The 72,089-nt window shown below is 42.6% G+C and overlaps 2 protein-coding genes across 2 annotated transcripts in view; one reads left to right on the top strand and one right to left on the bottom strand.

Annotated features, from left to right (window-relative positions):
- The window catches only part of ift27 (intraflagellar transport 27 homolog (Chlamydomonas)), a 9,276-nt gene extending 2,051 nt beyond the window's left edge, over positions 1-7,225 (top strand). The window contains exons 3-7 of the mRNA XM_041934066.1: positions 4,567-4,626; positions 4,935-4,994; positions 5,233-5,350; positions 6,758-6,867; positions 7,008-7,225. Coding sequence (XP_041790000.1) covers positions 4,567-4,626; positions 4,935-4,994; positions 5,233-5,350; positions 6,758-6,867; positions 7,008-7,112 — 453 coding nt within the window. The 3' untranslated portion in view covers positions 7,113-7,225. The remainder of the gene's footprint in view (positions 1-4,566; positions 4,627-4,934; positions 4,995-5,232; positions 5,351-6,757; positions 6,868-7,007) is intronic.
- A 7,963-nt stretch (positions 7,226-15,188) lies between these two features.
- Positions 15,189-71,093, bottom strand: LOC121604267 (voltage-dependent calcium channel gamma-2 subunit-like). The gene is made up of 4 exons (XM_041933744.1): positions 70,874-71,093; positions 30,730-30,813; positions 17,856-17,996; positions 15,189-15,721 (listed from the first exon to the last, which is right to left on the bottom strand). The coding sequence occupies exons 1-4, from the start codon at positions 71,082-71,084 to the stop codon at positions 15,189-15,191; spliced, it is 969 nt and encodes a 322-aa protein (XP_041789678.1). The 5' UTR covers positions 71,085-71,093.
- Between the last annotated feature and the right edge of the window lie 996 nt (positions 71,094-72,089).

The raw sequence follows: 72,089 nt of genomic DNA, 5'->3' as shown, positions 1-72,089 counted from the left end.
CACACACACACACACACACACAGACACACACTGTACAACAACAGTGTTGAGTTTCTCCATACTGCATAGACCTATACCCACTTGTTTGTCATGCTGTACATGTCTGATCATGTTGAACTAGTAGACTATTAACAAAATAGAGAGGCACTGCAATAGTGCTGCATTTTAGTATATCTAGTATACTGTATGTGCTCGCTTAACTCCAGGCAAGCCTCAACACATGCACTACTAATACTGCACTACTGCATGATATGAAAAAACAAGAAGAAATCAGAACATACAGATGAAACTGTTAATAAAAATCAATGAAGGGAACGGGATGTCACATTGAAAGTAAGAGGAAAAGCATGCAGGTTAGCATGTGTAGCTGTAGTTTAAGACCCTGTAACCACCAGACCCCACTTTATTAGCTGGATGCAGTGAAACAAATGCTCATGGGAAAGTGCTGGTCACAGTCTCTGTTGTTGCTATGCAACTGTTAAAACACCTATTTGAAGCCAGCCACTTGTATGGTATTAGTTGAAATATTTTTAACATCTTGCTCATTTGGCGCAAAGTGCTTCATGAAAGCCAAACTCCACCTTTCAAAACTCTGAAGCTGTTCACTCAAATTTTTTAATCCAGGAGTTACTACGTATATTAAATGTTGCTGTTTAGATCAGTTCCTATAACGGTAATGATAGCAGAAATTGAAAAAACGATAATTTTCAATTTTCAGTGTAGTTTGCAACCTGAACACTGACAAATATCTCGACAACTACCAGACAGATTCACATTGAAAATTATTATGGATATTCATAATCTAACCTGACCTATTGGCTCACACTACTGCCAGGGTAAAACTTTCCCCTGACCCTATACTTTTGTCAATGATGTTGTCTGTAACATGCGCTGTGGATATTGATGGCTCCCGTAGGATGAATCTTAGAATCGATACTTCTGATGACCCCTGACCTTCCCTCGTGTACCACAGTTTGCCCAGAATTTCCACATAAGTAATATCAAAATTAATTGGACAAATAGACATGAAATGTACTGAGCACACCTTCCAAGGGGATAAACCCTATAATTCTGACTTTACTGTTACCCTAGGACAACAAGGCTCTGATACAGCTCTAAAAACCGCAGAATTGTCCTAATGTTTTGCACACCACATAAACACACCTAACGTTCAGGACTGCATTACCATTATCAGTTTTAAGCAATGCTGAATGTATCAGGTTGGACCTTCTCTGTATGATTTCTCTGCAGTTGGAAACAGGGAACAGCGTGTCCTTTACATTGTGACTAATGTGAAAAAGACTGTGAAGAGTTATACCTTGTGCAGACACCTAAGTCATCCCTCATGTTCTTCAACTTTTGATTTTGAAGGGTAAGGTAGTGGAGGCTGTCGGCCATTCTGCTCACGTCCTCCTTTGAAAATGTCAGACGGCCCGTTAGCAATATTCCGAGCTTATTTGTTACTAATAGGCCCTCATTGACATTCCAGCGAGAGGCTTCCTCTGCATCACACCAGCTCATTAGACCGCTCCGAAGTGGGGACGCTGCATTGTGTGTGCGTGTGTGTGTGTACCATTGGATCCTTGTTATGAACCGTTTCTGTGTATCAATCAGGTAAATGTTAACTGAGGTGTGTGTATGTGTGTTTCATCAGGGCAGTGAGTGTGAAAAGTATGTGTGTCTTTCAGCGGTTTAGTCTCTGGCGTTTGACATGCTCAGTTAAGTGTGAGTTCAGGAGATCAGATCAATTTAGAGTTTGGTGCTGATGTGTAGAAACCTTGACTTGCTTCCTCAAGGTCACCACTGATCTCATACCAGCAGATACATAGTGGCGAAAGACAGCCTGCAACCATCCAGTCCACTTAGGACTTCATTAGATCTTGCAGCTTGTGAAGATTGTGCATCTGGGATAAGACCATATTTATCATATCCTTCTTACCCTCTACTGCCTGCAGTTTATCCCTTTTATATCTACCTCCTCTATTTGCCCTGTATTAATTTAAAAAAATCCCACCTGCTTCTGACTCTCTATCAAAGCTCAAACATCTACTCCTTCTTTAAACAGCAGAGAAAACTCCATTTCTGGTCATTTTAGTTTAGACTTTCATACCAGCCACAACTGTCAAGTTCCATAAATTGTGTTTAATGTTTGATCAGAATCAAAATTGTTTTACTTAGTATTTGATCACATAGTTCCTACAAATGTAAATTCAAATGTAGCCAATTTAGTTTTTTGTTTTATTTAGAGAAAATGGCTTTGTTGTATGGCTGATTGTGTGTGGACAACGTTCAACATTTGAGAGCTATGGCTTTTTTCGTTAAAGGCTATCTTGTATGTGGATGTCCAATCAGTGTTGATGGTAAATGTCCTTAATTGAAGCAATAAAATCGTCAGTGCATGCTTAATTGGCCAAGAAAGCTGAGTTCTCTTGCTGCAAAATCTATTGTTCTTCCAGTACCAGTTCTGTCATGTCAACTGTAAGTGGTGTCACGAAAGAACTACAGGCTATTTCAGCTTCTAGTCTCCACCTCTGGGTAGCTACGGGCGTGCTGCCACTCAAAAACAAAACTTCCTTGTTCTCTTTTCTTGTGTTGGAAACTAACTACATTTCCAACAGCGAAAAATGACATCCCAAAATATGAATACATAGGATGTTAAGGAAGAGGAGAGATTTTACAGTTGTTTGGCTGACTCAGATATTCAGCCGTATTTATTTGAGCCAAGTATACAGTTGAAGAAATGCAGCGCAGAAAGGCAGAGGCAACGGCCGCATTAGCAGTGCGAGAGGATATGGCCTGCGGGGACCATTCAGAACCTGAGCTGCAGAGAGCAAACAGTGACTGGTGGTGCCTTTGCTCAGATTGCTCTCCGATGCCAGCAGAAACTGAATCATTCTGCTGTAATGAATTTCAGCGTGGGCAGTTTTTGTTGGGTGCTGTTGTGGACGCCAACCCAGAAAGAGTCCCGAAAGAACCTGTGTGTGCGTTACTATGCTTGAAAGTTTTATTTCTTATTTCTCACACAAAAGTGTGCTGGAGACCTTGTTCAGGATCCTGAAGATAAATTGGAAAAGACAACCAAATCCAGCAGGGATGAGAGAGAAGATGACTATTGAGAATGTTTGTCATCTAACGCTATGTTTTGGCCAACAAAGAAAGTGATACACAGCGGCGTGGGTGTGGGCATTAGATGCTTGTGTGCAATTCATCCCGGTACATATAGGAACTGCCGACACTGCTCTGCAAGCAGGAGAAGTCAGCTTTCTCAGTCAGTATAGCACTGAGTATTTTTTTTTTTTTTTTGCTTTAATTGACTACATTTACCATCAACACTGAATGAACATCCACACAAAATATGACAAACTTCCCTTTTTAGTGGCTATAATCAGTGTTTTTTAATATTTTTTTTTATAATATTTCAATTGATCACAAGACTACTTGTATGTGACATCCACATGTTTATATTGTCTTTCAACTCACTGTTTTGATTTTCTGGCCCACAACGTTACTATTTTAGTTCACTCTCATGGCTCTCATGAGCGTTGTTTTCAGCTGCAGCAAACTGTTTTTTTTTTTATATAAAATTGAAAAACTTGTTATACGCTACTGTCTAGATCCGAACAGCAGACAAAGTTAGCAACTCGCTGGAGAACAAAGTGGAGCATTCAGCAGCTTAAGAGCCCTCAGGAGTTGGTGGAGAGCAAAATTGCTAGAATAGCTAAAATGAGAGTGAAAATTTATATTTACTTTCATCAAGTGGACTCAAACACGGCCCCAAATGAATGCTAATGTTGGTCCATGTTTTAAATAGGCAAAGTTGCCATATGAACGAAAAGATAGTGATCTGTCAAAATGACTGGAGACAAACTAGCAGCGTGGAAACTGTCAACCCTGTATAAATGTAAACCTCTACTCTTAGATGTTCACTAACCATAAAGACTCATTATGTCTCTTATTACCACTGCTGGGCCCTGATGGGGCTTGTATCATTCTTTGACTTAAACAGAGCTGGTAGTCCCCCCCCCCCCCCCCCCCCCCCCCAAAGGCATTTTCTTTATTGAGACATTAAGAATAATATGATTCAGAGTAATGCAGACAAAGGAGAGAAGCTTTGGTCAAAATTTAAACATCAGGTGAAGCTGCTTTCAAGCCAAGCTGCTAATTAGTGATGCTTATGTTTAGACATTAGCAATTAATCAAACCAGACAGTTTGCTGTGCTGCTGTGTAGGGTGTCAACTGTATGACAGCCAAATGTCTCTTCTCTTCTCTTCTCTTCTCTTCTCTTCTCTTCTCTTCTCTTCTCTTCTCTTCATAAAAGCCCCAGTCAGAAGTATGTTGGAGCTGTAAAATATATGTTGACAGGAATGGCTACAATCTCATTTGACTAACTGCAGCTTTTGAAGAAAGAACTACAGTAAGGTGCTTTCTATAAAAACACATTACAGCACCTGTTTTTACAGTCACAAAAAAGGGGAAGCATGGCCTGCAGGCTTCACGAAGGTCTTTTAGCTTTATATTACTTAAACAACATTATAACTAACATCTTGGTTGTGTTTGACCACCAGACAGCTGGAGTAGAGCTGCTAATGAAATGTGTGAACATCCCAGAGACCAGTGACAGTGTGGTGAGTCCAGCCATTTCTCTTATTCTATGTCCACCATGCTGCTTCTATTTTTTTGCTTCTTTTTTATAATAAAGCTCACTAAATCGCTGAAGGTGGGTATTGAGAATCAGAATCCATCACTGAGTGTGGAAGAAGTTTTTCCAGACATTCAATACTGTTAGTTCCTCATCTGTATTCAGTAAGCAACAGGGCAGCATTGTAGGAAGAACATTAATGCCCTTGCCAAAGAAAATAGGAACTTTAAAACCATGTAATTTGACTAAAAATCCATGTATAACACCTCTTCCCTTCTCGCCTTTCCCCTCCAGGAGCTCTACATCATAGACTCTGCAGGGAAGCAGACATTAGTGGAAGCCTGCGAAAAAATGGTGAGACTGCTCCTCTAGACTTTTACATTTGCATGAAACTACTGAAAGTCACCATCCAGGGCTTCAGATCATCACACAAAGTACAAACACAGGGGACCTACTGACGTACTATGTGTTTTGTCTCGGAAGCAGAAAGAAGTAAGCTGATGTTATACTAACTCATCCCTCTCATTCCCTACACATGAAACCTACACAACCTTTCCCACCATATCACCACCCGTCACCCTTCCTTCCATAGTGGGGTGAGCTGTCGTTGCTGTGCCTGGTTTTTGACCTGACCAGCGAGCAGTCTTTTTCCAACTGCAGCCACTGGATGGAGAGAGTTCGTGCTCACTGCCAGGGCCTCCACATTCCAGGTAACAGCCTCTACAGGTCAACAAGTTGTGGAACATGAATTTGAAGAGTAACCCACAGATTCCAGCGGTGCGACTGTGTGGCGTTTCAGCTTCGACGTGGCCGCCGGAGCTGATTGTGGTCATTCCAGGCAATGCTTGTGATTCCACCGGACATGGACGTAGAGTTCAGAAGCGTCCCACACGAGGATCTCCGCTCTTCTCCGCAGAGAATATACGCCTAGTCTATTTTTAAAGGAAGCTGCGTCAAGCTGCACAGAGCAGATCCAGCCAGGAAGGGAATCAGACACAGGAACAGCATATAAAATTCAGTCAGCTTTTCAAAATAAAACACGCTGTGCAGACTCACAATTGTATATTAACAATATACACAATTAAAACAAGCAAAAAAAAGACCAAAACCATTTAAGTATGTTGCCTACTTGGCCATGGTGCAAGGATAAAGAGCAAGTCAGCCAAATCAGACAAATCCTGTATTACAGATGTTTATCCTGTATAGCCAGATGTTAAGACGTTTATCCTGGATAGCCTAGTTCTTTATTTGTACTTCACTATTTTTTCTTATATTGTTATTTTGTATTTTGTATTGTATTTTTACCTCCTACTTGAAAAGGCTCATTACTTGAAAGTAGTTCTTGTTCTTATTTTGCATGCCCTTGTGTGTCCACCTTTTGAGCTGCTGGAACTGCAAATTTCTCTTTGGAGATGAACAAAGTATCTATCTATCTGTCAAAACGCTTCTGAAACATGCCATGATGGAATAAAACCACAGCTGGAACGCGATGCTATCGTGCCCAGTAGAATTCCTGTGTAATATCTTGTAGAGTTGTGGAACAATGGTGGATCTTTGCTCTGAGCGGTACTGGACTTTTAAGACCGATGCTGACCTGGACATTTTACAGTTAAAAATATGGTGAACATCATGACTGTGGAGACATTGTTTCTAAATGATCCCAAAACATATTTTTCAATTGTCATTACTTTTTGGCCGACATACGCCACAGTATAAACCGATACCTATAAATCTGTGATCTGCAGCAGATGATGATGAAATTGGTTGAACGGAAACATGTAAATACATGTGGAACATTGTGCATTTTTAACCAGGTAATGATTGGAAGTCTGAAGCAATACATTCTTGTATTCTCCATTCTGATCGCTTCCCTGCATCATGGAAGATATCTCCAGTCTAAATGAAAATGTATTTATTCTTTTAGTTTGTCTCTCACACCTAATGCATGAATGGACATTAACAGAATCAAATGACCATCAGCTATATAGAGCCTAAGCAATGTTGTGCCTTGTACTGAATATAGACAGCAATTAATATTATAATCAGTACAGTATTCTATGCTTTTCATGTCAGCTTTCTTTGTGTATTGTGTGTGTGTGTGTGTGTGTGTGTCTCAGGTGTCCTGGTGGGCAACAAATCAGACCTGTCTGCTAGAAGGGAGGTCCAAGCATCCGTTGCCCAGGAATGGGCTCAAAGCCAGGGGCTGGAGTACCACGAGACCTCAGCTGTAAGTGTATTTCCATATGGTCATTGTATAGTATGACGATCTTGTCTGGCTTTGTGCATAATCAGATGTGTTGTATTGTATTCACGTATGACTCGACAACAGCACAGCCACCGCTGCTTGTTCATGTTCGTCTCTTGCAGAAGGAGATGGAGAACTGTGATGGGCCACTTCTCAGTTTAGCCCGGGCCTTCCACTCTCTCTACCAAGAACGTCTTGAGACCATCCAGAACCTCACTCCAGGCTAGACGCCCTCACACACACAGACCCCACAGAATTTAATAAGCTTTATGGATAATACGTGTGAGGATGTGAGGTGATTCAAAGAAACCCTGTGTTCTGAGAATGGCTTATGAATGAATCTGACTTTGAATAAAAGTTTTTATATGATAATCAGTGGTTAGCTGTGTTGTCTCCTCTATGCACAGAAAGTGGGGTTTACATTCATGGTGATGGTTGGGTCAAAACCACAATAAGACTCCAGCTCATTGTAGAGGAAAGAGCAGAGTCTGTACCTCCTCTCCTCTCCAGAGATGTCTGTTCCTGATTTTAAATGGGACGGAGGTTCAAGATGACCCTTATTTATTGCCTCGTACCCTCCCCTTTTTAATGTTTTCTCATAATCTCAGTGTCACTTTGTTCTTGGCCTCGTCTTTCTCTTCTCTGCCTTCGTTCCTCATATCTCTCCATATCTCTCACTCACTCGCTCTGTCCTTTTCTCTGTCTAACCTTCTCTTTCCCTCTGCCTTTATCAGCTTTTCTCTGTTTTGTGCTTGCTTTCTCTTCTCGTTCCAGTCCTGTCCTCTCTTCCTGTCTCTCTCTCTCTCTGTTAGCTCCCCAGCTGCAGCCCTCTCACATTTCAGGCATGTCCCCTGTGCGGCGCTAACAACCAGTAATCACCGTTCTAATTAGCGGCCTTCCATTCAAACCAGGTCAAAGCCGCGTCCTTGTTCTCTCCCTGCCTCTTAGACCAGCTGCCACCATTCAAATGAGGGCGCGCTGGTTCAAGCCAGACACAATGGTTTTTATCCCATTAACCGCTACATTGAAAGTGACTGCAGCGTGTAATAATCATGAGACAGTCTCTGTCCTCTTTTGGAAACGATGTCACTGAATTAGATTTTTGAGTAGCTTTTCTTCCAGCTGTCTTTTTACATTTGTGCTGGACATTTTTAAAACCACCTCAATCTTTATTCACAAACATACGTAAATTAACTTATTGGGCAACTTTTTCCTGAAAAATGAATTCACAGGATTTGTATTGAATACCTTGTAATTGTTATTGCAGCATAGTGTTTTTCTACTCCTTGAGTGGGCGATCATAATTATAGCAATTAGATTCTTTCTCCATCCCTTTCTTTCTGTCCTCATTGTTTTTTGTGTCCGTACTGTATATTTGTGTGTGTGTGTGTGTGTGTGTGTGTGTGTGTGTGTGTGTGTGTGTGTGTGTGTGTGTGTGTGTGTGTGTGTGTGTGTGTGTGTGTGTGTGTGTGTGTGTGTGTGTGAGGGTCTCTGCATGTGTTTGCTGGTGTGTCTGGTTGCTTTTTTTCCCCCAAGGCATACTATACAAAATCCAAACAATTGCAATACAGTCCATCACATTATAGTGCTTTGTGCATCAGCATGTAGATTATACGCCTGTTCCTCTAATTGTGCCCACCAATGTGCATATAAATGTGTGAAATGTGTGTGCAACTGCAGTAGTTTCTTACTTTCTAAGCACTTCAGCAGTGTCCTAAAGTCTGTCTTCTATTCATTTAAAATGGAGCGTCATGTCTTGGGAATATAATTTAATAACATCTCAGAATAGAGAGTGGGCTGTTGCTTATTGCTTTGGGAGAGACTTCTTCATTTCCACAGATATTGAAACGGTTGGTCAGCAATCATAGAAACAAGACAAGCCTGTTTTAGTGGCTTTATACACTTCCAGTGTGCCGAGTCATCTGTCCTTACTAAATGCAGTCATTCTCAATAATTAATATTCGAAACAGGTTTGCTTTCTTGGCAAAGATCTATAGCACAGCAGGAACAACTGCTGTTCACCTTTCAGCCACAAAAGAGGCCAACAGTGGTCACCGCCTCTCCCATTCAACGCTGTGAGGTCTCCAGTAGGTGATCAAGGTCAGCTTTTTGATGTTTCTGACAGTGGGATGACCAGGAACTGCTCTGGTGGCCCACTCAGTGCATGTCAGGGTAAAATTAATATATTATTCAGATGCTTTTCATGCCTGTCGAGATCACTGATGCGACTTCTCTTTTCCCCCCAATTCTTTAAACTCATATTGGCAATAGATTTGTGTTACTTCTGATCACAACCATGTAAAACTAAACATCGTCTAATGAGATACAGTAATTAATGCAGGGTCTTTTCTTAGTACTCAGCCGACCACTAATAAATATTTTAAAACTGTTCATGTGTTACATATTAATGCTTACATGTGCCATTAGGTGGGTGCTTTTATTTAAAGTGTATCATAAGTGCTTGCATTTTATCATGCAAGGCCCCAGTACCGTGCCATGTTATTGCAATGCTCTATGAAGTCATTAAAAGAGGGAATGACAAAAAGGTTACACGTTCACTATACAAACATACTCAGTTTAAAAGTGCAGTAGCCATGGTTTCTATATCTAAAAACCTGACAGAAAATGTACACTGGTGGGAAAGCAGCAGAGCTGGACTTAACCAGCAATGGCACTCTGCAGCCAAATTAATATTTTAATCATATCACTGCTATGAACTCTATGTACTAGGGAAAAATCAGGACTCATGTTTTGTGCATTGATGTGCTTCAAACTTTCATGTTTGTCTTGCTTTGCCTGTTAAGTAACTGTGTGATGGGGGGGGGGTCTATCATTCAGCAGCATATTTGCTCTGTCTTTGTTGCTCCTCTCTAATTTAGTTAACAATGTCCGTAGAAAGAGGTCAGCCAGCATTTTACTTTTATCATTTATCATGCAGTGCTCGTCTAAAAAATATTTAAAAATAGTTCTGTATACAGGCTAGAAATCACGATAGGTCACAATGATTGGTCAACAATCATTGGGCTCGGAAGTTGTGGATGAGCATTCACTTGTTTCAACAGTGCATGAAAAGTGCATACAGAGTTTCAGTTGCTTGAGCTTGCATCCCCATTCATGCAGTACATTTCGGGAGTGGTGCATCCATGCATCTGTGAGCCAGGCCAACATCTGCAGACACCTCACGCAGAGCCTCAAAACATAAATTATCGTTCATCGTTCATAGGCAATTATCTTAAATTAAAAGTGGTTTAATATATTGGACTCAAAGCACAGCCTGAGATGCTACAAGTGCCAAAAGTTGAGTAAACACCTCAAGCACTAATTACAATGTTGGGATAAAACCTAATTTATTTACACTTGGATTACCTAGAAATGTCATGCAGCCATATGTGCAAATTTTGCAAATGATGCTCGCTGCGTGCTTTAGAACACTGACAGCTGCACTTAGCCTTAGCGTCCCTGTCTGTGCATCCCTGCACATCACACTGTATCTGTGCATGGTCTGAGTCTGCTTGGGGACATGAGGGTTTTATTTCAGCTGTATTTCACTGCAGTGCTCCTCAACCAAACAAACACAGAGGTTTGTATTCATGGCACAGCTTGAGCACAGGGCAAAGAGTTCCACCCCATATCTTACACCTACACTCGCTCTTTTTCTGTTTCTCACACACTTTTCCTGCAGATCAGCTCTTTGTCTGTCTAGTGACTCTCTCTCTTGTTTTGCCTGTTTCTGATCCCTGTCTCTAGTTTTAAGTGATGGCTTCCAGCATGCCTTTTCCCAGGTTCCTCTGCAGTTTATATCAGCAAGCCCCAAAGCCGTAAAACCAAATAATGCCATTATATCATGATTGTAAATTATGCTAACTCATAGTAATTTGATTAAACTGACCTCAACCTTGGTCTCTCTTTCTGTGTGTATGTGTGTGTCTGTGTAAGCATGGCTTGTTCCATAGCCCCTAACTGTCCATGACCTAAAAAGCTTGCTAATTGCAGGTGAGGGAGGACACAGCATCTGCTGCCCTCCTGTCTGAACTGCAGCGTGACAAAAATCATCTTTCCTTTATTGCATGATTACCTATCTGCTATCTTAGAAATGCCATGCCCTTGTTTTGCAAAAAAAATGTCCAATCACATCCCCAAAACTATGATTTGAATTCACATTTTACAGTAAATTATTAAATTGTGATATTGTTTTTGAAATTACAGTGAAATCTGTACTTTTATTCTGTTTTGTGCCATAAAGTAAAATCTCTTTGGTGGCACACATTGTAAAATGATTGGACTGCTAGCAAAAGCTTCCAGACTTGTTGAATTATGATACTAATATTAGCACTCAAAAGTAACTTTCAAATTATATACCCTTGTAGTGTAAATTGCAACAAACAGCAACCCCAAATGCATGCTAAATCAGTGGTTACTAATCATTTTTAATTGTTAACCCTTAAACATATCATTAATTTTGGGAAATACTTTCTATAACTCTGTTTGCAGTTAGCCAATTAATTCAGCATAGCATGGAGAAAGAGGAGGAATCAGCAAGCCTTCTGTCCAAAGGGAGTAAAATCCACAGTTTACCAGCACCTCTAAAGCTCACTAATCAATAAGTTATATCTCATTTGTTTAATCTGTGCACAAACTGAAGTGCAGGAATGATTTGCCATGTTATGGGTGTGCTGGAGTATTTCTTGGCTGGGAGCAGCCTCAAAATACAATTTGCCAGGACAGTACAGGTGTTATGTGTTGCTTGGAGTCACATGTGTCAGGGTCAGGCCATAATGCATCATTTAAATGTAAATGTAATGAGTGACCGTACAGAAGCTTTCTAAAATGTACCATCTTATTAACTGATTATAATTCAATACTGTCATTATTCTGGCAGCACCCCAGTTAATCTTATAAGGGAAAGCCAGTCATGTTCTGCAAATGAGAAAGTCAACTGAATTTACCCTCCACTATATTCATGGTGCTGGAAGATTTACGTTCTATGCACGTTGAGGTCACCGAGTTCGAACACTGGTGTGATAAAATCACATTATGTACCTCCACACCAGAGGGGGGCAGTGTGGCGCCACTTGACCTAGGCTGTTCAACCTGCTCCACTCCCTTTTTCTCTCTCCTCCCTCCCTCCTCTTCCCTCCCTCACTCGCCTCTCTTCAGTGATCACAGCAGTACTGCAGAGAGACATGCCAGCCACTTTGATCATCGCACCAGGGGAGGAGAGAGAGAGGGAGGGAGGGAAGGAGCGAGAGAGAGAGAGAGAGGGGGGGCTTATAGAGACAGAGTATCATGCAGCAGGACATCTGCGCTCATGTTGAAGAATTTGACATTTATTCCATGGATGGAGCGGCAGGTCAGCCAGCCACTGGAGAGCGAACAGGGCAATAGAGAGGGAGTGAGAGCGCAAGAGAGGGAGTGAACGAGGATGTGCCGATGAGCGAGTGAATGACTAGCGGAAGTGATAGCGTGAGAACAGACGTGACATGAGTGAATGAGTGGAAGACTGAGTAATTTAAAAAACTCCAGAAAGACAGAGGAGTGTTCATTGTACAGCATGTTCGACCCAGCAGTTAAAAACAGGGCGTAACAGTTTGCATAAACCCCACCGGTTTGTTACGGCACACACTGTTTGCACCCTGAGGAAGTCTCGCCTGCTCTGCAATGTACTGCTGCAGCTTCTACAAGTACAAACCCAACAACATCCAGCAACTTTGATGTTTTCTGTGAGAAAACGTGCAGTGTGAGCCGGTGAGGCCGAGGCAGGCTTGGCCAGAGACTAGAGAGCCTTGTCAGTATGAGGCGTGCATGTGGTGTATGGTGGCGTTTTCTGCTATGGCAACTATTCCACTGAAACATGGATAATTACAGTACAGTCCATCTGAAATCACAAAAATGACCCCATCAGAGTTACGCTTTTACACTCCAAGTGGTTAAGTAGGTGGGCCTGTGTATGTGTTTGTGTCTTAGCATTGGAAGGTTTTAGGCTATTCAGTGTGGTAAGGCGACTATCTGCCCTGCTTAATGAATGCTTGCTATGCATTTGATCCACTTTGGCAAGAAAGAACATGTGGGTCACACAGACGGCGAGGCACACAAGTGATCCAACACGACTCCGCTGGCTCGTTAGCAAACACTGTGTCAAGAAACCTGCAACTGGATGAATCAAAGAAACATTGTTCACACGGCAACCACCTTCTTTGTCATCTCTTGGCCAGCCACAGCGCAGCTTCCCGGCGAACTTCAGTTACATTTTCATAAAGTTTTCATTCGTTGACTTCCCTTTTTCATGTTGCTGGTCATTCTTGAGTCGCCTGTTATCCCACAGTGCTTGGAGAGGTGGTTCATGCGGCTCCCAAAGAACAGGAAGGAGCTTTATATTACATCACGTTCAATGGGTCTTTATCATCAGAACTTTTCAAGACAGGTTCTTTAGTCTGTGATACGGTTAACTGAACGAGTGCACCCAACCTATCACCCTCTCACCATCTCTGCTTATGTCTTTCTCTTTTTCTTTCTGGCTAAAATACCTTCAATCTTAATGTACTCCTACTGTGGTTAAACTGGACTCAGCAGCGTTGTGTTTTTAGACCAAACATGATACGACAGAGACTCATTCTGTTCCCTACGGGGGGGTTCAATTTTTATTCGTCATCAGGACTTGATGCATCCAAGTTCAGAATCATTCAGTTTTGGCACCTTGAAAGACATTACGCTTTTTTTTTTTTTAAATTATTCTCATTTACAACAACACAACGCAAACCCAAAGAACAAGAAAAATGAGACAACGAAATAGACTAAGGCTGTGTGAGAGTTCAAAGGAACCGAGAAAATGAAATCAAACGAAAAGGCAAGATAAGATTTTCTTCTGTTAAAAAAAGCCTTGACACGTTCTCCAAAGTTTGTTCTTTTTGTTTCAAGCGTAATGAAGCCCCACCCCAAAATACCCACTCAAAAAAAAAAGAAAAGAAAAATTGAAATAGACACAGTACTGCAACATTAACTTCTACTTTGTCACCCCGCTGCCCTTACATGGTATCATTGTTCAGTTGTTCAAAACATAGGTTCCTTAAAAGCAGATCGGATGATTTTGATTAGCATGCATGTAAATTCTTAATTTTTTGGAGTCACTTAGCTTCACCTCGCTGGTAGCCATGTTCCCTCATGCACTACTTTGTGTCTTTGGCAGTAGTGACGTTTCATTGTCCACAGTCTTCTTCAAGTTTGCTGAGAGATCCTCCATCACCCAGAGTTCTCTCCTCACTCTGCCCCTTTATGGAGCGAAAAAAAAGGAAGGTCGACTTTTCACCTCGAGTTGACCCTGAACAACGATGGCTGCCAGGGTTTCGGCGGAAGGCCAAAAGATTTTTTTTTTTGTTGTTGTTGTTGTAAAAGAATGTGATGATGTGTCTAACACTAACCAATATCAGTTTATCAAGTAGGCTGCCCGTCAAATGAGCCAGTCACGATGAATCCTCCGTCTTGGTTTAGTTTCCATGACGACTTGATTTAGTTTCACTTGTAGGTTACTTTTTCTTTTTTTCCTTGTTGATATTTTTGCGTCAGGGAAGTCTAGTCATGATTTATTAACATATATATTCATATATTTATATATAATCAATACATATATGAACTTATGTGTTTTTTTTTTCTTTTTTTTTCTTTTTTTGCGGCCTGAATTGCTCCCTGCTAAAATCCCACACCGCAATGGTTCACAGTATTAATGCGAATAAAGAATGAAATCAAGAAGATACAGCAACTTAAGAAAGGAGTGGGGTTTCAGGGAGGTTAGGGTGTGTGTGTTGGGGGGCTTGTGGGATGGTAGTGCGAGGGCGGGATCATAGGCGGGGCTGAGGGTCAACTACGCCCCCTTTTCATCAGACTGAGGAAGAATAAAAAATAGAAAGTTCACCTTTTAACGGGCAGTCTGGCCCAGCCCACCACTCCACGGTTCCACAGCCCCGAGACAGACAACCACCAGCCACCTCCCCCTCCCGACTCCTCTTTCCCCATCCTCCCCCTCAAATCTTTACAAACATGTTCAAAACTTGTTAAACAATGGTAGATGGGAAAATCATGCATGTTTCTTTTTTTATGCATTTTTTTCTCTGTTTCCTTTTTTTTAAACAGAAACTCAGTGATCGTCTGAGGTGCTGTGGAGCGCTCAGAACTTCCCTTCTGTCGCTTATCCCTCATTCCATCTATCCATTTAAGCCTCTTTACGTCTCCTTACACCGTGATCTGTCTTTTGCCGCCTCCCCCCAAATTCCCTCTGATTTCTTTTAGTGTCTGAGGTCCCTCTATCAGTTTCATACAGGAGTGGTGCGTCGGTTGGCGGTGTTGCTGTGGCCGCCTGAGTCTTTCAGGTCCTTCTGGATGCAGTTGTGCACCTGCAGGAAGTTGTGGTCCCTCTCCGTGGAGTTATAGGTGGCTGTCGGGGTGCCCGTTTGGCCCTTGGGCAGCGTGTACATGGACAGCTCGGTGGAGGGCAGCGTCCCGAAGGCCTTCAGGCCCACTGGCGATGCCTCGCGGGAATGCGAGGGATCCGTGGAGCGGGACGAAGAGCGTGAGCGGCGTCGATAGCGGTAGCGGTAGCTGGGGATGCGCGTGATGGCCGCACCTTGGAGGTAGTCGGCGGCCCGCGCCCCCACGCGCAGCTCCCGATGGCGGTCGATGAACATGTGCACGGCCAGCACGCCCACCATTTCGGCCATGATGAAGGAGAGGGCGCCGAAGTAGAAGGACCAGCCGTAGGAGTAGCTGTTCTTCTTGGAGTCACTCTTGGAAGGGTCCCCAGCGTTGGCTGATATGTACACAATGATTCCTATGATGTTGCTCAGGCCTGGGACAGGGAAAGAGGGAGAGAGATTAGATCAAAACTAAAACACAGCCAAACCGTTTCTCAAGTGGGCCCACACACCAAACAACCGAAGTCATCACGGTTATTGTCAGCTGAAAGAAATACAATGTGAAAATGTTCACTGAGCAAAGTTTGAGCAGAAGCGCTCATGTTTTTACCTACAGGTTAGTTCATGGGCACTTTTCACTGGGCCTCTACTCCACACTTTACAGAAGCAGGCGGAAAATCTTCATCAAATTAATAAAACAAAGAACGGATGCACTGTGTGTGTTATTCTTCGTGATTCTTCACATCATACCAGGAATTTTCCTCCTGTGATTCTAGTATTTGTTTCAAGTGGGGAGACCTGCCTTATTCTTTTTTTTTAATTCTGTCTTTCCCATAGCTTTGTCTTTCAGGTGCAAACTGGGGCAGATGCAACCTTAAGTTTATTTCTGATATTTGATTATCTTTGCATCTCTGCAGTTCACCCTTCGCAGCCTTTCCTACCTCCAACTACGTCTACAGCCAATCTCTTCATCCGTCTAACCTTCTCCGTCCACCTCTCTTCCCTTTTTTCCCCTCCCTCTTTTTCGATCATATGTTGCTCCTGTCACACATCATCAATCTGGCTTCGTGTCGCCAGAAATAGACACATGGACAGGCAGGGAGACAGACGAGAGGACAAATAAGCAGATCAAGAGCGAAGACAATATTGTACAAAGAGACAGAAAAGCACACTGAGGTGTGAGGCCTGCGAGGGCCTGATTGAGATGGATCAGAGCAGAAGAGTATCAGGGACACCTTATTTTTAGAGTGTAATCCCAGTGGCCTCCCCTTAGCCTAGCAACAGGGCGAGAGAGACAGACACAGCGAGAAAGAGAGTGAGGGAAACAGAGCGAACTGCATCTCTCACTTCTGACTTGGAGGGGAACTTATCTAGCGCAGCACAGTAGGCCATGGCCTAGAACCAGAGTACAAACACACACATGCATGCACACACAAAAATGCTCTGGCAAAATGGCAACCTGCGCTATCTTTGTCTCCCTAGCCTTGTCCTGAGGCGATAGTTGTGTGGTACACGCACGTCATACTACGCAACACATCACCTGGTGGTCAGCAAGTGCCACCGTGGCTTCGGCTGTCTCCGAAACGGGACATTTTCATTGTCAGCCGCTCCACAAAACAGATATTTGTGGCGTTTTCAATGATCCGATACTGTGCTGTCACCAGGGTTTTCCCTCATCTCTTTACTTGTTTCTCCGCTCTGCTCTGCCTCCTCATCCTCAGTATGTCTGTCCCTTTCTTTTATACACTAGTGAATAACAATATCCAGATTTTCTTCTTTTTTTCATAGGAAATCGAAGATTTGGTCATGACCAACATATTTATCCTCCACTGCAGCTTTATTCTTGTCTTTCCGTCATCTCTGCAGAGCATTTTAGCACCTTTCAGCTCATTGTTTTGGTTTAATGGCTTTTTTGGTTCACTCTCATAACGTTGTTTTTAGCCACAGCAGGCAGCTGTTTTTCAGGGGAAAAGCTCCAAAGACTCTCTGCACAGTGGCTGAGCAGCATCAGTAGACAGACAGACAAAGTTAGCTTATGAACACAGCGGAGCATTTAGCAGCTAAACAGCCAGACATTTCCCTCAGTGGTTAGGGGAGAAAAAACAGCTAAACACCAGAAACATGACACCAAATGAATGCTAATATTGCTCAGGGACTGCATGAAGTGTAAATAAGCCATAGTGTGCTAACACCTCTCAACATGAAAGCGAATATATCAGTGTTGTTACAGCTTGTTGCGCTGCCCTCAAATGACCAAAAAATCAATCGGGGTTTAAGGGTAAGTGTCCTCTGTCCAGTTCTGTTTCAGCTTCCATTCATTCATTTGACAGAACCCAAAGAAAGATATGTTGATTCTCAAAGAAAATTGATTTTCTTAAGACGTCTTCCATCATTTCTCCTAAAGCACATCTAATTTATTTCGACCCTCCTACTGTTCTCTCATTTGTCCCTTCTATCATCCGTACCGATCCTCTCCTCTTCCATTATTTCACTTCCTCAGTCTTCCTCCCTTTCTTTTTGCCGATCACTCGCCCTCGTCCCTCACCCCTCCTCCCCTCCCCTTAGTACCTGCGGAGACGAAGAGGATGCCAGAGCTGAGGATGATGTTGTGGCGTGACTTGTAGAACTCGCTGGCGGCGATGCAGAGCCCCCCCATGAAGAGCAGGATCACACTCAGGATCGGGAAGATACTGGACGCTCGTACAGCACCTGGACACACATCAAGAAGAAGAAACGTAGTTGTCATTGTCAGAATAGTCACCACTGAACACATGCTAAAGATATTACTATTAGTTGTATTATGACAATTAGCATGAATGAACAAATGATGATGATGATGATGACACAGATGGAAGCTTTAGACTTTAATTTTTACCCTTCAGATCTCTTTCAGGGTTAAATCTGGTCTGTATTATGTTATACTGCACCATGACTACTTCTTCCATATTACTATGGTATGTTAACCTGCAAGAAACCTTTCCCACACCTCTTTCTCCTGACTCTTCCTCTGCTATCTGTATCAAAGGTCTCTCCTCCATTGTGCAGTGTGTCCGTCTCCTTCCCTCTCCATCGCTCTATCATTCCATCTCTCTAACTCTCCCCCGCTATCAGTCTGTCCATCAGCTGTCTGTCTGTTTGCCCTCTGCGTGGCTGATTTGCTGATTGGCCTCGGGGTTGTCATGGTGCCACAGAGCTCGATCTGGTTTCTGAGGCAACCAATGTCACATTCCTGAACTTTTGGCTGTTTTCACGCCGATACAGTCTCCTCCATAACTCTGCTTCCCTAGCAGAGGAAATCAAACTCTGCCTTTCTTCTGTAATTATCTCTCTCTCTGTTCTTCTGTGCAACATCAATGGATAAGTGAGACAACAGAATTATTAAAGCTACTGTTTTTCATTATTACCGTTAAATCCACCTGTATAGAGCCTTCACAAACATCACAATTCATGCTCTACGCTTGAGAATGTTTATCAAGCTTGTTGGTTCAGCTAATCTTCAACTTTATCACACAGAGCAAATAATATATTTGTGTTCATGTTCAGCTGATGACAGCTAGGTGCTGGATATTAGGTGGCTGGTAATTTATGCAGCAGGTTGTAGAGTCTAACTACAATCTAGGTTAATGCATGATCCCATTTTAGCACAACTTGTGTATTATTTTTGTGCCATTATTATTACACTATTTATCAGTAACAATAAGGTCGTACACATCACATTGAAAATGTGTGCTGGACAAGAAAATACGGATTTGAAGCGAAAAATTAACCTTCTGCAATTAATTAACCTGTGCAACGAGGGATTATTACCAACATTTCAGGTGTGGCAAAGTCATTTAGACAATCCAGCTGAACGAGAAAACTAAAGCTTAGCTTGTAATAAACAAGCTTTTACTGCCTTGCTCGAGGGTACCTAAACGTGGCTGTTGATGAAAGAACATGTCGCTCGTGTTCGTCCTCGATCTTGTTTCTAATTATGAAGATAACCCTCTGTCTTTTTCTCCTTCCCTTTCTGTTGTTACTTCTTTCTTACTTCCTTCTTTCCATCCCTGTATCTCTTCCTCTCTCTCTCTCTTTGTACTGTGATGTTTCCATTCACTGAAGCAGATCAAATATTAAGGTGACCTCAGAGTTGGCACTGCACCAAGCCTCCCCTCCTCCTCCTCCTCCTCCTCCTCCTCCTCCTCCTCTATCGTATTTGTTTTAACCCCATCTCCTCTTCTTCATTGACATGCGCCGTCAGGGCAAATTGCCTTCAAGGTGGAAAGCCCCGCATACCCACATACTATAAACACACACACACACACACACACACACAAACATTTTTTCCAGAGTAAGCAGAAATGCCACCTGTACACACACACCTATACTACACTTGATTTATCACTCACTTGAGCTGAACACACTGCTGATGTTAAGAGACACACACAGGGGATATTCCATCACAGACAGCGCGTAATATACGGCAGCAAGCTTGTATTTTTGTAATCAAATTTTTATTGACCATTTCCGAAGCCCACCGGCGTCAGCGCTGTTGTTACGCCTGTCATTCCAGCACACAACATATGTAGTTTACAGTGACAACATTAACCACTTGAAGTTCATAGTAAAAATTTCTGTAAGCATTCTAAAAAATGCTTCTGATGGCTGTGAACATGATTCTTTGCTAACTCTGTGCTGTGTCATGATGAGGCTAAATTCTTTTCTAAAATGACAAGGAAGTTTATACAGAATCAAAGTGTAATCAGGACTTTTGGGTCCTGTTCAGGAGGTAAGAAAGTTTAATTCAAAAACTCATTTAAATAAGGAAAAAACAATTCAGTGTCATGCTTTATGTATCAGTATTTGTGTTTTTTTTAGCAGCCTTTAGCTTCATTTCCAGCCAGCGCCATCATGTGAGTTAAATGGAAAGGCTAGTTCAGTCAGCACGACATGAGGACAGAAAGAGTTAAACGGCGTAGACTTTTTAGAGAGCAGAGATGATAGCTAAGGGTGGAGAAATTACATTATCTGTGACCATTGTTTTTTTTGTGTGTGTGTACTCGGAAATTAATCATAAATTAGTCATTGTTTGAATTTGTCATGGTCACAAAGGTTTTAACGTCTAATCTCGAGTGTTATATTACACTCTAATTTATCTTGGATATATTTATGTTGTGGAATGAGCGCAAGTTATCGAAGCTAGCGGCTTTCAGTAGTGTGATACGAATGCAAGACAAAACAAAAAAGGGAAGCTAAAATTGACAAAATATAAGGGACAGAGGGATGAAAGTGGGATAGAAGCAGAGGAGGAGGAGAGGAAAAAGAAGATGATACAAGAGGAGAAGCGAGAAGACTGCAGGCCTTCACTTCTCTGTGAAGCTGCTTTGCCTGAGGCGATCTCCCTCGCTCTCTCTGTCTCTGTCTCTCTCTCTCTCTCTCTCCCTCTCCATCCCTCTCAGCGCTGGGGCTTTAAGCAGAAGGAAGGGAGTTTAAAAGGGAGAATTTTTAACCAAATGCGCTGGCCTCCAGGCGCACCCTGCCACCAGGCACACCGCGGCTCTGAGAGAGGTGAGTTAAGAGTGAACGAGCCTCAGCAGCAGATGTGAGGAGACGTCGACGGTACGCCTCTGGTTTTGCTGTCAAGGATGCTCGAGGCAGCTGCGGGGATCGAACCTCTGACTTCCTGGGCGTGGGATTATCTCGGCATGCAATACAATTTTAACAAGTCAAACTTTTCACGAAGCATCTGCTGTCCAAGATGCAAAAATTTAAGTCCTTTGCCATTTATTTTGTATTTGCCTGTTTTGAAAATTTGCTGCTGCTTGCTGTTGTATTGCCTAGAGTACCACTGAATCTGTAACTGAACTAAGCAAAGCCATAGTACTGTCTCACAAAACTTGTGATTGGTTGCTTGTTGTTCTCTTTTTTACAAGGCATAACACTTTGTAAGCCTGTTGTTAAATATTAGGGATAGCTAGTAAATTAGCTTTAAAAGCTGTTTTCAACACTATGCAGGTGGGAACATGTTGATGTTCCCGTGGCTGTTTCTTTCATATTTTACAGTGTTTGTTCTCGCCTGATGTCACTAAATCCTGTATGAATAACACAAGTCATTTTCATAAAATCATGGCTTTCAGGTGTCATTTCATACTGTAAACATTAAGCTTTTCGCGTATCATTTTAGGTGCGACTGTCATAGAGAAAAAAGTATCAGGCGACGTAGTATAAAGAGCAAGAAAGTCTGCATATGAACGAGGTTGAGGCCGATGAATGGAACTTTTCACCTGGGAGATGTTCATGTCTCGTGTGGAATCATCGGAAAAGTCAATGTCTGCTTGTTTTAACTCACAAAACTAAACCTAACAAAGTAGTTTTGTTGTCTAAACCTCAGCAAACAGCGACTGTTTCACAGCATTAACCACATGTTTATTTCTGTTATCATGATGACAGCCATCACCTGACTTCATCCTTTCCTGCACATCCGAAACTCATAAAATGCTGTAGGTGTTAAACGACACGCAAAAAGCTTGAAACGTGTAACTTGACACACGTAATGTTCTTAAAGGTTATTTATGTGCAATCCCATGTGATCACAAAAAAGTTTTCATGTCTGCTTGAGGTGGCTTTTAATTAATTAATGCACGTAATGGGAGATGGTGTAACCTTGCAAATAACTTCTGATGTGGAGATAAAACTCACAGGACTGATCAGCTGTTTGAAGAGGCTGAGAAGAAGAAGAAGAAGAAGAAGAAGCTGTTTCCTGTTGGTGGAAGACCCCTCTCCAGTTCAGATCACCAAAGTGACTGGTTTTGTTTCTTCTTCTTCTTCTTCTTTGAGGTTTACTGGCAGTTGGCCAAAAACTGCATTTTTTTAAACAGTTTTCAGCCTCTACTTCTTCTGCTCTGTTTATTACAGCCATCCATAACGTAGCCTAGATGAAACTGTGCTTTGTGTAGCCTAGATTATTCCCTCCAGACCAGTTGTTATTTTGTGACATTTCAAGCGTTCGCTTCGAATTCACTGGACAATTAGATGGAAACGCAGCTTCTGTCATAGATATAGATATGTTACTGCATCAAGTCAGCAACAGTTTCATCTCATTTCCTGTCCACTGTGCCTTGAATAAATCCGCTGTCTGCATAACACATATCAAATGATGCCAAGCTTTGATGGCCAGGGTGTGATTATGGTGTTCATCATATTACAATCATTTTCAGGGGGGGTGAAGATTTATTAACTGCAATGATAGCGGTCACTGCTAAACCACCGCAGTGTAAGTCAGGACTATTTCCCAAAACTATTATTATTACATCCCAGGTCAGCTCATTTCTATTTCACACCACTGTAGTTTTAATAATGCAGTTACAGATATCGTTGCTCCTTTGTGTCACAGGGTGGTCATGAAATTGGAAAGCAATAAGCGAGCATTACTAGCGAAGGGATCAACAGTTGGTTGTCTGCATCCATCAATTCATCCATTATATACGCCCATTTATTCTACACAGGGTTGCATGGGGATTGAGGTTACCCCAGCTCATACTGAGAACGAGGCTAGGTACACTCTGGACAGATCACCTGTCCGCTAATTACCTGCACGTAAATGATTTGTAATATTCTTGTGATGTTTCCCCGTTGGACGATGCAGCGTTGGAGGATTATTATTTTAATGATGCTATTTTGGATTAGAAGGGAGTTAGGAAGGCTTTACGTCATTCCTTTACGGAAACAATTATCCAAAAGAGAGAGAAGAGAATATTGATGGTGATGACGCTTTCGCCAGTGATATTCCAAAGATAGGCCAACAGTTAATCATAAATATAACTAATCATCAGCAGTGTGACTTTCAGCTCCCAAATCACAACCTGCACGTACACACAGGTGGTACAGCCTGTTCTCACTCCCGCACCATCAAAGTACCGCTCTGGGGTAAGGCTGAAGGCTTAACGCTGGGATGTGTTTGTCTGGTGTTGTAGCATAAACGACAACAAGAACGTTCGTGTCCCATGTGAAACCAAAAGTGAACACAGGCTTCTTTTTGACTTATGCATGCAAGGGAAGGTCATATGTAATTGCGGTTACGTAACTTAACGTACGTAACTAACGTACGTAACTAACATAAGCATGTATCATGAGTAGGTTTGGTGAAGTGTTTTTTGGTAAACCTAACCAAATTGCACCTGTTTCACAACATTAACTAACCTTGACGTTTATTCTTGCTCTCAACAAGCTGTTGCAGACGAGACGTTGTATATTTATTGTAACGAAATTGACCGTGTAGTCCCGCATGTGCAAAACTGACACTAGGGGAGTACGTAGATCGTCAGAGCTGCCATGTTTGACGTAAACAAGACGATGCTGAGCTGTTTTTCCCTCCTTCTAGTTGAATGTCTGTGCAAATTGACGAAGTTAACACTGTGTTTGACGTTTGTCATGTTTGTGCCATGTGAGTCAGTGTCTACTGTGCAGTATGGTGCTGATACAATACGACAGAGCACACACACACACACACACACATTCACACAAACACACACACCAGAACTGTCTCTTTCCTTCCTCCTTCTCTCATACCTCTTTTCTTTTTCATTCTCCCTGATACACTTTCAACCGCCCTTCATTTCCCCCACTGCTTGGTTGGTTCTGCTGCAGTGGTGTGTGTTTATACGGTTGTGTGTGTGCGTGTGTGTGTGTGTGTGTGTGTGTCTCTGCCTGACTTATGGTTTCATTAGCTGCAGCAGAGGAGAGCCTTGTAATTGTGGCTGAATTATAGAGATGGGGGTGGACACCACCATGGGAGCTCCCTGGGTTCACACACACACACAATCACACAGACACACACACACACACACACACACACACCTCTACACACATACACACACACTTTAATGCATACACACAAACTACAGTAGAGTGCGGTAGTTATTTTGTCTCACACACACACACACACAAAAGCTCAACAAGCTACAAAGTGAACACACTCATCAATCAGCCTCCCACCCACTCACTCGCTCTCCTGCTCCAAAGTGGGGTGTTTCCCGTACACACTGTACACTACCCACGCAGAAATGATCTGCTCGCTCTCTCTTTCTTTCTCACACACGCACACACACACATAGACACACACACATCGCCCACGTGGGAGAGCCCAGCAGCAAAGAACATGTGGTAGTGGGAACTTAACAAAACAGCTGCAGGGGAAAAACTAACTGTGTGCTTGTGTGTCCATATGAAGCTGACAGACGAGTACACCAGTAGAACTGCTTTTAGAAAATCTAGAAAAGCGAGCAATAAGAGAAACACAAGCGTGAGCACGCATACACCACAGAGCAGATGTGTGTTTTCACAAGCCTGTGTGAGAGCGTTTTGCAGGACTGTTTTACACACCCGAGGTTGCTCGTGCAGCCTGCCAGTCATTATCATGCCGTATTACTCATGTAAATCATGATTTGCCTTCATGTCACAACTCGGCTCCCAGAAATAGCTGCGGTGACATCAGCGGGTCGCATGATGTCATCAGCGGGTGACGTCACATGTCTCCTCCCAATCCGGAGTATTAGCATTATGTACGAGGATCCAGCGGTCTAATTATAGCAACGGCAGGACTGCGCACTGCTTCCAGAGTGTTCACAGCAAATCAGGATTGTGTGTGTGTTTGTGTGTGCGCTTGTGTTGTTATATCTCTATCTTTGCGAGGACCAAGTTTTAGACCTCATGAGTGAGGACAGTTTTTTGAAGTGAGGACATTTTGGCCAGTTCTCACTTTTTCAAATGACTTTTCTGTGTTATGAAATAGGCTTAGATTAAGGTCATGAGTGTAAAGTAACTAAGTAAATCTGCTCAATTACAGTACTAAGTCATTTTGTCTTAACTTCGAGACACTTGTACGTGAATATTTAAGACAATTTTATACTTCTACTCAATTACATTTTGGACAATATTGTACTTTTTACTTAATGAAATGAAAGCACCATCTATAGTCACTCAAGATGTTTGATCAGTTTGTAAAATATGAATATGTGCACTGTTAAATGCACACATACTGCACAGATCATATCTCCTCCTCCAGGTTCTGTGTAGCATCGAAATCAGACGCAGCCGTAGTGGCCAAGGAAATGGACAACTTCACACATTCTTTGACTGCAGGTTTATTTATATGTGAGTATGCTTCTCACCAAAAAGCATTGCGCACATACCTTACATCTATATGTTAAATTTACTGCCTTTCTCATGAAACGTTTTGGAGGTGAGGCAGTACTTGTGGTGGTTGGGGTAAAGGGATACATTTTCTCAGTGAGGGTCCTCACAAATACAAGTACAATACAAGTGCAAATGTGTGTGTGTGTGCGTGTGCGTGTGTGTGTACGTGTGTGTGCGTGCGTACGTGTGCGATTCTGTCTTGTACAAGCCAGTTATGGCCAGAGCTGAGCTGTTAGCCATTTCTAATCCCATTCAATGGCTCCGTGCATGATACCACACACACACACACACACGCATAGATACACAAACACACCCAGACACACACACTTACACCTATGAAAACACACATTCACACTCTGTGTTATACACTTCACACTCTTTCCATCTAACCCTGCATACACACAGCTGCTATCTTAGAATTGTTCTGCTTTACACACACAAACACACACACACACAACCATGCAAAGAAATGCTTATACATAGCATAGCTTTAGTAATAACCAACTGTTGTGTGAAAACACTCTTTAACGTGTTCACAGTCTCACTCAGATAACCCTGCCTTAGATATTTCTTAGTCGTAACCCAAAAACAGACACTTCCTATTTCATCAAACAGAATTGTGCTTTAAGTGTGGAAACAAGTAAATAACACCATTAATTGTAACCTGAATTCCTTTGTTTTTGTGGGTACAGTGGATGAGTAGTGACTGCCACCTGACTCGGAAATGATAAAACAAATAGCAGCTCAGGTTTCAAGGACAACAGGAGTTCAAGTGCAATAATAGCAGACAGCGCAAGAGATATGTCGGACATGAGACTATACATCAACAACTGGCTCAAGTAGGACATCACAGAGCCTCAGCAGGCTGAGGTGAATGCTATGTCCTCATATTGTCTTTGTTTTCAGGAGAACTGTTTTTTTTGTGTGTGTGCGCCTCCCAGCTTTGTTAAAATGAATGAGGAAACTTGTGCTGTTTGGTGTAGCTAAATTGTTAGTCAAAATTCGGGATTTTTGCTAAATCGTCGAATAGACATTCTGCATTTACCTGCTACTCTGTGATGGTGGTGAGAAAAGATACTAACAGGCAGGAGAAGTGTTGATTAAGTGTTAAGTATTTTCTGCCAGTTTCACTTAGGATGTGACGCTCATGCAGCCCCAGTTTGCGTTTTTGTCCCACGCATATTTTTGCATTTTATTTCTACTCCAAAATGCTTCAATGGCCAGCCAAAAGATAGTAAATTCACTGGATATTTCCCAAATAAAATTTAATCTGTCTACTAAGAATGCGAAGTAGATGTCTTCCCGGGTTCAAAATGTTGGACCTGATCCAAAATGGACCCATGCAAACCTACCTGATCCCCACACGCATTGATTCATTTTGGGGGGACCTGAGGAAAATTAGACCCGATTCAAACACCGCCGACAGCATGATGGGCTATCAATTAACAAACAGCCACAGTCCAAAAAAGCAATAAGATAATAATGATAAGATAATAATGCCCCTAGAACGAATGCAAATTCATAAAGGCAAAATCAAAAGCAATACATTTGTTGTTTGTTGGCTTCAAAGACTCATTTAGCGAAGTAATTGAAAGTCCTTTTTTTCACCTGGTGCACCAGCAATGAAAGACTTTAAAGCCAGCTGGGTGATTGATAGACAGGAGATGGTAATCTTTTAACCGCTTTAATGTCAAATCAAACCCAGAAATAAGTGATTTAATAGCATAAATTATTTACATCGGTTAAGTGTTTTCTCCCGCTGACTTTGTTGACAGTATGGTCTGATCCATTCAGCTTCACTCGGATACTAGTTGTGTTGATACATATGGTCATTGTTAAATGTATATATCAATCCTTCAGATTTCAGATGAAATCTAGTTCAGATGGGTACATCGACGTGGTAAACTACAAGCCCTGTCCTCTATATTATGCTGTAGTGAGAGATTGGGGTGGTGGCTCTGTCCTCTCTCTCTCTCTGTGGCTGCGGCTGATCGTACTGCTGCAGGAGGAAGGCTGACTGCTCGCCCTTACATAACCACATGTACAAATTCACCCAGAGAGAGCGGAGGGTGGGGGTGGCGGGGTGAGACGGCTCCGAGAGCGAGAGACTGAGGGAGAGAGATCAAAAAGACTCTTGGGGAAAGAGAGAGAGAGACAGAGAATGGGAGAGAGGATAAAGAATCCACAATGAATGACAACTTTCATCCTTCATATAATATTGGTCTACTGCTGTCTTAGCTGGTACAAGTGGTGTATATGGTGGCAGACTCTTTTTCTCTTCTGTCTCTTGCAGAAATAGATTTGAGTCATTTAGGGAAGTGGATTCTTCCACCAAAATTGTACTTATTTACAGCCTCAGATCAGTTTGATTCTGTAGCAGTTAAAATGGTAAATCATCATAAATTAGCGGGGGCCAGAGAAGACTGCTGCACTGCACTGTTTCATGGACACATCCCATTCATCGATGTTGTCGATTGATGCGTGTGTGCAGAGTGTGTATTTGTCTTTGATGATGGTCACCATGTCAGATCTAATGATCGCAGTGCCGTAAACTCTGTTTAAATCTTGTGGAGTAAACGACTGTTTGGTGAACAAAGACATGGAGATAGCAACTGTTTGGTCTGCGCTAAATAACGAATTGTGGGAGATTTCACACTCGGCATGTCAAGACAAACGTAGTCTGGCATGCTAGACTTTTTGCCTGGGTCTTTTTAAATTTTTTTTTAATAGATATTTTGTATTTTAAATCCAGCATTGTTTACACCCATGTCAACTAGCTTGCAGCCTTTGCGCCTCCCGCACTTAAACACCTGAGACTTTTCTTCTTGTCGTCTACCAACAGCTGATGTAGGTTCTTTTAACCATGTCAACAATATTTCCTTAACAGTCCTTATCAGTTTTATCTGCCTTTAACTTAACCATACCTTTAAGTCACGTGGTTCAGACTTTGTGTCCTGTATGGTTCAATGTAGATTTCCTTGTTATAACTTTGAGGTGGTCACCTATCAGTGCATTGAAGTTCAAGATGGCAAAAGTCTGGGAATTGAAGACTCAACATTTGAGGTCTGTAGGGAGGAGGAGTGTTCACCCCCTCTCACACAATGTAAAAGAAGGCACTCAACCAGTCCAGTAGAGCTGCTCAGAGGCCACTAGTAAGAGACTGTGGCTGTATTGGGAAACTTCCAGGTGGGAATGTGCATGAGTGATTTACAAATGCTGCATCATTTCATCTGTCAGAGTGTATCATCATCCACACTTTACATTGTAATTTCAGTAATTTAGCTGACATTGTTACTCAGAGTGACTTACAGTGAGTGCAACATTAGAATGGGCTTTGATTACCGCATCACTGAAGATTACAGGAAACCAAAAGCAAAGAGTGCAAGAGTCAGTGCGCCAGCGCGCCAGTGCATTTACAATAATTATGTGATCCTGCAATCCTTGAAAGTGGTGCTCAGAAACAGTCAGAATAAGAACAGAAGGAGAATTTTTTGCAAATGGTCACAGTCACATGCAATTACGGACCTGACAGAGCAATGTTGAATTACACATCAAATAAATGCTGGACGTAGCTATCCACTATCCCCACTGGAAATGGTGTTTATGATCTGCATCGTAAGATGGTTAAACATCATAACTTTGTACATGTGCAAAACAGGAGCAAGCGGTTTTCACATGCATTTAAAACAGTGCAAAGAATGAATGAATGCAAGACTAAAATTCACTTAATGTATCGTGTTAACATACTATTACCAGTGCACAAATTGAGAATTAATCCTCTGCTGAAAATAGTGCGAAACAAGTCTCCTGTATAAGCCTGTTCAGATAATGTTTGGTTAAAATTACAATGCCCAGCTGTTTGAAGAAAATGTTGACCCTTTGAAAAAGTGTCTTTTTTTTCCATCACGTGACTCATTTGAGTGTCATGTACAGTGTATTTAATGAGTTGTGAGGTTTTGCTCCTTCCTGACTGTCAAAGACTAAAAAGTTAGCTCCAGGTGGTGGAAACATTCTTCATGTATGGTTTGTACAGCCTTTGCCGGTGTCCTAATCTTGTGGATTTGTCCCTCACCCAGCAACATATACAAACACAATTGGACAGATATTTCAAATGGTTGCCATGGTGATGCACATTAGGGGAAAGGAAGGTATGCAGGATCAGTGGTTTATCTGGACAAAAGAACTAAAAATGAGTAGCACCTTCTGTCTTCCACTCCACAAAGGTGTGAAAGATACCAGAGCACCACCTGATCAATGTCTTGTCTCTGTCGGGGATTATTTATCTGAATGGGTCCATTTCTGACATGGATGCCGCTTCCACCTTCACCTGACAAGTGTCTGTATAAATGCATGCTTACTGTCCTCTACAGAGGAGCCATTCAGGAAGAAAAGTCTTTCAGGACCTTTAGGAATCACACCTCACTGAGAAACCCAACACAGTTGGTCATTATTTATTATAAACTGTTGAAACAAACTGTTAGACAATAATAAGTTAGAAGCTCTGGTTCTTCTTCAAACCAAAATTGCTTTAAACTTTCTTAAACTTTCTAAAAAAAAAAAAAAAAAAAAAATCAAGTGGATTCTGACACCAACCCCAGTTCCCTCTCCGCCCTGTTCCCCATTATCCCCTCGCTCCACCAGCTGTCAGACAGGCGTGCAGGCCTCGGTGGAGATGGACAGACAGATGGATGGAACGCAAGAGGGAGGAGGCAAGGGATGGATGGAAGGAAGGAGGAGAGGGAGTGGTGTGACCCACATTGCAGAGCCTGGAGTATTTATAGAAGAAAGTGTCCTAATTGGCAAGCCGCTGGGAGAGCAACAGCACTGCACTGGTACCCTACTCCTTGTCCTTCACCTCCTTAACCTTCCCTTCTCCTTGTCTTTCACCTTCTCCTGCCACCTCGTCCTCCTGTCCTCACAGAATTTGTCTTCTCTTTCTGCTACCTTTCCTTCGTCCTTTTGCACATCAGTAACCTCCTCCCTCATCCCTTGACTTCCACCTCGTACCCCTCCTCCTCTTTTGAGGACCGCCACCTTCACACCGCTTTGTCTCCGCCCTCTCTCCTCCACCTCCAACTTCTCATCCCAGTCCTCCTGTCTTCTTCCTCCACTTTAAGGCTGCTTTCCCCTTGTCCAAACTTTCCCAACCTCTCTCTTTCCTTCTTTTCCTTCACTTGAATGACGGAAGGGAATAAGAAATACTGAATGTAACAAATAGATGTAAACATGCAACAACACAATAAATCTGGGTGTAAAATGAAGGACTCACGTAGGAAGTACTCTGAAGCATCCGCCTCATAGTCAGCATCCTCAGGGAAGTGATCTATCTGCTTACACATGCCTTTAAAAGACCCTGTGTGAGAGAGAGACAGAAAGATAGTTTTGAGTACAGTCAAATAAAAGCAGTTAAATTAACTTAAAGAAAACATAATAAAACCCAATAAATGTGTCTGTTAATGCATCTTTATGTGTGTGTTTCTTATGATTCTTTGCCCGGTTTAATGTCCATCAACTCGTCACTTCTGTTGAAGAACATTAAGGTAATGACAGATGAAAGAAAGAAGAGCTGTAGGACAGAGAGTAAGGTGATCAGAGAAAAGAGTCAGAAAAGTGGTGAAGGGGGAAACGAAAAGAGGGAGAGAAGGAGGAGCGAACCACCAAAAGACTATAAAGGAAAGTGGAGGAGAGCAGGAGAGAGGACAGCGGCAACATTTGAGACAAAGGAAACGAGGAGAGGAAGAGAGGTTTGTCAACAGCTTTGAAGGAAACACATCACAAGACAGAAAGTGACAAGCGGAAGAGGAAGAGGACAGGAGGAATTTCATCTAAACGCCTTGACAGAGCAGGCAGGAGGGAGGGTGAGAGGGAGGGAGGGAGGGTGAGGAGGAGGCAGGAGGAGAGAGTGAGCAAATGCAAATGAAAGAGCGGAAGAAAGGAGAGCTGATAGTGCTGCTCATTAAGAAGAATAAGAATGTGTGTGTGTGTGTGTGTGCGTGTGTGCGTGTTTAGCTTGGTTCAGCTCCAGTGGTAATTGTATGCCCTCCCAAACCACTGCAATTAAATGGGCCCTTGTTAATTGGCGATTGAAGGACGAAAGACTGGCGCCCGGCTTTCAAATGGGCATCGGTTACACACACACTGGCACAATGTGTCTCACACTTACAGGCACAAGCGCACAAGCAGGCACGCACACACTCGTTTAGCGTAGCATCGGCCCTATTGTTAAGAGCCTCGCTCGCTGTCTTTCTCACTCATCGCCGTGAGAGCACTCACGGCTAAGTTTTTAGACATTTCGCATTTCCATCATGACCGCGGAGAAACAGAGCAATTTTGCACAAAAGCTCGACGCGTAAAGGTGAAAGAAAAATGATGACAGACCTCCACTACGAGCCTGTTTCATATTTACATATCTTTATTACACCTCAGCAAACACTAAGGCGAACAAAGTGTTTTTCAGCGGGTAGACTTTGATAGATACATTAAAGATATTTCACCAGGAAGCGGCTCAGAAAACCTTTCAGCCAAATGCTTTCATCGTGTTGTAATTTCTGTGCGAGCTGTGTGCTGAAATTGTGCTGCGTGTTTCAGGAGGAAACAGCCTCACATTCACGTCGTCTCTTGTCTCAGTTACTTACTGTGACTATTTGTTTCGCAAATGTGAGGGATGCCACGGAGATAGTAGACCTGAATCATGCTGCGTGTACTCGAGAGGCTTTTAGTCAAGCGCAGAAATAAAGCGTTGACGTGCAGAGGTCTCGCAGGTGATGCAGTTTGCAAATGAAGGTGGTCTCAGCATTTCTAAAAGATGGAGTCATCAGTATCAAAAACATTACTTGTTCAGTTGGAGATTAACCCCTTTGAGGTTTGTCTTGCGATGCTGCCATCTACAAATAACAGGATATTCCCAGTTGTTCCAGTCAAATCCTCACACATCCTTACACATAACTCCTAAGTCTTCAGACAGTTAGCATCACGGGAGCGACGCGTGTCTGAGACGCTTAAAGGAAGGTGCAAGAGCACAAGAGCACTTGTCTTTAACCTGAGATAACTTCCCAGTCAAAGAGTCAGCAGCCTTGTCTTGTTCAGGTGTCTTTGCGACACCGATCGTGCATTTTTTTTGCACGTCACACTGTGTGAGATGGGCCGAATAAAAATCTTGGTTTGCGATCTTTGCCATAGCTCTACAGTGTAGGAAATGGCATATTAGGGTGGGGGTAAGGTGGGCAGATCATCGGCTCACGTCATCCATCTGTGCCACTCAATGCAACAAAACAATAGGCAAGCCTTGACTATCGCAAAAGCTTGTGAATTGTCACTCCAGCTCCTGTATTTTGCGTGTCATGCTCTGATTGGTTGGGTTGTCAAGACTCCAAATTTGCTGTCGGTGGACATAGGACCACCGTTTGGATTGACAAACAAAGACCACATCTCTCACAAAATCAACTTTTGTCTCAGACAGCCCAAAATTAAGCAGCCCCACACTTGACTATGGTGCCCGAGTGAACTTGACCTGGCGATGTGATGTTTCTGTAAGTATGAGGAGGAACACACAAATACACAGATACAGCTCAGCTTTGTGACTTTGTTCAAGCGGAGGCACACTTAGCGGCTGCTGAGCTGATTTAGACATTACAACTCATGACACACGGTGTGTTTTGGGTCAGTCTGCTGCTGACAGTCAGGAGATAAAACCAGAATTCAAGTTCAAGCTGTTGTCTGGTGTCGCCCACAAAGATGATTTCAAACATTTTTACAACTGAAACTGGGTCAATGACAGCACGAATGTGAGCGGGAGGAATGATGACAGAAATACTGGATAAACAGCTAGCAAACAGCAGCGTGGTGTGCAGCATCTGTGATCCAGATCATCCTGGTTTCAGAGCCGCAGTTCAGCTGAAGTTTGTCATATGATTTAAAACTACAACAACTTGCACATTTCTCTGCACAGTTCACAAGCCTTGTTTCAGCAGCTTAGCATTTTGTTGATTTATCACCAACTTTAGCATAAATAAGGAGTTATTTATTGACTGATGACTACTCCTGTTTTGCACAGTCACGTTAAAAATGTGTGTTAGTCACTGTGTCAAGACTAAAGATTCTGACTGCACAGTGTTGGAGGAAGTCTGTCATTACGTGTGCTGTGTCTCTGCAGGTTTTACTCAGTCTTCAGGTCTGTAAACCAGGTTGATAATAGCCTAACTGCCTACTGCATGACAAGCTCATCTAGTTTAGAGTCAACCTACAGGCTCAGACCACTCATTTCTAACATTCCTGCATAAATCTGTTCAAAATTTCTCAACCATCTAACTTACAGCTAACTTAAACTATTATAAAACATTCAAAATGGTGTCTCCCGTGGTTGCTAGGAGATGTGCAAAGTAGCAGACCCAGCGCTGTTGTGCCACCGCTCCTTCAACTTTAATAATAATACGCCTTTGTATCAGTGTTTGGTTTTCAGTTTTAATTCACTGCCGAAGATCCCACATTATGTCAAACACATCAATTCACATGCTCACCACCGGGCAGCATCTCCATCATCTCCACTCTCTTTCCTCAATCACCTCTCCCTCTCTCTCCCGTTCACACTCTCCCTCGCTCCCTCCAACACATGCCCACCCACGCTGCAGCACAAGCACATGTAATCTGGAATTGCATTTTCCCTTCCTTCTCTCTCCTATCTCTCCCTCGCACAACCCCTCTCGCTCCCTCTCCTCTATCTGGCTCTCACATGCATACATGTGCGTGCACCCCGAGGACCAGATTCCCATTTGAACTGAGCTGGCAGCTCAGCCCTCTTCTCCTCCTCCTCGTCCTCGTCCTCTCTCTTTCTTTCTTCTCTCTGCAATTCAAATCAAGAACACACTTCATTGTCTCGACAGGGCTGAAACCTGTGCAGCCTGAACAGAGCATTATGTCATCATCTGAGATTCACCGATGAGACTGACTTTAACAGACGGCCAGACACCGAAACACGCTCAACTCTGAAATTTCAGCATGTTGTTTTAATGCATTTATGAGCCTCAGACTATTTCACATATGCTACGAGTTGTCTGAGCGCTGACCGTACGCATACACGGCTCTCGTGTGTCACATGTTTGCCAAAGAACAAAAAGTCTTACTACTCTCTCTTGTCATCGGATGAGTCAGTCAGCTGCTCATGTCTGTGGTCTGATTTTGTGACTCTGTGACCAGTTTTGTGAGGTTTACTCATAACCGTCAGAAGGTTTTTCAGCCACAACTGGCAAACTGTCTTCACACTACGCTTCACACTCGTTTGCTGCCCACAGCAAAACGCCCGTAGAAGACCAATTAGATTTCTGCGTTTTATATGTGACTTCCCCAGTATTTCTTGATTAACCGCACCGATCAAAGACATCAACGGTTCAACACTGATAAAAGCTTCATTTTATCTGCTCAGACCACAATATGAATCAGCATTTTCAAATCCAACAATTCTGGGAAAAAACTGCGCTTTGAAAGACGCTCAGCAGTTTGACACGTCACAGAAAAGCTCAGGTGTAAATAATAAAATTTCAGGGTCCTGGTACTGTTCATGATGGCTCGCTGTCACAATGTCATGACTTACTTGGACACTTGAAAGCAACATGGCCATCATTAATGTAATTAGCAACACCTGGACTTATTTATCTAAAAGCCCTTTCAAAGCCCTGCACACACACGTGCACACAAACCCCACCCTAATGGCTGCAGTAACATTGAAAAAGAGATGAAGGAGATGTCAGTCAATTACATGTACAAGTCCACATTCATGTGAGCATTTTAAAAAAGTAGCCTTTTTTATGCATTTTGGCCTTTTGTTCATGGAGAAATGTAGCTTTAGGCCACTGAAAAAGAGTTTCTACTATAGATATTCAGAAACTGTGTTTGCAGAGTTGACATGTGGACAGAGAAAAGGTGTTTTCAGCTTGTGGTTACAGAATGTGGCTGTTATGTTTTGTTTAGGAGGATTAGACCTCTGCTTGCAGGTTGCTCATCTGTAAAATCTTATTTCAGGCTTCTGATTGGCCAGCAGCACCCTGGTCTCGGCAGCAGCAGGTGCTGAGAAAAGGTCCAATCAGGCAAAATGAGTGAAAACACCTGTGTGGGTGTCTCTTGGATTTGTAGGAGGTTTAAACACATTCTCATGTTTGTCACTTAAGTCGACCTTTCCTTGTCTGCAGCTTTCAGATTCAGAGTCCAAACTCATGACAATTTGCTTTCACATCACACGATTACCTAAATCTGATCCTTGCAAAAGCAAATTTAAAAGCAAGCTAATACAGCCAGCCTCTGGACAAATATACACTGAAATCTAAATTATACCTAAAGAAGCAACAACTGTGCAAGCCTGAATTAATAAGGACCAGAGTGGAAAATAAAATAAAGCCTTCCTGGTTTACAGACTAATTAATTTTAAAATAATAAATGAATGCGTAGACACTAGATACTCTTTAATTCACAACACTTATTGCCAGTTGTTTCATTGTGGATTTGGGACTTAAATATATTATGGGACAGATCTGAACAAGACAAATCACTATATGAATATAAATCAACAAACACTTCATACACTAGTGGCCCTCAGTAGCTCTGTACTGTGATTGCATTGATAAAAGTCATGCCACTGTGCTATCTCTACTACTAAAATAAACTATTGCATGTTTTCTTATCTACAGCGACATTAACCAACCTTTTGCTCACACAGAAACAAACCCTTTGTGTCTGTTACTCTATAAACTCCCCATCTGAGAATCTCCTCCTCCTCCTCCTCCTCCTCGTCTCCCTGCAGTCGTCATAATGAGGTGTCGCTCCTCCAAATTGCCCCTGTTAAATTATACATCCTGCTTAAACATGAAACAGATACTATTATTCCGAGACCAACCTGCACCTCAGGGGTCAGGACGGCTCCGTCACCCACTTATCCTCACAGCAAGAGGGGCCGCTGTGACTCTCTGCAGATGATTTATGCCAATAATATGAGACCCCGGTGACTCCCCCCCTGTCACGCACCAGTCAGAGGTCTGCCAGTCGACTGACCTCATGGCTGTTAAGGATAAGTTAATGTAGTGTGATGAAACACTATCAGACATCCTTTTATTAAGTATTAACATCCTAACCCACTGCACAAAGTGTGTGTGTGTGTGTGTGTGTGTGTGTGGGAGAGATGTAATGTAAAGTATAAACTCCCCCCTCTGAACCAGCTCAGTGTGTTATGCAAATACTTGGCATCGCGTCTTTATTCTTTATGCTAATTGTGGCTCAGTCTATCTGTATGCTAAAATGCCATTAAAGTAATCCCTCAGCTGCAAAGGTGGATGAACATCAGAGGCCTCAAAGGAGACGTGTTGCACGGCACAGATGGCTATCGGCTCAGTTCAGTTGATTGCAAGTGTGATGCACAGAAAATTCTTTTCTTGATCTATTAATGTGAATCATCCAGGAGAGGGGATCTCTGTGCAGGTTCTCAATCTGCACCGAACAGGGACATCCAGAACTTATTCCTGTACTCTGCACTTGATACAGTATAAAATATGACACTAAAACAGTGCAAAGCAAGTGCACCTATGGAGCCTAATTCACTCAGTGACATTGTGGTTCAGTTATTTTGTTGGTGCAGGAGATGAGGAGCGGCTCACTCTTCTCCAAAGTGCCCTGCAGATCCACACTTACACACATATAGAAAATGTTGTAAGAACCCATCATAAACCAATGGATACCAGTGATGCAGGTTATGCTGTATATGTTTAACCCTTTATAACCATAAAATATTTAGGAATTTATTACATTGCTGATGTGATATATTTTAAAGTTTCTGCCCTGTACCTCCATTATTTTTACAACAACCCCTTTTTATGACAGCTACAACACTCAAAAGGAAAAGAGTGTAATCTACTGGTACATCTATGTTACCTGCGTAACTTTTTTTTGACTAAAAGTGGTCCATGAATATCCTGCAAACAGGATCATTCTAGCCTACAGTGTGTGTGCACTGTGCAGCTTTATTATGTAGGAAGAAATAAACAGAATTATAATGAGTATAAATATCAGCTCAGACTCACTATCTGGAGAGTTTTAAAGGAACACAAGGAAAAAATCGCTAGATTTACTAAACCATTTTCCTACAGGGGCTCTGGCTCAGGGCCCCCCTGACTGCATGGACCCCTGGGCCCAAGACCGCTACGCAAACAAAACCCAACAACCTTGCTTAGATCATTTGGATTCTTCGACCAAACAGGGGGGAAAAAAAAACCTTTCCTCAAACCTTTGGAGACGAAGTTGTGGATTTACTTTTGTATTCTTGATACTTGCCAAAAGATCTGGGAATTATCACAAAGTTTGAATCCCTCTCTTTTTCTTATCATCTGTGAGTTTATTGATTTGGCTATACACTAAAAAGGCTTAATATTAAAGAAGAGGAATACAGTGTACACAAACTCCAAAATCAATCCTTCATGCATTTCAGCATGAAAGCTGCGACATAGACGACTCGTTCCACTTCAAAAAGCAGAGAACAGAGTCGCCTGAAAAGCGTTCACTTCATTAAACGACTTCATTGTGAGCTGTATTTCATTTTAATCTTTGAACCCGGACAGCCCAATTCATTTCCGCACAATTTCGACAATGGAGAGACCCATTAAAGATAATTGTAATAAATGTGGAATTAGATTCTCACCCTACTTGCACTAACTAATTTAGAGTAAGCAATTACTTTTCCTGTCTGCAGGCACGCACTTGTGTGCACACACAACACATAAATTAGTTTGATGTGTAGTTATGACAGAGAAAAGAAAACTGCTGGGTTTCGCTGCTGAAAAAAGCCTCCGTCCTGTCTTTGATTTTTTTTTTTTTTTTTCGAGAAGGGGAAATGGAGCAGCGTGTTGTCATGTGGCACAAAACAAGAAGCAGCTAATGTGACAGCGGCGCAAATGGCTGCTTAATTGTAATTTGGCAGGACATGAACAGTGCGGCGAAGGGCACCGAAGAGGCCAGGTGGTCCGAGACTATCCCATAACCAGGTGTTCACGCTTTCGATCCAAATGAGTTCATCTCTGCTAAAAATTTCCCTCAGTGTTAAAAATGAGTGAGGCGAGCGCTCCAGCGTGCACACACCAATACACACACATGCTTCTGAACTTATAGGGTTGTGCACGGTGATTGAAACTCTCTATTTAGCCACATCTTGGCAAAAAATGTGAGTAGACTATTGCCAATTTCACATCATATTGTTTATATTGTATTCTTCATGACAGCCGCTGAAAAATATCAGTAATTTTGGTGGAAAGAACTACAGAAGTATCAACAAACTGACAAATCACTCTCAATGAAATCCAATACGAGCGGTAATAAAATGGATTCAGCTCCTTGAAAAGGAGCTACACGCTATTTCCCTCAGAATACACAACACAGAAGTAGCTAATTTAGGATTTTCACAGTAAATGATGTGACTGCAAGGCTAGCAGGGTAACCATCTTGAATAATGCCTGCGCACTCTCAATTTGTTTCCACTGTAAAAGTGACACTTGCCTCAAGATATTGCAGATTGAAACGTTGCCTCTAAAAGCGAATTAAACTATCTACTTGGAGCCTAACAGTGTGCAGACCTTTCTCCTCTGTGCCCTGCAGTGATACATATTTTGTGTGTCGCACCTGAATATTTTGTGCACGCACTTGGTCCCTCTACTGCAAAAGTGGGTCACACTGGGATCACTGGGATCCACCGAAACTGCTGCAAACCAGGACAGAGCAAGCAACAAACTTTTCAGACCACACCAGACAGAACACGACGATTCAGCGAAACCCAGAAACTCTGTTCAATAAGAACATTTCTCCTTACTCCTAACAGTATTTATTGATAGAATATCAGTCAGTGTTTGGTTTGTCCGTTCTGGGCTGCTGTAGAAACATGGCGGTGCAACATGGCGGACCTCGTGGAGGACGACAGACCCCTCTGTAGAGATAAAGAGCTCATTCGAAGGCAAATTATTGTGAATATTATGTTCCATTTCTGCAAGTCGATCCCCATAAATCTTCCACACTGTACCTTTGGTGAAGTGCATCCCTGGCTAACATTGCTTCTAACCGAAGTCAGAAAATGTGAACATGTCCGAGGAAATGCGAATTATGCCGTGTGGAATCTCATAACTAAAGTTCTCCACAAAATGTACCACAGTAGAAAAAGTGCAGATACACAAAGAAATGCATTTGAAGAGCTCAAGGCTGTACAGCGAGGTATCAGTGTCTGTGTTTCTTTTCAACAGCGACCAGTGAACACAGCCAGCTAACCTCCTTGCTGTGATGTCTCAGCGCTCGCTGTATTCTGGCTTTCGTTGTGTATCTGCAAAGAGGAAACTGCTGAATCTTACAAGCTAATGTACATGTTAGAAGCGGCACGCTGCGCCCTGGGTACTTAGATCTGCACTGGTGTCATGTATAATGTAGAGGAATGTTAGCTCTATCACTGATACTGCTGCGGCGAAGTTCCCATCATGCATTCTTCCTCTGTGCATCCAGCATTAGATCAGTCCAACAGTTGCAGACGTCTCTCTTCGTACATTGCCCTCACGTTAGAATGACAGATCTCTCTTGAATAGCAACTACAAAATCACATTTGTACTGCAAAAGAAAAGTTGTTATTGGACGTATCCGCATAATTTTTTGGGACAGAGCTTTTGTACAGCGGTTAAAAGTAGGCCTCCTGTGTCAACGGCATGTAGCACTCTCAAGACAAGTGTGTTACAACTCAACAAGTCAGCACAGGTAATACAAAGGGATCACATCTGAACACCTCTTACTGCAAACCATGCTGCGTCTTTTGCCAAGCAGTTTATCCTCTCCAGCAAATCTGGGTTATATTAAACTAGATGCCGCGACACAGCTGATGTGATCCGGGTTCTCCGGCTCTCCCAGTCCCCTCAAAAGACAGTCAAGACGCTTTGCAGCTGGTCAGTGGCGTGAATGCACGTCATGTCAGCGTTCCCTGAGGTTGAACTCAGTGTGAAACTGTAAGAATTAATTTCACCTCAGCAAGTGAATCAATTGATGGCGGCAGTTCCACTGAAACTAATTAATTTCTGTTAACAATTTTGGTGTGAATGCTGATGTGATGGAGCCCTTCTGGGCAATCCAACCAGTATTTGTCGAGATATTTCAGTCAGGAGCAAAGTGGTGGACTCACAGCAGCCCAGTCGCCAGAATAAAATGTTGCCACTGTGCATTTCTGCAAACCACGGATACCATACATTTGTAAGTTTCAAACGTCAACGGTCCTGCAGATGGTATCACAGTGACGCAGTTGAGATTACCGGCACGTGTATATGAGCTGAGCTTTCCATCAGGAGGAGGAGGGGTTGACGGAGGCGTGACAGCATGTTTGTGGCAACAAAATCAGGCATTTGAAGCCAAAACATGATTTTCGTCACCCTAATCAAGCATTTTTTGTTTCCAGAGATTTCCAGAACCACAGCATCACAGCATAAAAATGAACACTGGAAACAAAGAGACAAACAGTTTGAACCTAAAGAAACCTACAATGTCAACATTTATTCTGGCAATTGCGTTGCGTCTCTAGCGTCGCGTTGCTAGTGTGGCTAAAAACTAATGACAACAAGGACGATGATGCAGACGAGACCCTATCACTGATGACAGAGGGTATCACCCGTTAGTGCACACATTTAAAAGTACACATTTGCAGACAGGATTTGGAACAAGCGTCAAACAATTAAACAATTACCGCTAAAAAACAAATCTGAAAGTCTTTTAATGGGGAATAAAAGCAACTACCTGCAAACAACCAGGCTGCCCCCCTTTTGAGAACTCCCTCAGCTCTCCCTCTGGTCCCCTCACTGCTCTATCCTAGTTTTGTTTAGTGAAACTTTCCGCAATGTTTTCTCCCCCTCCCACCCAGATGAATTCAGTTGGCACAGAGGGAGAGACAGGGAGGTGACAGGAATGAAAGAAATGCGAGAGACTCAAAGCTGACAGCGTCCCAGCAAAGCTCATTGATAAACGAGGCAACAGATGTTTAGTCCTGTATAAAATTACACCAGGCAGCTATATGTGGAACAGCTACCTGCCCTCATTCTGCAGCTCTACATTACATCCTCCCAAAATCCTCCCTGTTACAACACGCTGGCCAGCCGAGCCGGAGAGATGATGTGAGCTCCGATTATACAGCATTACGATTTATATCACTGGATCATTACATCGGCAGCTCATCAAAAATGACAGAATAGCTGGAGAACGTCAGGTTTTCAGTCTTTTCAATTGAATTTCCCATTATTTGAATGAAGTGAAAAGTTTATTCCACACAATTCAAACCAGCTGCCATGTTGTTTTTGGCTGGAAATAGAAATATTAACTTTCATGTCAGAATTCTACAGTTCAATATAAAATCTGTCTCTCTCTCCTCTAGAATTTGAAGTAGAGGTCTGTGAGACTAAGGAATGTTTGGCCACGCATCCCGCGTGGTCCGGGAGTGCATGAGGTTAAAAAGCAAAAATCTCCTCCAAGATGTTAAAGAATCCAAAGACTGACTCAGATGTCCATGATGCATTGCAGTAACGGCAGGCAACATCCCAATAATTTCTGGCTCTTTGACAATGTTTTTTTATTTATTTTAGCCTTCATAAACTGTGTGACGTGTGAGTCATTTTTGTGTACTATTTGAACGTCTGCATCGTGAAAACATAGTAGCATTCGAGTCAACACATGCTACATGTAAATGGGCGCTAAAGTTATTTGCTGTGAGACCAGCCCTGATTACGCTTAGATGCTACTAATTTGTCTTCCCAATTACATTTTGCAAGAAAATGTATTTCCTGCCTGGATTATGATCCCTGGCAACATTTTTTTGAAGTGTTGGAAGTGCTACATTTAACACCCTGACTCCAAAAAAGTCGGGACGCCATGCAAAAACATAAATAAAACACAATGTGTTAGTTTGCTGATCCTTTTTGATACATACTCAATTGAAAACAGCACAAAGACAATATATTTAACATTTGACCTCATCAGCTGCAATGATTTTTGTAAATATCTGCTTATTCTGAATTTGATGCAGCAACACGTTTCAAACAAGTTGGGACAGGAGCATCAAAAGACTGGGAAAGTTGTGGAACGCTCCAAAAACACCCGTTTGGAACATTCCACAGGTAAACAGGCTGATTGGTAACAGGTGATAGTATCATGATTGGGTATGAAAGGAGCATCCTGGAAAGGCTCAGTCGTTCACAAGCAAAGATGGAGCGAGGTTCAACACTTTATGAACACATGATTGGATAAAGGATGTTACCTCATGGACCCAGGAAGACTTCAGAAAACTTGGCTGTTTGCAAATGACTGAATTCTGTTTTTATTTACGTTTCGCACAGCATCCAACTACTTTGGAATCAGGGTTGTATGAATCATCAGACCGTATTCAGACACTTAAAGACCTCATCTACTGGCTAAAAGAAGGCTGATTCAGCCACTCTGTCAGTCAAATGTTGTTGAAATGGCGTAGGGATTGTTGACGGGTCTGGAAGGGATAAACTGTGAAGCAGCTGCAGGCAGGTGATGAAGCCTGTGCGCATGTGTCAATTCATTTAAACTGCTGCTTGATGAAAGTCTAACGTTTCTTGTCTGTCAGAGCTTTTGGATCAGCCAGGACCCTTTCAGAAACCGGGTGGGTAAGCACAACATGCTAATATACAATATTTGATAATGCAATAGTAAAAATAAATGATTTGGCATGTCATCAATATCCCCCCATACAACACAGGGAATGATATTTGCACTTATTTTAGCCAAAAGAGCTTATTTTACTTTTACTGAGATATTCGTTCAGAAGATTCCACTACCTTTATTTTTAGCCTTCAATTAACCCTACTTACAGGAAAAACTCAAACTCCTGACTCATCCTAACATCGTTTTTTGAGGAAAGTTTTTTTTTTGTCCATTTTTTAAATGTTGAAAATGTCAGAATAAACCTCTTCACAAATCCGAAAATATTCCCGTGCTTTAAAAGCCCATGCAAATGAAATGCAGCCGCCTATTGATCTAATAAATGATTCAAACAGCGGTCTTACTCTCAGCGCACAGAGTGCCTTGTAGCTGCTACAGTGCAATTGAAATTTGAATATTATGCATTGGTTACACACACACACACACACACACACACAAACACACACTCAGATATGTTATTTGTGTGACCTGAAATTTGTGCACTTCTTTACAGGCTAAAAAGTTGAATGGAAAGCTGGTCATGGTCATAATGTCACACATTACGGCGCATTAAAATACACCCACGCTCCAGTGGGTAGCTGGAGTGTAAATGGGTCAGAATCAGCCATTAGCTCATGAAGGTTGAGATGTGACTGACGGGACCACGAGACCGGGGAAGATAGTGGGTCAATGAGCAGTGAATAGCTCTCTCTCTCTCTCGTCCTCCGTCTTTCTTCCTCATCCAGCTCTCTCTCTCTCTCTCTTTCTACCTCCTCACCCCACCACCCTCCCATGGCCCACAGTGTGTCTGTGATGGCCGTTGCGTAACATTACTAAAGAAACACCACACCAGCGAGCAGCATCGGTTGGGGGTGAGGAGTGGGAAGTTGTGCAGGGAGCACTGACCCAGTATCTAATGAAAGAGAAGAGCGATGAAGGGGACGGGAGGGGAGGGAAATAAAGAGCGATGGAGATGGAGTGGAGGTGGAGTCGGCGCGAGAGATGAGAGATGGAGACAGAAAGAGGGAGTTAAAGCGGGAGGGTGAGACAGAGAGGGGGAGAGAGGCTGGAGGGGGAGAGGAGGAAAGAGACAGAGAGGGGCAGACAATGAATTCAGGCAAAAGGAGCCAGGACATTTAAACTATAAATAACCAAGATACTAGCAGCAACACTGGTCTGCTGTTCTCTCTTTCTCTCACTTCATCCATCCCTACATCTTTCTAGCATCCCCCTTTCCTCCACACATCCGAATATTTCTCCGTATCTGTCCTCGTGTCTGCTTTTTTTTTGTTGTTGTTGGATAAACTCAACGTTCACCCTCGCAGCGACAAATCACAGCAGAAAGCTGTTCACAAATCTTCTTGATGTGATTTTTTTTTTTTTGGTGCTGATTTTAACACCATCAAATTAGTTTTATGTGCAAATCTTGATTTGTTTTCTTTCTTGTTTATATTCTCCCCTCGTAACTGAAACCCCGAAACCCTGAATACTTGCTATATTACATTTAAGGGTCATAGCTGAACACATTAAGCCTCATTTTATTATTATTATTGTTATTCTGTTTCCAGTTTGGAGACCAGTGATTCTGACTCCAAGAAGCCTGAAGTTGACGTTTAACAGTTTTATTTATGAGAAAACAATAGATACACATTGTTGTCTTCTGCCTCAGATGACCAACATGGTTCGAAATATAAAGAGACGGCTTGGCACAGAGCGATCCCTGAGCAAAACTATTGGTCAATGAATGAGCCAAAGGCAGACATGAGTTTATGTTTTGATCCTGAACTCGAGACTTGTATGATGCTCCATTGTGTCAGACGTGAGACATATCCAGGCAGGAGAGGAAGAGTATAAGTGGTCATTCTGGGGGAAGTATCCCTTTAGCTCTACAGAGATATTCCAGCATGGAGGACTCCATGGAGCAGCGTTGACCGCTTTGTCTGTGAGATCTGCTCTCTTTTGGTCATGCTCTTCGTCACATCCCTTAATGTTCTCTTCTTTCGTCTCTCTTCTTCTTTTCTGAGTCCATCCCACTCCTCCTTCTGTCACTGATGCATCCTCCTCCCCCTCCGACCATAGCTGCATCACCTGTCCTCTCACTCTTCCTCCAAGCTGCCATCCATCCACGTATGCAATCATGTGTCCCTGTATCCTACGCCCAGAAATTATTCTAATCCATATTACGCAGACATGTCGTCTTAATTTATAAAGCGAGAGCTGACTGATCCTGTTCATTCAGTAACACACATTCACACCTGAGAGCTGCAAAGTTCAATCAGTCCTTCAATAAGCAGCCACGGGGTTAAGTGCTTCCCTCAAACGCCTCAGCCCTGCTTGTTGAGGGCAGGATGTGGTGAGGAAGGTATGTGTGTGGGTGTGGGTGTGCGTATACCTGCAAAAAGAACATATGGTGTATTTATGTTTGTGTGCATCTGACAACACACGTATAAATGTACTGTATATGTGTATGTGTGTACATTATGTGTCAAGTAGACACATGCGCACACGTATGATTGTGTTTTTGCACATGCATGTGTGTGTGTATGTGTGCGTGCATGCGTATGAATATGAGCCGTTAGCCTCGCTGTTATCCACAGGGAAGACATGTTAACAGGTTTGGCTACCACTGAGAGGATTGGTAAGAAAGCACCAGGAGCTCTGTGTGTGTGTGTGTGTGTGTGTGTGTGTGTGTGTGTGTTTGTGTGCGTCCACAAACGCATGTATACACGCAACTGTGTGTGTGCGTGTGTGTGTGTGAGGTCCCATTGAGTCAGTGGAAGGAAAGCAGGGGGTATGAGTGTGAAGGGAGGGAGGGCTAGAGGGGCTATGACTCATCCACTGCATGGGCCTCTGGCTCCCTCTCTCTCGCTTGTTCTCGCTCGCTCACTGCATAGCAACGGCTGTGCAAAAGCTCATATAGGTCCATAGCAACCAGTACTAATAGTGTACACACTCCATTAACAGTTCAGAGGGACCCAGGAAAACATATAAACATCAACCCATGTGCACAAATACTTCAAGTGGACTCATCTCTGACTGATCTCGTGTAATGTTTCTTCCTTTTTTTGTGGAGAGAACTCAATAAAACCCTCCTCAAAGTACCTCGCAGTAACCAAAATAATTTAATACAATCTTAAGGCTGCGTTAACCAGTATTTTTTTTTTTAACAACAGGGGCTCAAATAATGGTGTGTAACATGGAACATTTGAACAACTTTCATCTCATTCTTCTGCCTTCACAGCCCACAATTTTCGTATTTTGGTTTATTGTAATTACTCTTGTGTATCAGCTCATTTTCCAGCGGTAGCTGGCCGCTCTTTATCACCCACTGAACAATACCTGTCAAGCACCAAATGGCACACAGGCAAATCTAGCCAGTGATGAACATCATGGGGCGTTCAGTTACTACAGAGCCAGATGGAGTGAGTGGAGACCAAAAAGCTTGAAAGAGGGTGAATTACATTTTTCAGGTGGTCAAAAATGCTTATGTTGCTTTAAGTCAGCTGGATGTGCAGATAGGTAATCATGTTTGCTGTAACAAGGCCATTATACAGTATGTTAATGTTGTGTTTACAGCTTTCATTGCCTGCAGGTGGCCATAAAAACTCAATCAATGCCGCTTTTAAAGTCGCCTAAATTTTAGTGCGGTAGGTTTTATGAAAATTGTTTTTCCTTTAAAATCATGAATTGAAATCATCAGTCAGGGAGCTGTAGCAGCATTTATGAATCTAAGAGAAGTCATCTCCTGCAGCATCATGGATGAGCGGCAGGTTTAACTTTGTCTCAAACATTAGTTGCATTTCATTTCGGCTCCACACCTCTTATATCATGGCTTCTATTATCAGTTTCATTATTTTTCCTGCCCTGCCATTTCCTCATCAACCAGCAGCTCACATCTTCCTTTTGTTCCCCAGTCACATGACCCTCACCTGCCTAGACACCTGCCCCGAATCCCCCTAATTAGCTCCCTCAGCACATAAACCAACCACTCTCCTTGACTCCCCTGCCAGGTTATTTCTTGTGCTTGTGTCTTCGTAGCCAGCTCTCCTTCCGCTCATTTATTTCGACCTTTTTCTTGCCTTTTTGGATCCTGTTACCTGCCTGTCTAGCCCTCTTCTTGGACTGACACATAAACTTTGCCTTGACTCAACCTGTCCCCCTCCGAGTCAAATGCGTGAGAAACTGAACCTTTAAGTCTAACAAAGTTCAAGTCATTTTGTGTCATGTGCGGGCCCGGAAAGGAGAGCTTTTACCGTGAGGTTGTGAAGACGGACAGATGTAGCTGACACTGCAGCAGAAAAACTGCCCCCACACAAACAGCATCACAATCCCGCCGTCCAAAGGCGACTAAAAGCTAGCTCAGGGCTAGCTGATAGTAGCGCTGATAGAGACAGATGGGACAAAAAGCTAAGCTAGTGAGCCGTGTTGGTGACGGACGATGCTGCAGCCAGGTTTTTCCCAAATGAGCAGAGGAGTAAAGAAGATGAAAGCGTCATTGGTCACTATCAGATGATGTTGTGACCACAACGTGCTTGCTGTGTCAACAACATTAACTCAGCCGTCACCTCAGCGCACTCTCAATTTAAGATCTTTCCTTCCTCTCGCCTCACCTCTCCTCCCTCCCACTCATTGCAGATGCTGCTCTCTTTACAGATGTTGTTTGGAAGGCTTTCTCCCGCACACATCCACGGCTGCCTCTCCTCTTCCTCCCTCCACAGATGTTGTTTGGCACATGTCTGCCTGTCCCTGTCTTGCGCTTCTCTTTCTCCTTCCCTGTACTTCTCTTCATCCCCACCTTTACGCTCCCTCTCTCTTGCTACACCCTCTCATCTTCACCAGGTTCTGTTTGTCTTTCCATCTGCTATTTCTCCCAATTTCCCTTCCTCTCTCCACCCCTCGTTCCTTCCTTCGCTTCCTCGCTTTCCCACTACACACATCCAAACTCTCCATTTCCCTCCTGTTTTTCTTCCTTCCTTACACCATTTTCCTCCCTCCTCACCCGACGTCTCTTCCAGATGTTTTTTGGGCAGAGGTGATCTCTCCCGCGGTGATAGTGAAACTGAAAGGTGTCCTAGGGTAAAAGAAGTACTTGTTGTTTTGGGTTGGAGGGGTCGTGTCACAGTCATATGCTCGCAGCCTGGATAAAGAAAGCAACACATACTGTCACGCAAGCTGTGTGTGCTTGTGTGTATGTGGAGCACAGAGCGAGTGCGTAAGTGTGTGAGTATTAATGTCTGTATCGTAGTTTAAACATAATCTTTCAGGGTTGTTAATCTGAATGCTAAAGCATCTATAATCAATATTTGTATGATAACAATGTACCAAATGAGAATGGAGTCACTCATAGTGATGACGCTGCAGAGAGCTATTGCCTGAATCTGCAGCTTTATGGTTTTGGTTCACTCTCACTGCTCTCATAGCGTTGTTTTTTGGCCACAGCGAGCAGCTGTTTTCAGAGAAAAACCTCCAAGAACCCACAGTACACTGTAACCTGCTCAGCACCAAGCAGACACACGCAGTTGGTGACTAGCTGGTGAGCATAGAGGAGCATTTCACAGTGTAACAAGCCAGATATTTCCCCCAGGAGTTGGTAGAGACCAAAAACAGAGCTAAAAGAGAGTAAATTTGGCCTTACATTCATCAGGTGGACAGAAACAGAATGAATGATATTGCTGCTTCTGAACTGCAGAATCTGTAAATAAGCAACAGTTTGCTGACAAGTCTGCTATATCAAATGAAAAGGTGATATATAAATACTGTGTTCACAGCTTGTTCCCACTGCCCCCGTGTGGCCAAAAAAAAAACCTGAGTTACATGGACGTGTATGAAATGTTCCAAGATGATGAGAACCAGACAAATGGAAAGAAGCCAAGGCACTACTATCATTTGCATTTTCCTTTTTTAAAAATTCTGCTTGAAGAAGGGGTTTTTGTCCAATTTGTTCTCAAAAAAAAAAGTTGAGCATGATGTCCTGAAATGCAGATTAAATGCGCCATGTGCAGGACGACAGAGTTCAACTCTGAGTGAGTGGATTAGTGCAGATGGGCTGCAACTAGAATCACACTGAAAGGAGGAGGAGGGGTGGTCGTTCCAAAGGATAATTATGCAGCTTGACTATATTTGCTGCATGAAAACTCCAACGTTACCAAAACGTTTCATCCACTGAGAAGCTCATGAAGGCATTTTTGGGATAAGTGGGACGTCTCTGACATCCATGACACCAACAGCATGTCAGGAGAGTCCACACAGAAAAGGTCAGAATGCCTTCGCTCGTTAAGAACGTGGAAAATCCTCACTTTAAATCCTTTAACAGATGAACAGAACATTTATTTTGGTTTTGGATCATTTAAAAAAAACCTAATTAATTTCTATTTTAAGCACATGCATATTAAAATTGACAGCAATTTGATAAACGCATATTTGAGTTTCTTCACTCTGAAACTGTTGTGGTTAACTGCTTTTTATTGCTGCTGGTTAGAATGAGAAAGCAAGACATCACTGTGGTCTTTGGTTGAGAATTGTGATGCACATTTGTCACTATTTTTGACATTTTATAGACCAAGAGATTGACTGAATAATCAATAGATTAATCAGCCTTGAAGTAGGTGCAAGAGTCAGCGAAAAAATTACAGAGGAGCATAAACAAAATGTAGAGATTGAAGACAATCTGGCTTGGATGAGGCAGTGTTGCTCAAAAAGAACCTTATTCTCCTTTTTAAAATATCAAAACAAAAATATCCTTTCAACCATTTTCAGCAGCGACTGGATCTTTTGTCATTTATAGAAATTTAAAAGTGGCACCATAGAAATGCAAGCAGTCAGGCGGAGGAAAAAGTAGAGTAAGAAAACCTGTGACTTTTCCTGAATATTGAATATTGATATGTGAATACATTTTTATTTTGTATCATTAATCATGTTTGTCTTCATCATGTCTAGAGTAAATCACCTCTAACAACTCAAATATCAGGAAATATGAGGCATTTTCAGAGCAGATGCGCCTTTAAAATCTCCGACTGTTGGATTTCCAGACCAGGCGAGAGAGAGAGAAAATTCCTCCCTGAAATGATATAAAGAGCGTCTAACGGGGGCGCCACAACAATCGCCATGACAACAATGATTACTCATCCCCAAACAAGTGAAACAACAATGAATAACATCTAATCAGGCTCAAAGCACTGAAGGTGTGATTATGCACACTGCTGCTGCTTTGCTATCTTTATGCAAACCACCTCTCTCTCTCTCTCTCTCTCTCTCTCTCTCTCTCTCTCTCTCTCTCTCTCTACCTCGCTCTCGCTCTCTCAAAGCACTCTTGGCAGAATGATTAATTTGCGACTATTGATTCCTTGAGAATGTGGGAGGGATTGAAAGAGAGAGGAAAGGGAGGAGGGAGCATCCAGTATTCTGAGTAGCGCCTCGCTGCAGCTCTCGCCTCTGGTCCTTCATTTAAGAAAAGGCCAATGGGTGCAGAGCTCGGATCCGCCAAATCACCTCCATCCATCCCTCCCTCTCTCTTCCCTTCTTCTTCTCCCACCTCCTCTTTTCCCCACCTCTCCCTTTCTACCTCCTTCTCCTTCCCTCCTGCCTCTGCCTCCTCCTGTCCTCTGCCGTCTAAATTATCTGTGAATATTCAACAAAAACGCCCGAGCGTTTCACAACAAGCAGGAAGGAACTGAGGGGAGAGAGAGGGAGAGAGAGAGGGGAGAGAGAGAGAGAGAGAGAGACAGAGAGAGAGAGAGAGAGAGAGAGAGAGAGAGAGAGAGAGGGAGGGTGAAATGCTTAGAAAACAAAAACAAAAATATGTGCCCCTCCTAAAGTTCATAAACTATTTAGTTCCATAAATATCTTGAAACCACTTCTTCAACAACAACTTCAAAACACTTTCTAATTCAACAGCAGTGGAAAATTAGCTGAATAATTCTCATTTAATATCACAAGGAGCATATTAAAACACCCGTTTCTTCCTCAGCAAGGGCAAACCACAGTGAGTTTCTTTCATAATCCACATATAAACTTTTTTAAATGGGATACCTATTTGAAAAAAAAAGGGGGGAGTTTACTTATTTGCCACCAAGGGTTCAGATTTAGGGTAAAGGAAACATCAGGGTTTGACTTTGAGTAACTAGTCAGTTAAGGTGAGGGAAGCTCACGCCATGGTGAAAAAAACCCAACAGATGCTGTTGGTAGGAACTGGAAACTAAACATCGCTCTCCGGAATTAAAGGCTCATACTCTTGTCCCGTCAATCCAACGCGACTTCCTCCCTGAATGTGAGGCTGTCACACTTCTAACTTTGCTCCTGTTACACGGGAGTCATTCTACACATGGTCGCTATGTTCACTGTCATTTGTCATTTGTCCCCAAAACTGTGGTATTCTCTCTGTCCTGCCACACATTGTGCACGTTTTAACTGTAATTCTACCTATAATGTACTTATTAGGTGAATTCTTCTATTGATATTTGAGGGCTGAACAAGATTTTGTGATTGTTTTAAAGAATTGTTCTCTGTACTCTGTTTCTTAATTACCTCAAACTCACCTTTGGCTTTTCTACCCGCGTGCCTGCCTCTCTGAGTTTGACGCCTTTTTGTGCAGAACTTTTCACCAACGAGGATGAAAGGTGAGAAGAGCTTCTGTTGAAATAACGTCAGCATATAAACTGATCATGCTCAAATTAGCTGACAAAGAGTTCCGCCACTTTTTCACCCGTCGCTGCATTTAAAATGACACTGAAGAAAAAAACACTGGAGGATCAGAATCCAAAACATACAGAAAAATCTGATTAGTCCTTTAATGCATTTGTGAGTTTTGTTTTTAAGGCCATTGTAAGGAATGTAAAGGGTGTAAAGTGCACAGACATTTTGGCTCTGCTGTGGAGGTCTGCATGGTCTCTCCTCCTTTTTTTCCCTTTTGTGCTCCTCTGTTTTCCCGTCCTTTTGTCTCCTGTCTGTCTCTGCCCTGTCTGTCTGTCTAGTGGAGTGACATCACTCCAGGGCGTGGTCGACAGGCTGGGCCAGCTACTTCACTGACTGAGCACAGGTGTGCTCAATCACTCAATCCAGAACACCTGACCACACAGTATATTAACCCCGGAGATCCAACCGCTATTCGTCGAATGGTCTACCTGCTGGTGGGGCAACAACTAGATCTCTCTTGTGCTCAGTTTATCTGCCGTCCGTGCTTAGTTTGTGTGTTCGGTTACCTGACCTGTATTTCTGTTTTCATGCTCAGGTGAATTCAGTCACCTACTCTCATCTGTGCCCTGCCTGTCTCCTCTCTCTGCAGACCCTCCACCTCTGGACCCCGTCTGTCTGCTCCATCACCATCGGACCTGGAACCCATCGGATAAGCTCCTTTGAACTCTGTTTCCTCAGGACTCTGACTAGCTTGATCTCAAATTCTCATTAAAACTGTTTATCACACTCCTGTCTCCAGCCTGCTCAGTCTGAACTTGGCATTAGAGTCGTATAAAAAAACAAAAAACATCTGCCTATGTTACTGTTAGAGTCTTTTTAACCTTTTATTGAGCTGGTTGGCTCATTCTTGGAGAGATCTTTAAAATTAAATTACACAATGCCTCTGGAAATGTTGTGGCATCTGTTAAGGGTGTCGAGTTTGACGATTGCTTTTTTTCTTTTTAACGTTAGTATTGAACAGGAGGCCTTTACAAAGAGAGAACAGCAAACAGTCTGGAGCTTCAAAACACACACTGAAACGTGATGTTGTGTGAGAAGTGACACTCCACTGTACAGTTAGCAGATGGCCGTCACGATGTGTTTTAACAGGCACTTAACTCACAATGAGGGTTGAAAATAATGCTCATATAGACACACCAAACTGTATTCCTCACACACACACACACACACACCCATACTCGCTGCAAACCTGCTCCGGATACAGTCGAAGTTGCTTCTGTGTGTGTCACCTGTCTGTCAGCACATCTGAGCACAGCTACAACACAACAAACAAGCAGACTAGCTGGAGGCCATTTTGTGTCCGCATGCTGCTGTCACTGCACTGACCTGAACTCAAACTCTGAGAGGCTTCAGGAAACTGCTGAATCGTTCCGCTTTGTTCTGACTCAACTCGTGTGCCACGGCACCTGCTGTAGGGATGCTCCCCGGTCTCTCAAACCAGCACAATCACATCCTCAACCATGTCGTCAGCCGCTCGCATGAGTGAAGCATCAAAATCAGGTCATATTTACTGGCTTTTCATCCAAGTATGTTACACAAGAGCATAGGTTTGGTTTCAAAATGCTCAACAAAGACAAGGACAACAAAAAGTAGAAATACTATGTATACCTCTTTGCCTTGCATGTCTACTTTCCATTATATATATTTGCATCTTCAATACAAGGAGCCCTGTATTTTACAATTTGTTCGTATTTTTAGGAGAGTACTAACCACAAATCAAAATATAGATTAAGTTATTTTTAAATCAAAAAACACATATGATTTTTTCAGCCCTGAGTAATGTCTGCAGGCATTCCTTTCAGACTGAATACTTTAGCTGTATGGTAGTGCAGTCTGTTGAGGGGCTAAAAAGTCATCTGGATGATGATGGATAATCGGATACGGATAATGTGGGGAAAATACACCCTCGAAATTATATATCCAGTTAGAGGAGTTTGAACCAAAAACTTACTTTGATAAGTGTTTTTTTGTGTGTACAAAAAGCATATTATGCATAAAGCTAAAGATATTTTTTCAAAGGAATTGATTTTTGCATCACCCTGGAAATACTGGGTGGAAACATTTGACTGGGCTCACGAAATAAATACTCAATTCTCATCCCAATTACGTAACAGAAAATTGGTTAAGTAGGTGTCAGATGTTTTTTACTCAATAAAGTTCTACTTAGCGTCACAGTGCAACAGGAGAATGTTCGAGGACAGATAGACCGGCTCTAAATCCTATTTTTTTTTGTTACGTGGCAACACGAGCTATTACCCCTGGCAGCCACTCACTGTAGTGAGAGACTGTGAGGACTATGAGCCACTGCACACTGCACTTTGTCCACCTTCACCTCCACCCTCACCTGCAGTTTCTGTGTATTTAACATTTAAGCTGCATCTTAATATATTTTATTGCATTTATGCATATTTTTCTTGCATGTCAGTTTATTTTATTCTATTATCTTTCTTTTTAACGCATTGCAATGCACATTTCGTTGACATGTCCATGCTCAATGACGATAAAGGCAATCTTAAACCTTGAACCTTGAACACGATAACAAGAATGAAAGAATATAAAGCAGCTTTAACAAACAGGTGGAATAATGGATGTGCCATAAGATGTGCAACACTGCAGCTCATTGTTACGTTTGCACCACACAACACCACCTGCCCAATACAACCTACAGTCTTTTACTGGGTCCTTTAGCAGCTGCAATTGATCAGTGAGTGTTTAAAAGTGTCAGTAACTGATTCCTTCCACACACTTGCTGTATGTCTCTCTGTGACTCTCCGATTTAGTCCCTGCAGGGATGATGAGTACTGCAGAAATGAAGTGCACATGACCAACAGAGAGTCCTTTCTAAACATGTAATCATACAACTTTTCCAGTGCATCCATGACTTCACACAAAAGACTATTTAAACTATGTTATGAAGACACACAATACACAAGAAATGTCCTTCCGCCTTAAGGAAAACCAAATGGAGATATGTCTTGCCCAACATAAATCTGGGGCATTGCTGGAACCAACTTAGATTAAACCATTACAAGCAACACCTGAGACTATATATGCGACCAAAAGGCTAAGCAATGGTACTGTTTTATGACAGGACAGCCTTCAGATAATTCATGGAAATTACAAAATCTGAATAGTGGTCTGTTTTCATTTCTTCAGGCTAAATTTCCTTTATACTATTTCCTCCTTGTACACAAGCCTTTGCTCCGTGACTGTGACACTGAAAGCAGAAAGGCTGTGACGGATTCATTCAGGAAAATGCTCACCTGCCAATGATAGTAATCGCTACCTGCTTGCCTTCTCTGCACTTTTGGGGTTAACACGCTGATAGTTTCACCCTGCTGAATAAAGTACCTCTACCTTACGCAACACTGGAGAAAATTGATGGCGTTGATAGTAAGATGAAAAAAGGTCAAAGTCAAAAATGGCTACATGTATAATTTAAGAGCCTTTTTCAGGAACGTCATGATGGTACCTTTAATATCCAGTTCAGAGATGCAACTCTGCAACCTTGCATCATAAGATTGTTCCTACAAAGTACTGCAGTGATTTATATTGCACCACACAAGAGCTAGTTTTTCTTTTCTTTTCTTAAAGTGTCAAAATGTAATGATGCCACAGAACCAGAGATATCACCTTTTTATTCCATACATACCTCTTCCTTGTCAAAACTTGATGTCTGCAACCCAGAATGGAAAGTTGTGTTATGCTAGCAGTGGCTAACGTAGGCTACCGTAGTTTGGCAGCTCCCTTCTTTCTAACTCCAGACATCTCTCCTATGAAAAAACAAAACTGGTATAATTTTAGCAGAAATGTTGGTTCATGTTGGACGTCATTGATTGTAAGACGCTGATTGTAAACATTTGCTGTCATGGAGCTTAAAAGTCTAAACCTTCAAACAGCCCTTTGAAGAAGTGAGGAGACTCCAAAATGTCCTCGTTTTCAAGGTCTAAAGCTCGGTCCTCACAAAGACACAAAGACACACACACACACACATTTAATGCATCTACGCACAGAGAATCACTCCTCAACACACAGATTCTTATATTCTCATATACAACTTCACCCAAACAAGTAAAAAAAAACACACACACACACACACACACACAAACACACACTGTACAGTACATAAACACAGCGCGGATTTACTGCAGACCACCAGTCATAAAACACAGACACCAGAGTTCATCATAGCCTGCTTAATGTTGCACCATTACCGTTAACGTGAGTTAGCCACATCTGGCGCGTAGCTGTAAACTCATTCCGCTGACCATAAAAATCTGATGAATCAAACCTGACACCTCGCTGGGTTTCATTTTATGTCATCAAGACATCTGGCTGCTTCTCGCACTGTCAACAACCACATTATAGAGCTATTTGTTACATCCTCATCTAATACAGTGACTGGATCAGCGGTTGCAACATGGTCAACATATTCATGGACTCTCTCTCATAGCTTCATGTTGAAGGCATATGCTGATTTTGACTGATTGTGAACTATCTGCAGGGCGACAGGGTCATTTAGCTGTTGGAAATCAATCCCTAACTGAAAGGTTTGATCATCACAAGAAACAATGCGGTCTGTCCTTGAGCATCCAGAGCCCCACATTTCATTCAGTAGACTACGCTGTCAAATAACAATAAGCACTCTTCTATATGTGTGATTAGACTTTCTGACCAAACGTTTCCAGGAGCTAACCCCAAGAACGGTTTCAGTTCCTAACAGTCCTCATGAAGATGAGGCAGATTTGACAAGTTAAAATATGCTTAAACAGGATAATGGCATTTCCTGAAAATACTGTCAACAAAAGGCCATTTCTTCTACACATTATTCTATACATTAATGAGAGGAATAAAGACAACACGTCCTCATACCTTAACGACTGAATAGGTCGTTGCCCGGGACTCCCGAAATGAGCCAGCACAACGAAGGTGGACCTTCATGAAGGCTGACCTTCGTCATACCAGACCTTCCTCTTCACGTTTTTGACATTGTGAAACTGTCACAGTTTGCTTAGGTTGAGGTGCCAAAACTTAACTCAAAACCAAACATAACTACTTGTAACTTAAAAAGGGGTCACTGGTGACTCTTGGTTCCACAGTGGACATGAACAGCGGTCTTCTGGGTGAAGGTCCTGTGTTTGTTTGACCCATCCAGGCACCCTACCTTCCTCCCAACATGGGCATTCTTTTCTCTTTACACTATGTCAGCTGACTTCCTCTCTTGCTCCCATAATTACTACGACAACCACATGTCACCGCCTGACAATAAACATAAATAAGGTTCGTATTAACCTTCTTGTACCGGTCGTTCTGGTGAGGACGGGCTCAAAAAAGGAATTGTGCACAACTGACAAACTATATCAGAAATGACTGGATGCACTTCATGGTTTACAATCATTTATGGTGATTTTCTTCAGACTAACCGGTAACTACTTGGCAATTTGTGCAAGTATGACATGTCAAAGCTTGTCTCTTATTAAAAATGTACCCAGCATATGTGTTGTTTGATACATAAATGGCATCTTACAGCTTTAGAGCAGCATGTTTATGACATGTTCAGAGTGCACATCTACTGTTCATTCCTGTTTCTGTCGTGTGCTGAAACGACTGATTCATGTGCTTTCATCCAAATGTAAAATTCACTCAAATGGTAACACCTGTGTAAGATAATTCATATTTATATAGTTATTGAACGGTGGACTTAGGTTATCACACTCATTTTATCTAACAGCGTCGATGAGCAGTCATCAGTCTCTAGTATCGTCTGCACGTGTGTGTGTGAGAGAGAGAGAGTCTCTATACATAATACATCGCTTGACCTTACAAGACAACAGATTTGACCTTTAACCTCTGAACTCTGACCTCTTTGATTAGAAAGTGGAGCAGGGATGCCCTAATGTCACGTGGGACACAAACACACAGTCCTCAACAGCACAGAACTTGGGAGTCTTCCACATGCATGAAATCGCATGCAGGTAATTTGTTTCAACTTTTTAGCTGTAATCTCTGGCTGCTATTACAAAACAAATAGCCACGTGACACACCACTGAGAATGGCTTTGTTCCAAGGCTGGATTTTCAGTTATTAGCGCTGTTAAGAATGTCAATGGGAACATAATTACGTGCAACCCTTTCTCATTCCCTGAGCATCAAATACAGATGCTTTATCATTAGCATCACTGTCTCATACAGATGCACATGGTACCCTTTAGCATCTGGAATAGCTGGTGAGTTTGTGTGTATATATGTTCAGAAATGTGTTTGTGTATTGTAACATGTGTATATGTGTGCGTGTGTGTGTTGGGGCTTCTTCTCTGATGCATATCGCAAGCTCATGTATCATTTACAGGCAAGTGAGACAGGGAACACACTGTGTTTATGACTCATGACGCTTACAGATGACAGCATTGTTGCTCCATCAGCCTGACCATATGTTACGACTAAGACGAACTCCATAACGGAGAAGCTTTACCCTGCATTCCCGCTGAGAGCAGCTCGCTCGATCCATCACTCTACTATGACTGATGGTGGGCGGGACCAGAGGCTCTGATGGCTCCGGAAGCCAACTTCAATAGACCCTTTACACAAACATGGCAGACGTATGTAAGAGTCTCACTTTCTGTAGTCTGATGACTGCACAAGTGTTTAATAAAAGTGGTGCAATCAAATGCTAACAGCGCTGGAGTCAGCTGTGTGTGTATGTACGCAGAAGGAGACATACTGTATATACATATTGCTCACACACACACACACACACACACACACTAAGCTCCCCGGTCATTCCGTTTGGCTCCTGATGTCTGTAGGATTAGGGAGCAGTCGGCCTGTCAGCACCTCTCCCACCAGGCGTTAAACAGACTGTGTGGAGGTGCCAACAGCTCTGTGCTACACCACACTCAACCTACTATACTGTAAAACAAAGAGCGTGACATACTGTTACTACTATAAAACGCTGGACTCCACTGTGAAACACAGCACAGGCCATTCTGTTATTATGGTGGAAATCACACAGGCTGTTACTATACTGTAAGACAGTCGTTCTCAGTGTAAACCAATCAATGAAGGGTCACAAGATAATTAAGGGAATAAGAAAGAAAAAATATATGTTACACAAAATAATGTATTCGCTTTTCTATCTTTCCCCCCCTGTGTAATAGTGGACACTTCAGGCTTCTAAACTCCTTAAAATGAAAAAATATGAGAAGGAAAAATCTTTGGTCAAACTTCTCCAAAGTTATGTCCACACTAATAAAAGCCAATACAGTTGGGAACATGACATAATACAGTATTACGCCCCTGTAAAACACTGACTCATTAATTTGTTCCCATTCTGTGAAAACAGGATGTAATTTACTATTATTTACTTCTTTCATTAAGACTCATGTGAGCAACGGTCCTTGTTTTCTGCATAAACTGAAGACCCAGCGTGGGCAGAATGCAGAGCTGAAATGGGAACCCATAGCCCAAAAATCCTGCAGGTTTTAGGACTTTAACAAACTCTTACCACTGTGAAATGAGAAGTAGTAAGTCAGGATTTCCCTTTATGGTCTTGAACTGGTGAAACATATTCAGCTTTGGAGAGCAAGTCTCATTCAATGACTGAGAACGCTGTTAAAACTCAACACATGATTTCCTGTTCCTGCACTGTGAAACACTATGCCATAAAACAACCTTTTTGCTTATGACCCCTTACAATTAATGTATTAGCAGTTCAACCAAAGGGTGATGTTTCTCTGTTCTGATCAGCCATCCAACAGCTGCCTCTATCATTTACTTCAGTGCTTTCTAGTCTGCAGTGAGGCTGTTGACTGGAAAGCACCATCTTCAGATGTTTTTGTTTTAATAGTAGAACATTCTTACACACGTTTAATCTGGATGTGGATCTGGATCATAGTGCACATAGTGAGAAACAATCATGCGATGCACATTGTGTTAAGAAATTCTGACGATCTTATGAGAAAGTTGTAACAATTTTTAAATATTAAACACAATGTGAACGCTTGTTGCATGTCAACTCTGCATGTCCTCACGCCTCCTTTCCACCTGTATCTATGTGTATGCATGTTCTTGCATATAAATATGCTCTGTATCCTCCTGTGTGTGTTAGTGTGTGTGTTTGTGTGTGTGTGTATGTGTGTGCTTGTGTGTGTGTGTGTGTGTGTGTGTGTGTGTGTTTGATTGATGTCGCTCCCATGGTGAGGAGTGGAGTGTGTGTCAGTCCCAGGTGTGTGTGAGAGCTCGTAAACAGTCCCTTTGATTGAGAGGCCGTGATGCCTGTTTGACAGGCGGCCTTGTGCTGCCAACAGGGCGCTGCATCGCCATAGTTACGCAGCATCATGTGGCCGTAGATACCCCGCACAGCCGTGAAAGAGAGCGAGGGAAGCTGCTGCAAACTGAAGGTGGAGTGACTGCATTAACTAGCTAATGAGGAGAAGGTCATGGAGGATTTCACCACCTCTACGTGATAAAAGATAATAATAAAACATGCTGTAAAAACATACCTGCTGATGAAAGATCACATTTTCAATAATTAAACTGTTCACTACAATGGATCACAAGATACTCCGGAGCCTGATACAATTCCTTCAGCTTCACAGTACAGTCAGGGTTCAAAATATACACCATTTCTTTACCGATATTTCAAAAGAAATTAATTTTTTTTTCTAAAAAATATCCACAAAACTAGAAATATATTTAAAAACCAACCATATAACACACAGAGCAAAAGGCTATGAAGCCCAAACTGTAGAGTGAAAGAGGAGTAGAAAAGGCAGGTACCTTCTTAGCTGACATCCCAAGGTATGAGTGGACATTACATCCCTAACATCTCTGCTCTATTTAAAGAAAAACACATTTCTTTTAAATGTGTGTTCAAGTCCTGCTCAGGTAAAGTTCGTTCGAAGCAGCATTATATATGTTTTATACGTAGAAAGTTCTCTCCTCCACCTTCAGCTGATCTGATGGGATCTTAGAGAACATGTACCACTCACTGTGCTGTCACTGTGTTGTTGGTTTTTGCCCAAATTCTAAAATGGGACATGATGGATAGTCGAAAAGAAACATGATGGGGAAAAAAAATGTCCCAAGCCATGCAGCAAAATCAATTTCTGAATATGTTTAATTTAAGAATCAAGCCATTCTGTTGCAGATCATGCTTCGTTTTATGTCTACAATGCAGGCTTTTAGCTGAAGTTAAAGGCTGTTTGTTAATGTGATGTATTTGTTTCATATTCTTTGATTTGATCAGATGTTCAGTTAAAATAAATGGATTAGGTTAGGTAGGAGTTTTATTAAAACCTACTCACTCATAATCAGCCAGGAAGCTTCATTCCGCATTTCACAGGTTCAATGCATGCACGAACACTAGAGCTGTGTCATGATACTGAGGCAAAGGCATGTTAGACCAGAGACATTAACTTTGAACTATAATCCTGACATTCAATGCCGTCTACTTACGCATTCCAACATATACAGTATATGCTGAGCGTGCACAAGCAATCATTAGCATGTGCATGTGTGTGCATGGTGACAGCATACAAGGCACAAGATAATCCTCACACATACGCTGTGTGGGCATGTTTACGTCCCTACAATATAGTCAATACGTGCGCGCACAGATGTATGTGCACAAGTATGCATATACAAGTACACCGTGTAAGGTACATGTATGCTATAGCTAAATGTAAGAATAACTCCAATTTTAAAGGAATTTTTCAGTTACATGATTGTGGCCATTTTGACTATGGGTCATTCAAACTTTGACCCAAATTTTAAAATATCGGGATTTTCCTTTAATGTTAATGTTAAATAAACTGTTCACATTGTGGGAATCAAATTTTTGTCCCCAATTAGGAGCTTAATCCTCCCAGTGAGTGAGTCCTCTACTGTCTGAACAGGTTTTTAGTGTGACGGATACAAGCATATACGCACGTATACTTGCAAACAGATAAAAAAAGATGAAGATAAAAAGATGTATAATGCCTATTTTCTGCAAGTGTCAATTATATCAGCAATGCTACCATGTTTCCATAATTGTGTGACTCATCTCTCTCTTCAAAGGCTAGAATAACACTCAGCTGACTTTTGCACATGGATCATAAATGTTCTGCTTCTATCACAGCCGTCATGAGGAAACCATCACAGACAACATGTGTCCGTCATAGTTTAGGAAAATGAACATTGTTCTTAAATTGACATTTGTAAATTTACAAAGGGCCAACTGGGTTTTACATCAAAAAGGTTTCAAAGGCCCACAGGTTGCTCTCCCAGATGACCGACAGGATCATGTGTTTTGTCAATCCAGGCCACTGCTGCACAGATGGAAACTATTAAATGTGGCGCAGTTTTCAAGGGTTCAAACAGTTCAAATGTCTCCAGCAACAAAATGATTTTGAGTGTGATGAAACCTAAAATTGAATGCTAGTACAAACACACACAGAGAGAGAGAGCACACGCTCTCAGACACTCACACCTCATTCCCAGAAACATATCTCCTGTCACACACACCTCGCTCGCTCTCAAACCCGCCGTGATGGAGATTAATAGCAGCATTTAGAGCCTGCTGAGCTCCACCTGTCAAGGCTGGGGCCCCCGGGGCAGCTCGGGTCTGTGCCTAGGAACGAGAGACTGTCCTGAGGCAAGATCCATCATGGAAGACCGCGACAGGCTGGATCTCTGGAGCCAGCCTCCACAGCTGGACCACCGACACGGGGCCATCCGTCCAGGATGACAGGCACACAGAGCGAATCCAACTGGAGCAGACTTGATAGCTGCTGGATGGAGGAGTGTGGGGAGCGAGGGGACGTGTGATGGCTGCATGGATATCAGGAGGCTCAAACGTGTGTGTGGTGTGTGTGTGTGTGTGTGTGTGTGTATACTTTCATACAAGTGCATGCCATTATGAGCACAAATATACCCATTTGGACAGTTTAATACTCTATGTGCACTTGATAAAGATAGTAGAGGTGTAGAATGGACTATTTCCAGGTATAATGTGATGTTCATCCTGTGTACTTTAATCTGTTTGGAACTGCAGCAATACAGTGTCTGTTTATTTGTCTGTGATGCTCTAAGTGTCACAGCCAATTTCAACGGTCCAGTTCAACCAGATTAGGTGCACAAAGATAAAGACAGTGCTGTAATCCAAAGCTGCCGTATTTAAACACTCGCCAGTCGTTACAAACTGCTGTTCGGCTGAACTTTGTTCAAACACACAGAACTTCATTTTAAAATCTAGTTGAGATCCTGAAGTATTCAGGAGTTTATAATTCATACAAAACGATGCACAAGAATATCTAAGATATTTGTATGCGATATATTGTATACAGTCATATACAATATCTTTAAATATTTGATCAAGATATAAAAATCATGAATCCTCAAACATCATACTTCTTCAATGAACACCTATAACAAGCTGATACATAAAATACTGTCAGACGGTGTGATATGAGATGAATTTCCCAACATTAAAGCGAACAAAGGGGAAGAAAATGCTAAAATATCCTAAGGTAAGATGTATTAACATTACAATAATGTTCCAGGAGCTGCATGGACACTAGACCGTCACTGAAATGTATCCTGCTTCTTGGACTTCTAAATTATACCTGAGTCTGATGTCACTAGTTTTTACAGGTATTTAGACATAAACCACCAAAGTGATTACACTTCATCGTGACATCCAGTCATTGACTGGACTCTTAATGTATTATTGCGCTTTGTGAGTGTTGACTAATATCAGTTGGATCTGACGGCAGCATTGTAATTACTGCATTTAAAGGTATTATGGTGTCATGTGAGGAAAACACACCAAGACATGTTGTTCAAAACAAAGTCTTTGATTTTCACGATTTTAAATAAGCTATTGAGTTGAAAATAATTTCTGTCGCCTTGTGAAGACGAGTCTCCTGGAGTTGGGTGGTTGCAGCACATTGACGGCTGAGGTTTGACAGCTGCCGTGACCTGTCAGTCACTTCTATTACAGTATCAACAACAGCACGCCCACGGAGCGCTGCTGGATGCTGACTGTTTGCCAGCCTCAGTGCAGAGGCAGAACAATGGCTCTTATTTCCTTACCCAGCACTCCTCCATCATGCACCATAAATAGCGTGTTACATCTTTTAGCATTTTTATGAAGGGACTATGGCTCTGACCTTTGCTCTCCTTTAAATTGATTGCTTGTGATGTGTGAGAATAATGCATTTTCTCTGTCGTTGTAAATGAAAGGTGAATGAAGTGATGGACGTCACCTCCAGATGTTCATTAATATGCCTTTCCATCATGACGGATGTTACTGTTTTGTAAGTTCATGATCTTACGGGCGACAATGACACAGAAGCATCACAGGTGCACACCGTCACTGTGTATAACATCGGTTCATCGAGTGTTCGGTTCTCAGGCGCGTTCTGCAGCCTGACACCGAAACCTAGTTCAGAGCAGAATCATCAACGTGGCTTCGTCTCGTCTGTTGGTGTTTCTTAGCACACAGTCGTTCCACTGGAAAATCAGGTTGTCTGATTATTCCTTTCCATCTTTAAGACGGCACACGTTGGCGTGTTGTTCGTGGTGGCTGTTTCACAGCATCTTATATAAGTTCTAATGCTACTTAGACTAGTTAGTCCTTATTTTTGACTCTCTTTTGATTTTTGTTCTGCTTAGAAATCTGAATTTCTTCTGACTTAAGCACAAGCCAACTTTAAAAACATCATCAGAATGGATGCATCTCATCATCTTATCTCAGACCAGTCTGTTACAAACTAAATGTTGTTTCCCATAATACACAATCAAAAGATATGATTCTCTTCACACCAAGTAATCTTCTCTAATTCTGAATTACTGCCACATGTGCATCAAACAGCCTTACAGCACTATAATGTATAATACATTACACAAATACATGAAATGCTCTCATTTTTAAACACACAAGCAAACTGTAATTGTTGTCATTCAAACTGCTTTATTTCTCCTTGAATGCCATGAAAACACAAAACTAGAGACGACATAAACAACAGCCAGGCGAAATCTCTGCTTCACTCACTCTTGCAGGTGTAATCTGAGCAAGAGACGGAGAGCCCGTCAGAACAGGACAAAATGAAAGGTAGTTAGGCCTATTTGTGTTTTAAATCGCAGGCTGTAATTTGAACAGCTTTGACAGAACTATCTCCTTAAATCATCATTTAATTTGTCTGTATTTTCCAGCATCACAATTGTTTGCTATCTGGCAGCCTGCAGATCCCAGGTCGCACATTATCAGACAAATTTTGACTAAATCGGCTCGTAATAATCACTTCCAATCCCATCATATCAAGCAATGAAGCCTCACATAAAGCACCAGTGTGTGATTTTTTTCTGCAATCAGATTACATGTAATTTGCTAGATATGACATCATATGATTTTTCTTTTCCCCAACCAGATTACTTCAGTAATCAGATTACATGTCATTTGTGCTCCCCATGCACTGAACTGCTAACTGGAGCTTTAGATAAAGAGGTGGTCTGCTTTTTTTTTTTCTTTGCATCAACAGATTATTTTTGTAATCTGATTCCATGTAATTAGTTACTCCCTCTCCTGGCGTATCACTGGCCGGAGCTTTAGATAAAGAGGCAGCGTGGAGAGGCTCTGTTGACGATCAGTGCTGCAAAGCTAACGGAGCTGATGGCTATTAGCATAATTAATGTCATCGCCGTAATGCACTCCAATTCTGAGACAGCGTGCCTTACACACACACACACACACACACTCAAACACACTTTGATTTGTGAAGAGGCCCAAGCATGAAAGCAGAAACGTAATCAAATCTGCAATATGTAACTCAAGGCTCAACGTGAAAATGTCATGTGTGATCTTTCCAGTTTTCGTGATGCCGACGTGTCGCCGTGCCGACAGAGCCGCAACAGTCAGTCAGTCACTGTATCTGCAGATCACGTACATCGTGTCCCGAGCATTAAAATAAAAGCATACACTGTGACGTATTATGTTAAAAGCCGGGGCAAGATAGGTTAGATAGAACGTAGGCCTGTGTGTTAAAGATAGCACAGGATGCCTGAGGGGGTGTGACAGAAAACCAGGGCTGCCTGCTCTTTCTCTCTCTTGTTCTTTTTTTCTCCCTCTTTTCTCTCTTTCTCAACACCTCCCAATTCCTCTCTTCCTCTCTCTTCCTCGTCTCTGCACCACGCAGCTATGAAGCAACTGTAGCTCTGAAGGCGAAGCACACAGAGCGAGCTGGATCTCTCTCAGATTCCTCTCTGCTCTTAACCATTTCAAATCTCCAGTGCCAAGGACACCGAGTGAGCTTAGAGTGTGAAAAGTAAAGCCACTTAGCGAGGAAAATAAGCATATCACATGGAGTGAGTTGGCGTGGCTGCATTCACATCGACAAATGTGTTGGTGATTTGACACAATTTTGCGACTTCTGCCAAGATTTAATGTTTTCTGTCTTGCAAAGTAAACACATTTTGTCCTTAAACTCACAACAAACCAGTGTCTAAGTAGCTCCAAACTTGCAGCCATGAATTTATTCCCATGACCTTGTCTTTAATATGATTACATAATCAGGTCACATGGTTGCAGGTAGCTCTCATCACACCTGCACAGAATTAGCAAAGTTCATCTTGAAATAAAACCTGCCGATCATTGAGAAGAGTGACTGACCCAGAACAAGCGCTCAACTCCTTTCTCATGGACATTTGATCATCTTACATCTGTTTCTTTCCGGGTGATGAGTGACCTGATAAAGGAGCCTGACATCCAGCAGTCGCCTCCCTTTTCCTTGCCATCTTTGCAGGCAGGTTATGTCTGCAGCCAGCATTAGCATCTCACTGCCAGTGGGGGTATTCTCGTACCCGATTGGTTGGCTCTTTGCATTTCTCCTTTCATTTACACACCTTTTCTCCTGCGGGCTGGCATAAGTAACCAGTTAGGGGCTCGTGTTAGTTCAGGTCTGATACTGTGACAACTACTTTTCTTGCAGTTTATTACCAGCCAGCCTTGCTAATGTGTCCTCAACCTCTTACAATAGCTGTGCTGACAGGTGAGTGCTAAGAGTGTTTCCCACTCCAGGCCAAAAAGAGCCTGTTGCTTGTCTTTTGTGATTATCTTCACTGTGTCTGCATCCAGAATTCAGAGAACCTTATATAACCTATATTTCTAAGTCTTGTTTAACCCACAGTTAAAAAAAAAAAGCTTCTGCTTTTGTGCTACGCCAGTTTACACGTCATACTGTTCTTACATGCCTGAGTAAATACAATCATCTACACATGTGCGTCAGGCTTGATTTCTTTTTGGACATTCTGGAGAGTTTGCGCCGCTCACAGATGTGCAGCTGCATAAACCATCACGCTCTAACTTTGTGTAGCTCTGAGCCTTGTTGCAGGCAGGCTGCAGGGTTTGCCACAGGCTGCGGGACATAACAGTAAAAAGCTTGGACGCCATTTTCTTCTCTTTCGCTTAGACAAAGGAGTGGCCAGGATATCACTGTCTCAGCCCTACGATCCCAACGTCTGACCTTTTCGTTCCATGGAGGGTCAGTTGGTTAGCGATGTAGCCACGGGCAAAGCTCGACAAAGCTTGAGAAGCATCAATAAAAATGTAAAATTGATGGAAACAAATGTGACCAGGTATGATGTGTTCCCGTCTGTAGGATGACATCAAAGCTAAGTATGTTGTGTCTGTGTGACCTCTAACCCAAACCGACCAAATGGAAGCAACATTATTAGCTAATAAAAATGCATTGCATATGCATGGGCAAATAATAGCATATATTTGTGCAGATTTAGCTGGATAAAGAAGAGAAGTACAACACACGTGTTTCAATCTGTTTAACAGTGGTAGCCTCTGCAGCAGAATAAAGATGCAGCAAAGGAAGGAAAACAAGATTTAGTGCTAGAAAGCTGAGATCTGTAAAAAAAAATGTATCTTTAGTATTATTTATTTATTACTATTTAAGCATCTCTGTGTTGTGATATCTGCCGTTAGCTGCAGGAGACCACCTGGAAAGGAACGGCTTAACCTGCTGTGAGCCAGACACAAGTAAAGAAAACATTAGCTAAAAGTTAGTGAGGTATAATGGAGAGCTGAGGCGTGAAACAGCAGGTGATTATGCAAAACCATCAGCTGAGATCGTGGCACGACTTCAGAGTTCAACCCCAACCTCTGACTCTTCATGATCGGCATTTTTGCTTGACTTAAAATGCAAGATTTCATTTTGAGATGAGTGACCTGACATTACATTGACACTAATTCTTCCGGATTAAGATTCAGAAATGAAATGTCATATGCTTTGCTCATTTTTCTGTAATGTCAGATCAGGAAATTTAGTTTGCATGTTGTAAAGAGCTTAGTGTTCCATTACACCTCTCTGCTCCTGCATGAGGTTAAGAACGAACCAGCTGCAGTGCTGATGTAGAATCAGTGAAGATTAGTGCATAGGGACCTCTGCTATACATGCCACTAGAGTTAAATGATTGCTCATTAAGTGAAGTGAGGACCTTGTTAACAGTTCGTCTTATGATAGATTTGTGTTACAATGGGGCCTTGTGACAACAGATAAACAGCTGTGTGACAGGATCAGGCTGCATGGCTCAACCAAAGTGACAAATGTGAGGTCACAATAACAGAGAGTCACGTCACAGCGTCAACAATGTAGCTGGTTTGCATGAGTGCACACAGTCACACACACACACACACACACACTCACACACAGTACATGAGCAATAGCTAGGTGCTTATCATGACAAACATCAACCTATAGGAAGAGTTTTGACTCAGCCATGTCATTAATTACCATGTTGATGTTCCTTACACTGTATTTACAAATCCCAAAATGGCAATCAGAAGCTACCGCATACCCTGAACGCAGCATTAGTGCACCGTGCACATGTAAAAATGTTTGCACAAAGTTGGAAACTTGGTAAAACTTTTTTTTTTTTAAAGTGCAGTTAGGTGGGTCAAACTAGACATTTTTTCCTCTCTGTCCTCCCTTCTCTCATAAACCCACATTTATAACAACGAACAGCTGCTATTCTCGCAGCAGTCACTAAAGACGACCAACTTAATCATGGGAGAAATACCACAAATGCAGTGAAACTATGTCATCAGCACAGTGACTTTGTTCTGTGAGTAAGGTATTGGGCACGTGCATGACAGTAGACAAGTCAGGATGAAGAAGGATCACACAGGCATGGTCTAAATATGTGTGCCCAGACCCTCTGCAGCAAGTGTGTGTGTATGCGTGCCCGCGCTTGCATTGCTGCAGCAAACTTTAAAACTCCAGGTGTGTTTAGTCGTCATTTAGCATTCAGGCTGGCTGGAGTTAGAGACAGGTTAAGGACGTTCACGGGTTTTTAGACGCAGTTGTTGAGATTAGGAGTGGGACAGGCTCAGATCACAGAGGTTTTAAAATCCTACCTCACGTTTTTCTTCTGCATGAATGCAAATGCACTCACGCTACAACACATAACATTGCATCACACACACGACGTGATGCTAAGACTTTGCTCTTTCTTTCACATCCACTTTCATGTGTCTCTGTCTCTCACATGCCTAAACCCAACACCTTTATTCTAGGGGAAAAAGCAGTTTATGCAACATTTAAAGCAGATTTTTCTCCATCTCAGCTCCCAAACCAATCTGTGTAGCAGCTTCTTTACAGTCACCGGTTCAAACACAGCAATGCAGCCGTCTAGATTTTAACTCAAAAAGCTCAAACGGGTTGTGAATTTTTGGTACAAGCCCACAGAGTTGAAGGAGGACGATGTCCAGATGGTGGTTCTGACCTTCAGCACTAACTAACACAACTATGTGAGTGTTTTGGGTGTCAGTAATCCTTCTCCCCTCTTGTAGTGGATCTATGTGGATCGATTTCTCAATGTCTCAAAACTTATGTTCTTTGTTGGATGCAAAAACACATTCCAATGCTAAGTCCAACCTCTTATGATGGTTCAACAAACAGCATATCCAGAAAAATCCGAGTATGTGACACCAGTGAGTGCCCATCTGTCACATATACAGCAGTCAAGATGCAACAAAGAGGCAATTTGGACACAGAAGATGGTAAGATAACCATCTGCATCGGCCAAATCAAGCTGCTAAAGCTTTGGTTGAACTTTGAAAGACATGGACTTACATGGAATAAGGGTTGCAAACTTGCACAGGCTAGCTAACACCTCAAAGATAGTATGAAGAGGAGGACGGATTACTGAGAAAAAACACAGCCTACATAGACATGATCAAAGAATATGAAATTAAGCCTTAAATATCTTCATTGGACTCTAAACAGAGACTGCTTGAGACATCTGGAATTTTTGGTTTACCAGCCTGTCATGAAGCTAACCATGTTAAGTTTGACATATCGAAAACGACAACAGCTACAGGTTTATAGCGGGACTGGTGGCCGCATGAGTCAGCCTTACTGGACCATGTGTGTCCTTCAAGGTCCGGTGTGGCAGTTAAGATTACTGAGCCGAGCTGCTCTCTGCTGCTGCTCAATTAAAAACCCCAATCTGCACACCGGCCACGACAGACCCCAATCGACGAACCAAACCCTGGACAAGAGAGCAAACAAACGCCATTTGTTGGTCACTTCATCCAAATCACCTGCTATGCAGAAGCTGCATCCAGGACTCAACATTGCAACACTTGGTTAAGTCTTCCTGCACTTCAGCGAATGGAAGGAAGTGAAGAACGCTGCATTTTTAGAATTAAAGGTGCATCATAATGAAAAGAATGACGACCTGTAATACTTGGGAAATAAGGATATGATCTCACAGATTGCTAGATAGATAGATTGATAGATGGATAGAAAGTGAGCGCAGAGGTGTGCGTGTAGGTTAAAGAGAACATTTTCATGAGTGGAAATGCGCAGTACATACTAAATAGTGTGGGCATGTGAGCGTACGTGTAGGCATGTGAGTGGAAATGCAGGGCTGTGTATATGTGTGTGTGTGGGCACGCAGGAATCGATGTGCCTGTGCCGTTGGTGTATCTGTGCATGTATATATGGCTTCTTCAGTGCATCTCCAGCTCACCTTCCAGGCAGCAGGTCCTCCAGAGGCCCGAGTGCGTCATCACCTCCTCGTTCTTCTTGCTGGTCTCGTTCTCGTTGGTGCTCTTGATCTTGCAGACGCCGCGCGAGTACAGCCAGTAGTCTGTCCCCACGGCGATGGTCATAAGGCTGAAGGCGGCGAAGGCCCCTACCGTGGTCAGCAGCATCTGAACTCCGCGGTCAAACACGCCCATGTTGCCGCATTCCACGAAAGGGGGGCCCCCTTTCCTCTTGATGTACAGGAAGTAAATATTTGTGAGTTTGCGTCGCCACGCCAGCTCGGAAAGCGGGGGGTGGGCGGTGTCGGGCGGACGACGGTAGCGGGGGGCCGCTGGGGGGGCGGGGGAATTCGGGGAGCTCGGGGGAAATCGTATGGTTGGTTTTGGGGTGGGACAGCAAACAGGTGAGAATTAAGATGAGGGTGAGGGTTTTGGGGGGGAGGATTGGAGGCTGTTTGGCCCAACAGACGGGTCAAACAGACTTTGGCAAGGATGACAGAAGCCTCGGCTACAGAGGTTTCTAAATTCTAGTCCTCAAGTGACAGTAAGTTGCCCTGCTCTGGAAAAAAAATGTTGACCTAAAAACACAGGCTTCTAGCAGATTCCACAAGAGACCTGGTCTGGGATCTAGGCCTACTTTGTTGAGTTGGAAGGCCTCTAAATGTCAAACTCTGAAAAGGCAGAGATAATGAGAAGATGGAGGATTTTGCTCTGTTTCTCTGTGTTCGTCTCAGGCCTCAATTTGGCTTTCTGAGCTGACTAAAGCAGTTGCATGTATTACAATCCTCACAGCTTCAACGGTGATGCATGGAGTATGTGCATGTAGCGCTTGATTTTTTTTTTCCCCCACATAGGCCGTCACACACAGCCTACACTGTCATCCTCTGGCTCACACACAAGCAGACACATGCACACTCGCTCACAGAGCCAAACTTTCGCTCGCACACACCTGTACACGGACGAGCACACGCATGCACGCAGTGTGAATTAATTCATACTGAACAGGGATGAAGAAACACTGGGGTGTGGGGGTGGAGGGTGGTTAAGACTAACACAGTTGGCGGCCTGATTTCTTTAAAATGGCCCCAAAAAAAAGGCAAAAGCAGAGACCTCCGACAGATGATGACACAATTCAGGATGAGATCTGACTACCTTGATGTTACCCAGTGGATCAGTGAATTATGGAGGCTCATCTCAGGC

This window comes from Chelmon rostratus, chromosome 3 (genome assembly GCF_017976325.1).
Source record: "Chelmon rostratus isolate fCheRos1 chromosome 3, fCheRos1.pri, whole genome shotgun sequence".
Lineage (NCBI taxonomy): Eukaryota > Metazoa > Chordata > Actinopteri > Chaetodontiformes > Chaetodontidae > Chelmon > Chelmon rostratus.
The sequence above is the reverse complement of the archived record's forward strand: the minus strand, read 5'-3'. Positions and strand labels throughout refer to the sequence as shown.

Excerpts from the sequence above, each read along its gene's own strand:
- LOC121604267 (XM_041933744.1), bottom strand. The coding sequence starts at position 71,084 with ATGGGCGTGTTTGACCGCGGAGTTCAGATGCTGCTGACCACGGTAGGG. Across the intron at positions 30,814-70,873 it reads GAGGACCTGCTGCCTGGAAG|GGTCTTTTAAAGGCATGTGT; the intron begins GTGAGCTGGAGA and ends TCTCTCACACAG. Across the intron at positions 15,722-17,855 it reads CATCCTCTTCGTCTCCGCAG|GCCTGAGCAACATCATAGGA; the intron begins GTACTAAGGGGA and ends TCCCTGTCCCAG.